The 70,801-nt window shown below is 29.6% G+C and overlaps 6 protein-coding genes across 6 annotated transcripts; 4 read left to right on the top strand and 2 right to left on the bottom strand.

The window, feature by feature from the left end:
* Positions 1-21,548: 21,548 nt before the first annotated feature.
* On the top strand, positions 21,549-49,131 carry Phum_PHUM010640 (Receptor-type tyrosine-protein phosphatase F precursor, putative; the record flags this gene model as incomplete). The annotated part of the gene is made up of 29 exons (XM_002422707.1): positions 21,549-21,764; positions 24,493-24,616; positions 27,373-27,567; positions 27,662-27,757; positions 27,845-28,120; positions 30,175-30,459; positions 32,717-32,817; positions 32,929-33,258; positions 33,387-33,537; positions 37,484-37,786; positions 43,274-43,413; positions 43,499-43,701; positions 43,815-43,984; positions 44,231-44,502; positions 44,585-44,803; positions 44,890-45,171; positions 45,250-45,466; positions 45,565-45,740; positions 45,818-46,012; positions 46,106-46,329; positions 46,427-46,652; positions 46,730-46,921; positions 47,008-47,226; positions 47,300-47,454; positions 47,543-47,828; positions 47,903-48,208; positions 48,296-48,576; positions 48,668-48,803; positions 49,063-49,131. 29 exons carry the CDS (start codon positions 21,549-21,551, stop codon positions 49,129-49,131), a joined length of 6,045 nt encoding a protein of 2,014 aa, XP_002422752.1.
* A 1,806-nt stretch (positions 49,132-50,937) lies between these two features.
* Positions 50,938-56,477, top strand: Phum_PHUM010630 (Bestrophin-1, putative; the record flags this gene model as incomplete). Its single annotated transcript, XM_002422706.1, has 11 exons — positions 50,938-51,008; positions 53,329-53,439; positions 53,536-53,707; positions 53,929-54,058; positions 54,162-54,403; positions 54,829-54,966; positions 55,048-55,254; positions 55,328-55,450; positions 55,609-55,652; positions 55,791-56,259; positions 56,385-56,477. The coding sequence occupies 11 exons, from the start codon at positions 50,938-50,940 to the stop codon at positions 56,475-56,477; spliced, it is 1,800 nt and encodes a 599-aa protein (XP_002422751.1).
* Positions 56,478-58,212: 1,735 nt separating this feature from the next.
* Phum_PHUM010620 (ankyrin repeat domain-containing protein, putative) lies at positions 58,213-59,311 on the bottom strand (the record flags this gene model as incomplete). Its single annotated transcript, XM_002422705.1, has 4 exons — positions 58,213-58,374; positions 58,453-58,835; positions 58,913-58,983; positions 59,292-59,311. 4 exons carry the CDS (start codon positions 59,309-59,311, stop codon positions 58,213-58,215), a joined length of 636 nt encoding a protein of 211 aa, XP_002422750.1.
* A 125-nt stretch (positions 59,312-59,436) lies between these two features.
* Phum_PHUM010610 (mitochondrial 50S ribosomal protein L36, putative) lies at positions 59,437-59,842 on the top strand (the record flags this gene model as incomplete). The annotated part of the gene is made up of 2 exons (XM_002422704.1): positions 59,437-59,560; positions 59,676-59,842. 2 exons carry the CDS (start codon positions 59,437-59,439, stop codon positions 59,840-59,842), a joined length of 291 nt encoding a protein of 96 aa, XP_002422749.1.
* Positions 59,843-60,525: 683 nt separating this feature from the next.
* Positions 60,526-66,484, top strand: Phum_PHUM010600 (uncharacterized protein; the record flags this gene model as incomplete). Its single annotated transcript, XM_002422703.1, has 17 exons — positions 60,526-61,015; positions 61,174-61,386; positions 61,904-62,052; positions 62,132-62,375; positions 62,718-62,921; positions 63,052-63,208; positions 63,286-63,393; positions 63,463-63,775; positions 63,855-63,968; positions 64,064-64,248; positions 64,341-64,553; positions 64,680-64,859; positions 64,941-65,140; positions 65,237-65,429; positions 65,507-65,780; positions 65,875-66,004; positions 66,099-66,484. The coding sequence occupies 17 exons, from the start codon at positions 60,526-60,528 to the stop codon at positions 66,482-66,484; spliced, it is 3,753 nt and encodes a 1,250-aa protein (XP_002422748.1).
* Positions 66,485-67,477: 993 nt separating this feature from the next.
* Positions 67,478-68,170, bottom strand: Phum_PHUM010590 (uncharacterized protein; the record flags this gene model as incomplete). The annotated part of the gene is made up of 3 exons (XM_002422702.1): positions 67,478-67,814; positions 67,944-68,032; positions 68,105-68,170. 3 exons carry the CDS (start codon positions 68,168-68,170, stop codon positions 67,478-67,480), a joined length of 492 nt encoding a protein of 163 aa, XP_002422747.1.
* Between the last annotated feature and the right edge of the window lie 2,631 nt (positions 68,171-70,801).

The raw sequence follows: 70,801 nt of genomic DNA, 5'->3' as shown, positions 1-70,801 counted from the left end.
TTTTTTTTTTTTTTTTTTTTTTTTTTTTTTTTTTTTTTTTTTTTTTTTTTTTTTTGTTATTATCCACCACTCCGAAATTTTTTAATTTCGAATAAATTATGAAGTTGATGGAAAAAAAAAAAAGGTATTGGAAAGTCATTCACTCACTCACTCGACTTATTTTTCGGTTAGAAAATTCATTTATATGAAAAAAAAGATAGAGGGGGGAGGGGAGGGGGAGAAAATTTGCATGGAAAAGTTTTGGTTGGTAAGATAAATAATAATTTTAGAGTTAAAATTAATATTGTGTTAATCGATCCATCAGAACCGGAGTCGATTACAATTTCATTAATGGCCAAAAATTATCGAACGCTTCGATAATCAAAATAATTCTGCGTTTTCTCCCCCTTTAAATATAAAAAAAAGTTCCTTTAGGAACTCGGAAATCGGTTTTATCGATGCGAAAATTTTAGATGGAGCCAATCCGGGGTTTCGCGGTTGAACGCGTTCACAAAATATATTTGATGGGTTCAATCGTGGATCAACAAAACGTTCGTTCAAAGTGTTGTTTGGTCCTAGTTTAATATCGTTGTTATGTAAATTTTTTTTTTTTTGGGCGTTATTGCACTTTTAATTGCTTTTTTTTCCCTCCCTATCTCTCTCTCTCTCTCTCTTTCCTTTTACTTTCTTCTACTACCTCTCTCTCTCTCTCTCTTTATTATTATTATTATTATTTTCACGAGTGTAAATTTTTTCGGTGTTGAATTAAAGTGCAGACGACGATTACGTGAAGTTGTATGCCAAAAATATTCAACAGAAAATGTTTAACGGATTTTCTTCTTATAAACGAGCGAACGGATATGGGATCGTGCGGAAGCATTAAACTTTATCCGAACCACCGAAAAGGAAAAGAAAAGAAAACGAATAACGTGAAAAGCAGAAGAAAAATTAAATTAAATTTATTAGAAGAATTTAAAAAAAAAAAAATTTTTTTTTTTTGTATTTTATTTATTAGTTTTGCGTTGGAAGCGATAAACTGAAAACTTCGAAATTTAATAGAAGTTTTTTTTTCTCTCTCTCTCTCCCAGGGAGAAGAAGAAGAAGAACTAAAAAAAAATTTTTTTTGAAAATGAAATTAAAAAATCGCATTCAAGAAAAGAAATAGAAAAAGAGAAAAGAGAGAGAGAAAGAGAGGGAAAAGGACATTAGAGAAAAAAGAAAAAAAAAAAAAATGAAAAACTATTGTTAGGTGGATTAAAATGTTGCAGAGACGGGAAAATAATAATAATAAAAAAAAAAAACTCTCGGATGATAATAATAATAATGATTACAGAAGGAGTGGCATCGCCGACGTGGAAGCAGATAAACATCTAAGCATCGTAAATCAACGCCGCGGGGGTGTAAGACATCATTTAATGCCACGTTCGACGAGTTTTTTTTTTTTTTTTTTTTGGGAGGACAAAATGAAATTTTTACCGCGAAAAATTTATTTCACAAATGATGGAAGCAAGTAGTAGTGGCAGTAGTACCGATTCTGCTTCCACGAACTTAACGAACGCGTAAATTTTTTTTTTTTTTTTTTTGTTTAACCCTTTTGAACTTTTACGGCGTGACCCAGGTGAAACCTTTTGTCACTTTTTTTAAAAAAAAAAAAAAAGAAAAGCTTTTTACTTTATTCTTTTTATTCTTTTCTTTCTTTCTTTCTTTCTTTCTTTCCATCTTTTCTTTTTTCATTTTTTTTTTTTTTTTTTTTTTGTAATATTTGCCCCCGTTTTAGTTCAATTGCTTTTGTCAGTTTTATTTGTCTTTTTCATTTTAGTCAAGAAAGAAAATAACCTTTTGTTTCATCTTAAAAAAAAAAAAAAAAAAAAACTTGTAGAATAAGAAGTTGTGAAAATTTATAATTGTTTTAAGAGCCGGATATCTTTAATATATCAGGAGTTGTAAAATTATATGGAAAATTATATGAAAGGGTTCCCGGGTGAAAAGAGAGAGAGAGAGAGAAAAAAAACTGAAACTTTTCTTTCGTATTCTTTTTCCTCCCCTCCCCCCCCCTCTCTCTCTCTCTCTGTTTTTTTGTTTCTTTTCTTCCTTTTCTTTCCTTTTCATTCTTTTTTTTTTTTGTTTTTTTATTAGAAAAGTTTTTCTTTTGTCCGCAAAAAGTGTTAAAAAAAAAAAAAAAAATTCGGCCCTTACTCTTATTATTATTATTATTATTATTATTATTTTTTGTTCTTTTTCTTTTCGGTACTCTAAGGCGACGATGACGTCGACGACGTGGGGGGAGGGGCGGCGGGGCGGTGGTCGGTTGTTTTAAGGTTTAAATAAATAGAAACGTGAAAAATTTAACGACGATATTTTTTTTTTATTAATGATATGAAATCTCGTAAACTGGCAAAATAATTAAAACTTTTATTAAATTTTATATTTTATGACGTCATAGTAACGTCATAATTCGATGACGAAAAACGTGCTCCCTTTAAATCCGCCTTTATGATTTCGTTACAGATGATGAAAAAATGGCGGAAAAATTATCGAAATTATTATTATTATTGTTGTTTTTTTCTTTCGGTTATAAAAAAAGAAAATTTTTTTCTTTTACTCGGCGCCGGAAAATTAAAATGCATAAAATTTTTGGCACGAGAAAGATAAATGAAGAGAGAGAGAGAGAGATAAAGAGAGCGAGTGCGAAAAAGTGATTCTAATTGAGATTTGAATCAAAAACCTTTAATTACGGAAACTTTTGTGAAATTGATCAAAATCAGTTTTTCCTCATTAAAGTTTTAATCTTTGGGATTTCGGGGGAATTAGGAGAAGGAGGAGAACGATGGCGGAAAGGGATGGGGGAAGGGGGAGAAGTAGAAGAAGAAAGATTAAAAGTGTGCGTGCGAAACGGATCGGAGGATGAGGAGGGAGCGTGGGTGTGTGGATGGTTCGAAAACAGTTCAAAACTGTAATGTAATAGTGAGAGAGAGAGAGAGATAGAGAAAAGTGTGAGGTAGGTGTGGTGCAGGTGTTAGAAAGGGAAAAACAAAAAATAGAGAGAGAGATGAAATGAAAAAATTTTCGAATTCGAATTTTTTGAATTAAGAGAAAGTAAATGAGGGAAAAACGCGCGAAAATTAATACGCACTCACGCACACGCGTGTAAATTTATTTTTTTTTTTTATTACTTTCGGAAAATAAATTTTTGGGAATTTGTCGTCATCGCGTACCTACGGAGAGGAAAAGAAGTGGGGGGGGAAGTGGAAGACAATTTTGACTCATTTCGTTTTGTTTATGTTTTTTTATCGTACGGTTAAATTATCAGGTCGGTTTTTCACTGCATCCGGTTTAAAAAAAAGGAGTAAAAAATTATTTTTTTTTGGGAGAGGGGGCGGAGGGAAAGGGGAAAAGGGATTTTTAGAAAATTTTTGCCATTTTCGTATAATTTTTAATTAATACGTTTACGTATCGCACGAGGAAAAACGACTACGAAAATATTATTTAAAAAAAAAAAAAAAAAACAAACCAGCGACGTTATTATTATTATCATCATCATCATCATTATTATTATTGTTATTGTTTTTACCCGAATTTGTTGTTATATTTTAACGTGGCAGGAAATTCAAATTATGATTATTAAAACGCGGCGTGTGTGTAAATTTTAAAAATTTTCAAAAAAAAAAAAAAAAAAAATTACGCGATTATTATTATTATTCATTTATTTATCTCATCATTTAAATGGACAAATCGTGCCTTTTTTTTTCTACTCCCACGTTTTTGTTTAAAAAAAAAAAAAGAGAGAGAGAGAAGACCGGAAACAACTTTATTTCTTTTCAAGCTTGGAATAAAATTAAAGTGACAATTCAGTGAGTTGCATCAAATTTTAAAAAAAAAGGGACTTTGAAACTTTTTCTATCCATTTTCTATCTCTCTCACTCTTTCTCTCTCTGTTTTTTTTTTGTGTGTAAAAACATAAACATTACTAAACTAAAACAAGTGTTACTGCTTTTTAAGTGGTCCAACAAAAAAAAATAAAAATAAAATAAAATAAAAAAAAAAAAAAAGGGAAAAAAAGATGATGAAACAATAAGTTTGAGAAGAAAAAAAAAAAAGGAAAAAAAAAAAAGGACTCGACGAAATGTGTAACATCTTGCAGAGATTAAAAAGAAAGGAAAGGAAAAGAAAGGAAGGAAAAAAATTGGGAAAGAAAAAAAAAAAAAAAAGGAAAAACTTTACACGATGAATCCAATAAAGGACAAAAAAAAAAAAAGGAAAAAAAATTCAAACGTGTTGGATTTTTTCACTCGGATTTACCCCCATGGATAAATAGGAACGATAGAAATTTTTTTTTAAAAAGGAGATTCTAAGAAACAAATTTAATTCACTTAGGTTGGCATTACTGATCGGAAAAGTGAGAACAAGATGGGGAGTTTGGGGGAAGGGAAGGGGGAGGAAGTGATCATTTTCTTCGGCTCGGATAATTTCGTCGTTTTATTTATTTTTATTTTTTATTTTTTATTTTTTTTCGTCGACAAATTTTTTTCCCCGTGACGTCATGTTTTCGTTTTTTAATTGACAAAAAGAGAACTGAAAAATTTTTACGAAGTGAAACGGTTGAAAAAGAGAGGAAAATAAGGAAAAAATCGACATTCACGGAAAATTCAAACGAGCGGAAATTATTTGTTTGCCGCGAATAAATTCATCTATGACGTTTGCCGTGGAAGCGATGCGGCAAATTCAATTCTTATGAAAATAAATAAAAAAAAAACTATTTGATATTGTGTAAATGTGAGAGGAAGAGTGAGAGAGAGGGAGAGATGGGAGAGGAAAGAGAGAGAGGTAAAGTGTGAGAGAGAGATAGAAGAAAAACCGCAACTTCTTTTCAATTACGGAAATTATATAATTTTCCGTTTTTTTACAATTCGCGTTTTAAATTCAACTTGAATCATCATGTCTGCTCTCTCTCTCTCTTTCTCTCTCTCTCTTTTCTGTTTTGGTTTTCTTTCGTTCTTTCATTCGTTCGTTTAAACTCTCTTTCAAAACGAACAAAGATTACAAACATAATAAGAATAGTAATAATAATAATAATAATAATAATAATAATAATAATAATAATAATAGTGATAATAACAATAAGAATAATGATAATAGTGATAATAACATTAAGAATAATGATAATAATAATAATAATAATAACTGAGTGAAAAACAATTATTTTCGTTTTGAATTTCGTTTCTCATTATTTTATTTTTGAACAAGAGGGGAAGGGGGGAGGGGAGTGGGAGGAAATCGGTTGCAACTTTTTCCTTTTTTTCCCGTTTGTTCGTTTATTTGTCTCTTTTCATTTGTTTGTTAAGGTTGTTTTTTCGGGGTCTTCGAACTTTGAAGAAAAATAATCTTTCCCTCGATGGTGGCGGTGGCGGTGGTGGTAGTTTGCACAACCACATTTCAAATATTTATTTCCCTCTCGTATTTTTTTTTTCCGTTTTATTTGTTTTTCTTTTCCGAGTTTAGCGTAAACGTAGAAAATTGACCGCCGTAGTCGCAAACATAATGATAATAATTACAAAGAATGTTTTTTTTTTTTATAATGAAAGAGAAAAGAAAATAAAAGAATACAAAAAAAAATTTTTTTTTTGACGAATGCGAAATGTTCACGCGGCGTAAAAATGGTTTTTTTTTTTTTAAATAAATAAGTCGGTAATAAAATAATGGAAAACGTTGATAAAACAAAATGGCTTCCGAACTTTGTTTTTTGTATGAATTGTTTTGTTTGTGCATGCATATTTATCATCATCATCATCATCATCATCTTAATAGTAATGGTTGTCTACTCGTCATCGTTTTCGTCATATTTTTTTTTTTTTTTTCTTGTTCGAAACTTTTCTTTTGTAATAAATTTTCTTTCTGGAAAAATCGTTTTCCCTCTTTTTTTTATTTTTCTTTTTTTCTCCAGTCTAATTATTTTTATTTAATAAAAACTTTTTTTTTTCTTTCTTTCTCTTTCCTTTTTTTTTTTTCATTCCTTCCGGTTATGAATTTTTAATGTTTTCAAACGAAATACATCACATTCATTTATTTTTATTTATTTATTTTTATTATTATTATTTTTTTTCTCTCTCTTCATTTCTAATTACTTATCATTAATAAACTCATCAAAAATTGAAAAGTTTCCGAGGGGGGTGGTTGTGGTGGGACGGAGAGAGGAAGAGGAGGAAAACGTATTAAAAAAAAAAAAAAATTCGCGAGATTTAACTTTCCGTCTCCGTCTTATTTATCGTCTCCGTGAAATTTTCCAGTAGAACCGGAAGTAGAGACGTTTCGTTGGTCGTTTTCTTTCCTTTTTCTTATCATTTTCCATCGCCTGGTTGATTAATATTACCTTTTTATATAAACGAGTTGATTCGAATTATCCATTCATTAAATAATTAGAAGAAAATCACGTTCGACGGCCATTATTTACTCATTCATCTTTTTTTTTTTTTTTGTTTTTAAACGTTTGTTTCAATTTCTACGGTTTCGATTTCACGGATTTGCCTTTTTTATTTCCGCCCCCTCCTCTCCTCTCTCCATCTACTCGCTCTTTTCTTTTCACCCCCGCCTCCCCTGTTGCGTTTCGCCATTAGGCCAACTTTTGTGAAGTTTTTTTTTTTTCTTCGGGATCGAATTTCAACTTTTAATGGTTTAGAAATTGAAACAGACAAAAATAACACGGCGAGAAAGGGAGGGAAAGAGAAAGGGAGAAGAAGGGAGGGAGAGGGTGGGACGCAATGGAAAAATGAAAGAAACGTGAAAAGCGAAAAAAAAGTGAAAAAAAAAAAAAAAAAACAATTTCGTTGATTTTCTTTTTTTTTTCTTTTCTTTTCTTTTCTTTTTCTTCCTTTTATCCTCTTCATCATTTTTATTCTCATCCCTGTTTTTTTTTGGGTCTTTCATCAATTTCCGTTCGATAAAAGAAACGGAAAAAGTTGAATTTTTACTAATAATTTAATGTGATTCGTGTGTTTTTTTTCCTGGGAAGGGGAGGCGCGGGGGCGGGGCGGGGAAAACGTGGTCGAGTGAGGAAAAGGCTTTCGGGGAAAAATTTTTTTTTAGAGGGTCATCAGTAAAAGGGAATCAATACGCGATGCGGTCCCCCCATTTATTATATGATTGACATGTTTTTTTTTTTTTTTTATATTTCTGTCTTTGTCAAGACCATCTTGGTTCTTTTGACTTTAATTCTCACGAAATATTTTTTTCCGATCGATTTCGGTTCATTATTTCCGGTTTTCTTCTTTCCTTTTTCGCTGTCGTACACGTTGATTGTTTTCGTTTTTTTTTTCTTTTTTCTACGACCGGATGTTGTTCTTTTCGTGTGAGTAGTGTTGAAAGAAAAAATTTTTTTTTTTTAGCGAAAAAGTAATTTTCCGGTCGTTCGATTATTTCCGGAAATCTACGATTACGTTTGCCTGAATGAAAAATAATTAAACGTTTGTTTCCGGATTTTTTTTCTCTCCTTTCTCTTCCGTTACCACTTCTAAAAAACGTATTACGTAAGGTGCCAAAAATTTTTATTATTAAACGTTTTGGAAAATTTATAAAAATCCAATAACGAAATTATAAAAATAATAATAATAATAGAGAGAGAAAGAGAGAGATAAAAAGAGAAAGAAGTTCATCCAAAAATTTTCAGTCTTTTGTTTTCATACCCGGGAGAAATTCTATAAGTTTTTTTTTGTGGGGGGGAGAGAGGGAGGGAGGAAAATTTGCAAAATTTTATTGTAAAATTCGCATTAATACAAAAACAACAAAGGTTGTTCTTCCTTTTTTGATTTCGATGCGGTATTGTAATCTTTTTTCTTTCTTTTTTTTGGAGAAAGATAAAGAGAGAGAGAGATAGAGAGAGGGAGAGACAGGAACAGAGGTTAAATATAACAGAAGGCGAAAAATTAAGGGGAAACCGGAAAAAATGAAAGAGAGAGAGAGTGAGAGTGAGAGGGAAAGGGAAAAATAAAAGTATTTAAAGAAAAGGATGAATTTTATTTGTTGGAAAAGAAAAAGGAAAAAATTGTTCGGGTTCGCGTTTTACAAAAAAGGGCCCCGAAATTGATATTTTTTTTTACCGTTTTATTTTGTGAAAATTTAAAGGGAAGAAAAAGAGGGAGAGAGAGGAAGGAAGGGAGGGAGAGAGGAGGTGAAAAACAAACCGAAGGGTATAAAAAGGGATTTAAAAATATTTTGAATCTCTCTCATTTTCTCTCTCTCTCTCTCTCTCTCTCTCTTTCATAAAACATCTTTAATTATAAATTTTTGCAAATACACACATACGTTCGTTTATTTTTTGTGTAAAATTAATTATTTCGTAAAAATGGAGGGAAAAAAATCATTATTATTATTATTATCATCATTATTATCATCATCATTATTATCATCATCATTATTATTATTTTCACTTTTCGGTGTACAGAGTTTAAATTTTCCCGTAGCCTTTTAACTTTTTTTAAAATTTATTCTCGATTTCGAAGAGGAAAACCGGAAATCCATGACTTGATTTCCGAAATATTTTTCTTATTTTCGTACTCGTGAAGGTCTTGTAGAGTTTATTTGAATTTCCGTCCAACGGTTTTCCGGATTTCTACTCTTCCCGCCTTTCTCTCCTCCCCTCCCTTCAAAAAAAGGCGTGTCAGCCATTTAAATTTTAAAAAACTTGAATTCAATTTTCTCCCTCTCTCGCTTTTCTCCCCCTTTTAAGTTTTCTATGCCTTTAAAAAGTAAATTCTTTCCCCCTACCCTTCCTCAATTAAATACGATTCGCATTTCCGCTTTTGCAAATATTTTATCATTTCCGGTATTAAATTCCAATATTTTCACGCACATTTTCGCGTTGTTGTTACGCATTTGTACACACACGTGATAATTTATCTGGGTTGGGTACCCGATATTTAATTTATGAAACTGTTTTACTAATAAAATTAGTTTGGAAAAATGTTTTCCAAAGGTTTGCCTCCACCTTTCCTTCGCTTCCCTCCCCCCCCTCCGATTTTCTCGCAAACGAATTCATCAATATTAATAAAAAAAAAAAAAAAAAAGGAGAAAGGAAAAAAAAAATTTTTTTTTCGGATTTTGACGTGAAAGTTAACCGCAAAAAAAAAGAAAAAAAAAAAGTTTACCATTTTGTCGGATTTTCGTTTGAAATAATTTTTTTTTTTTTTTTGTTGACCATGTTTTTATACGGTCTTATTTTATTTTCGTTTCGTTCCATTTTCCCCCTTTTCCCTTTTCCTTCCCTCTCCCTTTTCTCCTCTTTTTACCTGGGAATGTAAAGGAGGAGCGAGGGGGAAGGGGGATGAAACAAAAAAAAAAGGTTTTTTCACTTTCTATATAAATTTAAATGAAATATACGACGAATTAAAACTTTTTTTTTTTTTTATAAAATTAAAATAATTAGTTTTTTAAACATGAAATTAATTGATTTATTTAACTTTTCGTTTTGTTTTTCTTTCTTTCTTTCATTTTTTATCGGGGCAGAAGAAAATTAAACGAAAAAAAAAAAAAAAAAAAATCAAGTCGAATTATAGAAAAAAATTTTTTTTTTTTTTTTTTCCTTTGAATTTGATGACATCATTCGACGATGATGACGAGGACGGTTTGTCGTTGATGAAAGTTTGTTGTTGTTCCTAAGGCTAACAAACGACAATTTCGTAACAAACAAACAAACAAACAAACGTGGGGGGGGGAGAGTGGGGGGTAGGAGAGAGTTTCAGTTCGACGATATTTTTCGATGGTGACGTTTTAAAAAAAAAATAAGAAGAAATCACAAATGGATTTTTCATTTTCTTCTTCCTCCTCCTCCTCTTTCCTCTCTTTTCTCTCCTTTTCCCGCCGTTCCTGACGACGTTTAATTCTTTCCTTCCTTCCTTCCTTCCTAGAGAAATCGCAACGGGAATAACCGAACCGGATCGGTGTGTGAGTGCGTGTGTGTGCGAGTGCGGGGCACGAGTGGGAATACATAAATATATATTAAAGCGACGTTACGTAAAAAAAAAAAAAAAATTTTTTTCTTTTTTTCTTTTCTCTTTTTTCTTCTTCCTCTTCCTCTCCTCTCCCCCCCCCATCATGCCGTTAATGTTCGTAAATGCAATTTAAATTAAGGGTAATTAAGTTTTTTTTTTTTTTTTTTTTTTTCATTTCGTATCGTAATTTTACCTCTCTGGACCGATAACGTAAATTTTTTTTTTTTTTTAAATGACGACGTTCCCTAACCGTATAATAGTAATAATAATAATAATAACTAACAACATTTTTGTTTTTGTTTTTCCCTTTTCTCTCTCTCTCTCTCTCTCTTTTTCCTTTTCAAAATGTCTCTCGGGTGTCGTTACTTTTAGAAAAGTTTTTAATACTACTACTACTACTACTACTACTACTACCAATAGTAGTAATTAGAGATTATTATCTGTATTATTTTTCCTTGTAATTGTTTCTTTAGCTTTACGTTTTTCCTAAGAGTGTTTGTTTGCTTTGTTAAAACTCACGATTGTGAATTGTTTGCTTTGTAAAAAAAAACGAAAAAGGGAAATTTGTCGATAATTTGTAAAAAGAAAAAAAAAACCGTTAAAACGATATTTATTTGATGTGAAAATGGCGCGTCGAAATCGCGTTTTGAATTTGAATTTGAATTTGAATTCCCCCCCCCCCTCCGTAAAAATTTGAATTGATTTTCTCTTTTGTTTTTGTTCGTTTCGTTGTTGTTTTTTAAATTCCGAATTTAAATTTCAGGTTTTTAATTTAAGGTATCGGTAAGGTAATCGTTAAAATTAAATTAAGTAAAAGAAAAAAGATAAAAATTTGATTTTTCCATTTTCTTTCTTTCTCTTTTTTGGTTTCGAATTTTAAAAAAAAATTAGTTTTTTATATGATCCCGAATGCGTGAGCGTGTTTTTATTTATTTAACGTCATCATTATTATTATTATTATCATTAGTTTTATTTTTATTTTTTTTTTTGGGGGGGGGGGTGTTTGCATAAATACACGCCCTCGCATTTTGATACGCCCGAATAAAACCCCCCGTGAACGCTCCAATTTTTTTTTTTTTTTTTTTGTCGAAATGTGTGCGTAAAAGAAGGCGATGAGAGAGAAAGAGAGAGAGTGTGTGTGATGGTAGAAAATTTGTAAGAGCGGGAGCCCCACGATGGTGGGGGGCGAAAAAATTTTTTTTTTCCCAACGATGTTTTTACCGCAGTCAAAAGTTGGAGTTAAGCTCGGTCGAAAAGTGGTTTTTTTTTTTTTTTTACCGAAAAATTTTTATTCGTTTTTAAAGTTTTACCGAAAAAACAAAAAAATTTAAAAATTTACAAAAACTCATATCGTGGTATAAGTTTGAATGGTGAGGAGGGGAGCAGGGGAGGGGGTGCGGTGGCGAAAAAAAAGTTTTTGTCACTTTGTTTTGAAAGGCAGATCAGCGAACCAGGATTAACCTTAAAGAGTTTCTTTTTACCGACGCCGTCGCTGACGCTTTTGTTTTTTTTTTTTTTTTTCTCTTAACGGCAAAACAAAAACTACCCCTTCCCCTCCTCGAATCCACTCAAACAAAAAAAAAGGGGGGGTGAGAAAAAATAAAATATTAACGCCGTTATTATTATTATCATTATTAAATTCCCTGCCCGCAGACGGAGCATTTTCGTCGGAATTTCAAATTTGGAATCCAAAAGGATTTGGAGAGGGATCAACCTAATTTTTTTCCTCCCTTCTCTCTTCCCCTTTTCCCACCATTTTCCCCCTTTTTTAAAAAAATGAATTTTTCAAATTCTGTCGGTCAGTTTGTTGCGTTTGTTCGAGACAAAAGTTTAGTTATCGAATTCGAGAGTCGAAGAAAAAACGGGAATTTTTTCACGGAATTTTTTTTCCCGAGATTTCATTTCCGTTTCCTCTTTTGGGAAAAGAACAAAACAGAAGTTAATGTTGTTGCTGTTGTTGCTGACGGGCCTTGTCTCCCTTCTCCTCCTCCTGAGTAAAACACAGACACCACGATTTGCATATCGTAATTAATTATTTCGCGAAAAATAATTTATTATTATTATTTTAATTTTTCACAGACTGTATCTGTTACCTGCGTGCGTGTGTGTGTGCGTGTCTACGCGTACGTGCGTGTTTACACATTTAAAAAAAAAAAAAAATAATAATTTTTATGGGATTGAACTCCTTAAATTGTAGCCGACACACCCATTTATTTATTTATTAATTTTGTAAAATAAAAAAATTATTTTGTTGTATTGAAAAGTCAATGTTAACGTGCGTGTGAATGCGTGCACGTGTGCGCATGCGCGTTTCGGTTAAAAATTTTCAAAATGGCGATGTGAAAATTATAAAAAAAAAAAAAAATTCTTTTCTCAAAGTGAGTCCGCATGGTTATTAAGCGAATCAATATCATCATCATCATAACAATTCCAGTTTTTTTTTTTTTTTTCGTCTTCTGCTTCTTCTTTTTCCTTTGTTTTTGTTTTCCGCTTTTTTTTTTTAATCAAAGTTTTTAAAAGGGGTTCTTTCGTATAAAACGGGGGGGGGGGGGAAAGAAAAAAAAGAAAATTGTGGTAAAAGTGTTAAAAAAAAAAAAAAAAAAAAAAAAAAAAAAACGCGTAACTAAAACTCATTTTGGTTTTATTCATTTTTTTTTTTTCTCGCTTATGACTTGTTGCAATAAATCTTTTCATTTGCCCTCGAATCGTAATGGTTTACAAAATAATAATAATGATAATAATAATGATGATGATGATAGTTGTTGTAGTAGCAGTAATAATAATGATAATAATAATAGTAATAAAAAAGAATTTGAAATGATAATAAAAAATTTAAAACGCAAAGTGTGAGAGTGTGAGAGTGAGAGGGAGAGAGAGGGGGAAGAGTGAGTGAGTGCGTGGGGGGGCGTGCGAGTGCGTGCGTGCGTGACTGTTTTCAAATAATGAGAGATGAGAAAGGAAAATAAAAAAAAAAAGGAAAATTTTTTTTTTTTATGTTTAAATATTTTAAGCCGCACACTTAAATATTTAAATATAAAAATGGTTAATTAAGCAACAACAATTGTTGTTTGTTGTTTGTTGTTGTTGTTGTTGTTTATTTTTCGTTTTTTTTTCTTTCTTTTTTTTCCGTCTTTAATTTTTGCACTTTTTTTGTTGTTGTTTTTTTTTGTTTAGATGATTAAAACGTGGGGGCATTAATTGGATGAAGGATTTTCACACACCTACTACTACTAAAAATTAAGTTCGGAAGGTTGTTTGTTTGTTTGTTTGTTTAGTAATTTGTCAGATTGTGCTTTCAATTTAATTTAATTTACATTTTGTTTTCCGCATCGTTATTTTTCTCTCTCTCTCTTTCTGTTTTTTTGTCGTCGAGGGATTGAAAAAGAAAAGAGAGGAGAGAGAGAGAGAGAGAGAAAGAAAAAAAGGTTTCGGAACGTTTCGAAACGTGTGTGTGTTTGTCGGTTGGTGGTAGCGGCGGCGGGGGAGGGAAAAACGTCGAAATAATATTTAAAGTTTAAAAAAAAACCTAATAAATTTTGGATTAAACGCCTGCTTTTATAAAAGGATAAAAAGTTGTGACGGATTATGTAAAATGGAAAAATGGGTTTAACTATAGGTTGTTAAAGATCGTCGTCGAAATTAAAATCGAACGTGGGATGAATTCGCGTGAAAAAAAATAAAAATAAAAAGAAAGAAAATGGAAGAAAAGAGTTACAAAAAAATAAATAAATAAATAAATAGAAAACTAACTCAAAATCTCTTTTACATTTATTTTATTTATTTGTGCGTGGGTGCGTACGTGCGAACGTGGGTGCGTGGGTGCGTGCGGGAAGGCGTTCGTTCGTTCTGTTACAAATTCTGTCTATTTTCTATTTATTAATAATAATAATAATAATAATATTTTATAAATTAAAATCTTCTTGAATTTTTGGAAATAGCGTAAAAGTAAAAAGAAAAGAAAAGAAAATTTTTGCGTGACGTGTAAGGAACGCAGGAGGGAAAAACGTCGTCGAATGTGATTAATTATTAACGCGAGACGGAATTTTTTAGCAGAAGACAAACCTCATCGCTGAGTACGTCGTTACGTACGTACGACGCACTTTACTAAGTAAATGTAAAAAAAAAAAATTTTTTGTAGCGGAATAATTATTGGAAGGAGAAGGGAAAAATTGCGTAACGTTTCCTCCGTCGGAAAATTACGCGTATCGGAAAATTAATTTATATGCGCACATGCACACGCACACAAGCACGCAGAATTGCTGTCGTTGCTGTCGTGGGTGTATTTGTTTGTATTTCGCCTAAAATCGAACGGGTTCGATCCTTTCTTTCTTTCTTTTTGGGGAGGTGATTATATTTCGTTCGAAATAAATAAATAAAAAAGAATGACAAATGATGCGTGGGGGGCGTGGTGGTGGTGGGGTAATTGAGTGAGGAGGAAATAAAAAGGAAAGAAAGGTTTTTGAAAATTTGGGTTGTCGTGGGAAAGGAATGAACGAAAAATTCTCGTTTTTTTTTTTTTTTCTTTTCCTAAAAGAATTTTCTGGGGAAGAGGCGGATGAGAGAGAAAGAGAAAGAGAGCCTTTTTTTCCTCTCTCTTTTTCTAAATTAACGTAAAGTAACAAATCAGTGGGAGAAAAGTTATAACAAAGAAAAATGAGACGAATATTGGATTCCAAAGTTGAAAGTATAAATTGAAATAAATGACTCCGATGTTGAAAAAAAGGATTTTTTCCTTTTTTTTTTTTTCTCCCTTTTCGTCTTTTCTTTCATTTTTTTTTTTTTTTTTATTCCCGGGGTCTTCTTTTTTTTTTTGTTATCCTCTTTTCTGTCTTTTTCGTTGTAACAATTTATGTTTGTTTTCTTTTAGGTTTTTGTGTGTGTGTGCGTGTGGATGCGTGCGCGAGTGCGAGTGCGGTGGTGGTGGTAGAAAACCGATAAACAAAATTTCCTTCGTTATACGAACCAATTATTTTATTTTTTATTTTTATTTTTTTTTAAACTTTACGAGATGATGATAATTAATTGGTGTAGGAAAAGGTTAAAAGGCTAAGGGGTGAAGGGCGAATTGGATGGAATGAAAAAAAAATTTTTTCGTTTCGCGTCGTTTCATTCGTAAAAAATATTAGAAAAAAATTTTTTTTTTTCGGTCGTAATGCAAAAATGAATTTTTAAAAAGTTGAAACTATTATTATTATCATTATTATTACTATTATTATTACTATTAATATTATTATTATTATTATTATTATTATTATTATTATTATTATTATTATTATTATTATTATTATTATTATTATTATTATTATTATTATTAATAAGTTATTTATTAAGGTTTTTCACGTCCTCGTCGTTGTTATCGTCGTCGTTGACGTCATACAGAAAATTTTTTTAATCAAATATTTTTTCACGCGATTTATCGCTTTTTCCCCGAAATTTTCATCATTAATATTATTATTATTATTTTATTTCCGGTTTTCTTCTTTTTTTCCTCCTTCTAGTCATCGTCAATTGTTTCCGGTTTTTTTTTTTTTTTTTTTAAATTTATTTATTAAAGTTTGTTCGTCGTTAGTTTTTTTTTTTTCGGATATAAAATACGTGTAAAAAATGGCGGTCGATCCGTCGGTTAGCAGCAATTTAATTTCGATCCTAATTAGAGAAAGAAAGAAAGAAAGAAAAGGTTTATTTTTCTCTCTTACCCGATAACGAGATATCGTAAATAATAATAATAATAAATAATATATGGGTGGTATATCTTTGTAAATACAAAAAATGACAAATTCATTTTTCCTAACCAAAAAAAAAGAAAAAAGGAAAAAAGGTACAAAAAAGGTTACAAAAAAAGGTAAAAAGGTGGTTTATACGTTTAAATTCATAGAATAAATAAATTCAGTTGTAAATTTGAAAGAATTTATTTAGTCGGGAAATTTTTTTTTTTTTACCTCTCGTAAGCGAAAGCAGGAAATATATTATTATTATTATTATTATTAGTATTTTTTTTTCGAAAGAGATAAGATCACGGTTGCCGCTGCCGTTGCTGCTGCTGCTGTTGTTGTTTCTGTTTTTTCCTTTGCCTTCTCATCTACTTTTTGTTTTTTTTTTTTTCGTATTTATATTTCGACCGCAATTTCCCGCCGTCTTTCCGTCGTAATTCCCTCCCCCTTTCCCATATCCTCCTATCTCACTCCTCCCCTCGTCTGCTTTCGTAATGGAATTTAAATTTTTTCTTTTTTTTTTTTTTTGATTTATTATTATTATTATTTTCTTTTCTTTTTTTTTTTTTAAAGAGCAAACTAAACGTTTTAATTTTTTTTTTTCTGTTTTTTTCCTTCTCTTTCCTTTCTCTTCCCGTTTCTACCGGGAGCAAAGGAAAAAAGGTAGGATGAAGGAGGAGAAGGGGAGGGGAGGTTAAAAAGAAGATATAAGATGCCATTATGTATTTATTCATTCTTTTCTTTTTTCTTCCTCCTTTTTTTTTTTTTTTTAAAGAATTTTTTTTTTGTTTAGAAAATTTCCAAACGCTTTTCGGGATTAATGAAAATTTTAAAAATTATCATTATTATTATTATTATTATTATTTGAAATTATCATCATCTTCATCATCGTTTTTTAAACAATTTGAATCAAAAAAAAAAAAAAAAGAAAAATTAATCTTAATTTTTTTATATTTATATATATATTTTCCGTTTAATTAAATAAATAAATGATAATAATAATAATAACAAACAACAGCAGTTACGAAAACAACAACAATTATAATAATAATAATTTAATACCGATAAAATAATAATAATAATATTAATAAAAACGATTAAAAAAAACACTTTTTAATTTTTTAATTTTAAAATGGCGGAAGTTAGTTTTTATGTTTTCAAAACGAAAAAAGAAAAAAAAAATTTGGCAAGTTTTTCGATTTAATTATTATTATTATTATTATTAAATATGTTTGTGATTAAGTTTTCAAACATTCGCATTGCGAAATTTTTTCATCCAACAAAATATTGTCGCCATTTTAACGAAATTTTTTGTCGCCATTTTTGGTTGGAAACGGAAAAATGAATTAATTTCATTCATTTACGGAATGCGATTTTTTCTCTCTCTTTCTCTCTTTTTCTTTTCTCCTTTACGAAAGCGTTTTTTTTCCTTTTTGCTCTTTCTTAATTTTGATTTGCCCCCCCCCCCCATCTTCTTCCTTTGCTGCAAACGTTTCGTCCAACACGAAAAACAACAAAAAAAAACAATCGGACGTTTTTATGGTGGATCCAAGTGCGTTCGTGCGTGGGCGGAAGTCATTAATTAATTTTTTTTTTTATTTTTTTTTTAAATTCCACTTTTTGACGTTTTGTGTTTTGTGTGCGTGTGCGTGTGTATGCGTGGGTGTTGATTTTTAAGCAAGTTCCGTGTTTTTATATTTTGGGTTTGTTTCCGGTTTGTTTAAAAGTTAAAAAAATTGTTTTTAATTTTAATTGACGTTTGTTTATTTTTTCCCGGTGAAAAATTTAATTACGTCACTGTTTTCTTTTGTTTCTCTTTTCCCTTATTCGCTTACTTGATTATCATTATCATCGTCATCGTCATCATCATCATCATCATCATTTATTTTCTATCGATTCGATTCGATTATTAATAAATGAATTCGAATCATTTGAAATTTTTTTTTTTTTTTCTAATTTAGTCGTCAAGTTTAATGAAGTTTTATTATGTCAATTTTCTTTTCTTCCCCTCCCCTCTTCATTCACCTCTCCCTCCCCTTTCTTCCCATTTTTTTTTTGCTGTCGTCTTCCTTGTCGTCATTCTTGTCGTGTTTGGAAAAATGTTGACGATTTAATTACGAATGAGTTTGTTTGTATTATTAAATTTAATTATTATTATTAATAATAATAATTGAATTTTTTTTCTCTCTCTGTTGTCTTGATTATGAAAGACACGCGGGAAAATTCGTTTGTGCGTGGGAGTGAGTGCGGGGGGTGCGCGTGTCGTAAATTGATTAACGGTCGTTTTTTTTTTTTTTAAATGGAATTTAATGCGATACACGTCTTCACGTGAAATAATTTCGTTCTAAATATTTTACGATTAAATAGAATCAAGTTTAAATGTTAGAATGTATTTTTATAGTTGTTTGTTTGTTTGTTTGTATAAAAGACATAAATTCAAATTTTTATATATATATATGCTCTCGTTCGTATATTGAATACGCATACGAAAATGCATTTATAAATTTTTATTTTATTTTATTTTATTTTACGTGAAAAAGTTTTCCGCCTTTTCTCTCTTTCTCTCTCTCCTCCCCCTCTCCTTCTCTTTTTGTTATGCTTCTTTATAATAAAAGCATCGTAATAATTTTATTTTTTGTATTATTATTATTATTATCTTTTGCGACAAAAAAAAAAAGTTTTCGAGATTCAATTTTTTTTTGTACTTTTTACAAACGTGGAAGTAGAAAAACTTGTTTGTTGTTGTTTTATTATTTTAATATCAAAGAAAGAGAGAGAAAGAGAGAGAGAGAAAAGAATAAAGAGATGAATGATAATAATAATTACCAAAATCTAAAATTTTTGCGAATTTCTTTACATGCAACGTTTCATTCACGCGTATATACTTGCGCGCCACCTTCCCCCCTCCCCGCGAAACACGTATGCATGTTTTCTGTTAAATTTTCAATTATTTCACAACCAGAAGGTAAAAAAAAAAAAAAAAAAAAAAAAACGGTCGTGCGTTTAGAAAGAAAATTTTCAAAGGAAAAAAAAAAAAAGGAGTGGATATAGAAGATGGAAAAACAAACAGGTACGGGAAAAAGAAAAAAAAAAAAAAGGAAATGACAACGTATGGTAATGATGATGATGATTATGAGTCAGTCCTCTTTTTGTACTTGTAAACATTTTTTTTCCTTCTTCTCCTCCTCCTTCTCTTCTTCCTTCCTTAACAATCTTTTTTTTTTAAATAAAAATGTTTCTTTTGTTTGAAAAAAAAGAAAAGTGCTCATTTTGCCTTTAGGAATAAAAAAAAAAAAAAAAAAAAAAAAAAAAAAACATTTGTGATGAATATTTCAGGTACGCCATATTTTTTCTTTTTTTCTTTTTGTTTTTGTTTTTTGTTTTTTTTTTATTGGGTTGTTTTAGGAACGGCATCAAATTTATCGTCTGTCTTCCAGTTTATCGAATATTTCACACGTAAGTCGGATGGAAAAATTTTTGAAAAAAAAAAAAGAACGATTGAAAAACAAAAAAATTAATTAATAGAGATAATGATAATACAAGGAATTGAATATAACTGGTTTTAAAAAAAATGGCGACCGTCAATTAAAATTATTCGCTTGAAAAATTTTTTTTGGTATAAATTTCAAATTTTATTAGGAACAGGTACACAGGAAGAAAATATTATTAATATTGTCATTTGTTTTTTTTTGCGTTTTATTATTATTATTATGATTATTATTATTATTATTATTATTATTATTATTATTATTATTATTATTATTATTATTATTATTATTATTATTGTCATCGCAAAGAATTTCTCGAATTTTCTTTAATCAGCTAATGATTTAATTCTACCGACGGTTAGTTTATTCTTTTTTAAATAATTACACCGAATGCACGTAATCGATTGTCATAGAGAAAATAAACGGGAGAATGGATTTGAAAATTTTCGCGCGCGTTTTTTTACGTTCGTCTCGGATTCAGAGTGCGGCGTTTCGAATCCCGTAAAATAAAAAGAAAATTCGAGACCGTTGGGAAAATTTTTTCTTTTCCCCTTACACGTCAAAAAATTTTTTTGCGCCAAAATTTAAATTTAAATTTTTCAATTATTTAATTTGTTTTTATTTTGTAAGGTAGTCGTTTTTTTCGTTTTGCATAATGAAAAAAAAAAAATTTATAAATAAATATACATCACGTTGTTAAATTGGTCGTTTGGTTTAAAAAAAAAAAAAAAAACGAGAGAATTTCGTTTGTTCGTTTGTTTGTTTGTTCGTTCGTTTGTTTCATGCGAAACTTCTTGTTCGCATGATTTGTCACTCGTTTTCCATTTATAATGATTTGTTTCTTACGTCCTGAAGTTGACACGTCGTAATTAGGGCTTTTGTTTCCCTTGTTTGTAATTTAAAAATTGTTTTTTTTTTTTCTTTTTTTCTCCCTCCTCCGTGTTGACATTTATTTATTTTTATTATTAGCATTATTATTATTATTGTTGTTGTTGTTAATAACGTTGTCGTTGGTTTTACGTAGACACCGAAAAAACAACTTTGGTTAAAATTGAATTTATTTCTTCATTTAAATATTTTTTGTTCGAAACAATTTTTTTTTGGATTTAATTTTTTGTTTTTATTGTCGTCTGCTTTTTTTCTCTAAATTTTTTCTACCGTTTGGGAAATTTTTAACGAAAGAAAAAAAATAAAGAAGGAGGGAAAACATTTAAAAAAATTATAAAATTCTGTTTGTTACGCACGTTTAAAAATTGTAATTTGATGGAAAAGGAAAGATTTGATGAGAATGATGCGTGACATCGCCAATGGTGGATCATTTCAAAAAAAAAATGGCGGGAAAAAGATGATAAATCAAAAAAAAAAAAAAAAAAAAATTTAGATAAAATTGACGTGGAAGGATCAATCGATTTGTGTGTGTCATCAGTTATTTGTAATAGTATTATTGAAAATCACCGAGAGAAATTAAAATTAAAATTTTCCATAGAAAAAATGTTCCCTAGGAAAAGTTTTCAGCTTTAAATTTTGGCGCAAAAAAAATTTCCCTTCTTCTTCGGTTTTTTATTTCCGTCCCCGTTTAAAAAAAAAAAAACAAAATTTTTGTAAACGCATTCATTTTTTTCCCCTCCCTTTTTCTTCTTTCTATTTTTCTTTTTCCACCCCCCCCCTTTCGGACATTATTTTTGGAACATGCGCAAGAAGAAAAAGATTAATAAAAGAAAAGAAAAAGCAAAAGAAAAAAAGAAAGAAATTAATAATTGTTTCCGAATTCCAGAGATTTTAATTGAAACCCTTTCGGTTGAAAATTTTTATTAATAAAAAGAATTGAAAAATAGTTTTAGTTATTATTATTATTATTATTATTATTATTATTAATTATTATTATTAATTTTTCTTTAATCTTTTTCGGCATTTATTTATATATTTAATTTTTCATCCCTTTAATTTTTTTTTTAGAAACTTAAATAAAAACGAAAATTTTGAAAGAAAAAAAGAAAAAGACTAGGTTAGGATTTGGAAAACAATCGAAAAGCTGGAGAAAACGATTTTTTTTCTTTCTCTCTTTTTTATTTTTTAATAAATTAATTTTTTGGGGAGTTTTTAATAAAAAAAAAAAATATAATGGGAGATCGATCCCTGACAGATCCCTCTACGACTACAAAAAACACCTTCACAATAGGAAAAATAAAAAAAATGAATGAATGAATCTCTGGAATTTTGCCATTTGAGCCCGAAAAATCCTCTTCTTCTCCTCTCATATTTTCCCATTTATTTTTGAAAACCCTTCGTTTAAAAAAAAAAAGGAGAAAAATTTGCCCTATTAACGAAAATTTTATGTTTTACTTCCGGTTTTCGAAATCCCTTTTTCCTGTTCTCCAGACAATAAAATTATGATAAGTCTAATTGTTTTTTTTCTTTCTCTCTCTCAACGTTTAGGTCCTCCCCAAATCACGATACGTCCGAAAAATCTCCAGGTGAAAGCCGGTGGAATCGCCGTTTTTTATTGTGCCGCAACCGGAGATCCACAACCGGTCATACACTGGAGAAAAAATGGGAAAAAAGTATCAAATACGCAAACGAGATATTCGATAAAACCATTTCTTCAGGTGAGTCACTTTTTTATTTTTTCTGTTTTTCTTTTTTTTCCTCCGCGAACGTCTGGAAAAGCGTAAAACAAAAAAGAAGGAAATTTTTTTTTTTTTTTTTTTTTTTTTTACCGATTTCCTGGAGAATTTTTATCGCCGTCAATATTATTTAATTATATTTATAGTTTTTTTATACGAATTCATAGTAAAAAAAAAACAAACTTTTTTATGATTTTTCCTTTTGGCGTTTTTTTTATATTCGCCATGTTGGAAAAAAATTTCCACTTGAATTTTCATCATTTATCTATTTTACTTTTTTTTTTTCTTCTTATTTATCATCTGATTTTATTCTACAAAAAACAAACAGGAAAAAAAAAAAATACAAACAATACTTTTAAAAACGTTCATCTTCTTGTTTGTAAATTTTTTTAAATTTCGCGCGTTTTTTTTAAAAAAAATTTTCCTGGAAAATTTTGCTCATTTTGTTAAAGGAAAATACGTATCGGAAAAATAAATATTTTCCAGACGTTCGATTTTGCTTATTTTTCCGATGAATCGGATTTAATACGATAAGAAATTTAAAATCATTATCAATTTAATAATCGTTTCCGTTTGTATCGAAACCGGAAGTATGAGAAAAATGCGGAAACGGAGAGTACGCAGAAAAAAAAGAAGTGAAATTGCGTTTGTATAAAAAAACAAGTCGGGAGTTGGTTTCGTTTGTTGTTGTCACGTTTAACATCGGATAAAAATGGTGGATGCTCTCTCTCTCTCTCTCTCTCTCTCGTCGTTTGTTTTTGTTTGTTTTTTAATTGCAAACAAATGAAACGTTTGTCGAACGTTTGTCTGTCAATTTCATCACAATTCTGTCATCAACGTGAAAACTCGTAAGAATCGGTTGATGGGAAAAGAGAGAGTACGAAACATTAATGATGAAAAAAGGAAAGCAGAAGAAAAAAAAAAAAATTGTCATCTTGCGATTAAAATTTTATTTTCATTTTCCCCGCCCTCTACCATCCCACTTCCCACCCCCCTCACCCGCCATTTTCATTTTTCTCCAGTCAGTCAGTTTAATTTTTTTTTTTTTTTTTTTTTTTTAGGATCCCTTAAGGCCAATTTCAAATTCGTTATTACCTCCCCCCTTCGCTTTTTTTACCCCTTACCCCGCCCCCTTTTCCAAAACTCGGGCGTAAAAAATAAATAAATAAATAAATATTCGAGTTTAATTTATTTTATTTTATTTTTAAATAAAAAGTTTATTTCGGCGGTTAATCTTTTTTTTTTTTTTTTTTTTTTTTTGTTTTGTTTCCGTTTGTTTGTTTGTTTGTTTTTTTTTTTTTAAATAAGGGTTAAAAAGAGGAATTTTGTTTAAAAAAAAAAAAAAAAAGGAACGTAGGGTCGTGGTAGTAAAAAAGTAGTGATGATAATGGTAGTAGAAAAAGAAAATGAGTGGTCGAGAGGGGTGTTGATGGTGGCGGTTGTTGGCGGTGGTGGTGGCGGCGACGACGGCCGAAACAAAACGTATAATATAAAGTGTTAACTTTTAAAGGAGGCGGGGGGAGGGGAGGGAAGGCGGGAAATGCAAGCGTTAAACAGAAAGGCGTTGTAATGCAAATGAATTCGTTTGCTTTAAAAAAAAAAAAATTATTATTATTATTATTATTATTATTATTTATATAAGCTGAGATTAAAAGGAAAAAAACCTTTGATTTTTTTTTAATAATTTTCCTTTTTTCCTTTTTTTTTCGCTCGGAAAAAAACAAACTTTTGTTTTTTTTGTTTTTGTTTTTTTTGTAAAACCTTTTTTTTTCTCTCTTTATCCATACACACACACATACACATACAATCTCTTTCTCTCTCTCTCTCTCTCTCTCTCTTTCTATTTCCATCTCTTTTTACTCTCCATTTCTTTTTTTATTTTATTTTTTATTTATTTATACGTGAGACTTGATAAATGGCTGTCGAGGCACTGAGGAAAAAAAAAATTTTTTTTATTTTATTTAAAATATTAAATTTAATATCATGAACTGCATCGGATGAGAGTCGTTGGGAAGGGGAAAGGGAACGGAAGGGGAAGGGAAAAAAGGTGAAATAAATTCCTTTGACGTTAATTTTATTCCTTTGAATTCAAACCTTTAATGATATATATATATGTATATATTTTATTAAATCGATTATTGCTTATCTTATAAAACGACCGTTTTTTTTTTTTTCCTTTTGTTTTGTTTCCTTTTTTTTGTTTTGTTTCTTTCGAATTTTTTTTTTTTAAACAATTTTCCGGCGATTTTCTTTTGTTTCCATTTAAAAAAAAAAGTCTGTCTGGTTGTTTTCTCTCTCTCTCTCTCTCTCTCTCTCTCTCTCTCTCTCTCTCTCTCTCTCTCTCTCTCTCTCTCTCGTGTTTTTATATTTTTTTCTAGGATTTATTCGTCTTTTGTTTTTAAAAACCGTTTAAGTTTTATTATTATTTATATTAAGTTTCAAGGGGTGCTTATTATTCATAAAATGGGGGGAGGGGAGGGAAAACTAAAGTACTCGAGTAGTTTAGTTTTTTCTTTTTTAAAACTTAAAATTTTAAAATTGAAATGAAATGAAAGACGACAATTTGTGTAACGAAGGAAATCTTTTACGTCATTTTTTTTCCTTCCTTTCCTTTCCTTTTTAAAGAAAAGGAAAATGAAAAAATAGTAATAATAATAATAATTGTTTTAATTGTTTAAATTTTTTAAATATATATTTTTTTTTTTTTCAGGGAGGAGCTTTGTTTCGTATCGAACCTGTTAGAATATCACGTGATGAAGCCGTTTATGAATGCGCTGCGGAAAATCGAGTTGGTGACGTCGTCACTGCAAAAGCAACCCTTCAAGTCTATGACGGTGAGTTTTTTTTTTTTTTTCCTCTTCCTGTTTGGTTTGAATTGGATTTATATAGTCATCAATTTTTATTTATGCGTGTCTTGTAGTGCGTGCGTGCGTAATACGCGTCAATTTTATCTAATTAAATTTAACCCGTCGCATGGAAAATATAAAAATTACGTTTTTCTTTTTTTTGTTGTTTTCTCATTCGTCTGCTCAAGTCATTAGACGTGCATGCATTTCTCTCGTTTGTCCTCCTCGCGCGAGTTTGTCAGACGACAATTTTATTCTGTTAAATTTTCTTATGCCACGTCTTGCGTAAAGTTCCGCTTTGCGGTCTTAATGACTTCTTCAACAATAAATTTTTCCCATAGAGGGAAACGAGGAAAACGACTTGGAAACGACACGGGAGGGTGGCGGTGGTTGTGTTGCAGAGAGAGAAGGAAAAGGAAGGAAGGAAGGAAGGAAACGGAAATAAAGAGAAAAGGAGAGGAAAGGAAGGGAATGAGGGAGGGAAAAATGTTTGATTTATTTTTCAATTAAATTCGAAGAGAGAGAGAGAGCATTTAAATTTTTTATTTTTTATTTATTAATCGATCAAAAATACATTTCGATTGACATTTGGAAGCCATATTTGTTTTTTTAATTATTACGAACGTGTGTTGAAAAGAAAAAAGAAAAAAAAAAAAAAACATTTCCAGGTTTTTTGTTTGTTTTGTTTTTGTTTTCTTCGGGATCGTTTTCCAGTCGATTTCTTAAACGAATAAAAATTAATAGGTTTTCCTGTAGGAATCGGTAGGAAGACTTTTTGTTTTTCTTCTCTCTCTTTCTCTCCCTATGCAATCGATTTAACGATTAACCTTTTGAAATCTAACGGCAAATTGTTTTTTTTTTTTTCATTTCATTTCCGGTAATGAAAAACCGGAAGAGAGGTGTGGTAGAGGGAGAACCGAAAAAACTTCCGAAAAAGAGACAGAGAGAGAGAAGAAGAAGAAGAAGTTTAAAAGGTTTTTTTTAAAAACTTTTTTCTCATCTCATCTTCTTCCAATTTTTTCTTTCTCAGCCTACATCTTTCTCTCTCTCTCTCTCATTTATTCTATTGTTAAAATTTTAATTGCAACGAAATTAGTTTCGCATATTTAAAATTCCGTTGCGAAATATTTTTATTTTGTTGTTCTTAATGAGTTGGCAGTATAATGTTGCGAAACGTTGCCGTTGCGGTCAATTTATCGTTTTTACCAAATAAGAAACGAATTTAGTTTTTTTTTTTTTCCGTCTCAAAATGGCTGCCTTTGTTTTTAAAAAAATATTATTTATCCCGATTCCCACTCCCCGCCTCCCTTTCTTCCTCCTCTCACGTGAAAATAAATAATTTCCCATTTATTTATTTTGTTTAGTTTTTTTCATTTTAAAAGATTATTTTCTGTTTTTTTTTGTGTTGAACGTTTTGTTTTTTGTGTTCGCTGCCGTTTTGTTTATTTTATCATTATTATTATTATTATTATTTAAAAAAAAGGAAAGAATAGGAAAAAGGTGGTAAATCTTGTGAGTTTGCTCGGGTCGAAAAATATCTCTCTTGCTAACTTGCACGGAGTATTTATATGAAAAGCTTTAAAATCAGTCACGTTCAATTTTAATTTCCTTCCCTTACTAGAAAAAAAAACCTTCCCCATCCCACCCCCCCGTATCAGAAGTTTTAGGAAAAACACGTGCCTTCGTTGTAAAAAAAAAAAAAAAAAAAAAACATTGCCTTTTATTTACATTTAATTTAATAACTTTTCCTTTCATTACGAATGAGGAAAGGAAGGAAGGAAGGAAGGATGGAAGGAGGAGAGGAAGGAAAGAAGGAGGGAGGAAAGGAAGGAAGAAGGGAAGAAAGGTTGAAAAGTTGTTGTGCAGTCTTTTTTTTTTCCTATTTTTTTTTTTTATTGTGGCGTTACCGAACTCGAATTCTATATGGTTGTGCGTGTGTACGTGCGTGAGTGCGTTTGTGCGTGCGTGAGTTTGTACACGCACAAAAGAAGGAGCGGATCAAAAGAGATGATTTTCACAAAAAATGAGAGAGAGAGAGAGAGAGAGAGAGAGAGTTATTTTATAATTATTTTGAATATATACGTATAATTTAAAGGTTTGAATTTTGTTAAAATTTCGTTGAAAATTTCATTTTAATTTAAATGGTTTCTTCTTTTTTCCCGCCCCCCCCACTATTTTTTTTGTTTTGTTTTTAAAAAATTTTTTATCTCGGGATTTACTTTAATAATTTAATAATAATAATAATAAAAAAACACTAAAGAGAGAAAGAGAGAGAGAGTGAATGGATTTTTTGAATGAAAACGTTAAAAAGTTTTTATTATTATTATTTTTTTTTTTTGGGGGGGGAGGAGAGGGGGTAAAAAATTTAAATTTTAAAATCGAGAAAATTTTTAACGGATGATATTATTATTATTTTTATTTTTATTACGCATTAAATTTTTTATTTTCGCATTTAAAAAAAAAAAAAGTTGGCGGGAGCATCACTTTTGGAATATGATTGTCACCGGATGAGAGAAAAGTCCAAAAACTTTTCTTTATTTTGGAAAACTCGTATAAAAAATTGATGATGAGAAAGAACCTCTCGTGAGATTTAAAAAACTTGTTTTTTTTTTTTTTTGGCAGATCAATTTTGTTTTTCTTTTTTATAAAAATAAAAGACGCAATCATCGCACCCGAAATTTTCCGTCTTTTTTGATTGCCATCATATATTAATTTTTTTTTTTTTTTGCTTTTTTTTTCTCCAGCCGATAAATTGCCGAGTGGTTTTCCACAAATCGGACCTACACCGTCGTATAAAGTCGTCGAAGTGAATCACACGGCTGTTTTACAGTGTCCGGCAACGGGAAATCCTATACCGGAAATATCTTGGGTTCGAAACACTTTTCCAATTTCGATAGATTCGAATCCGCGATACAGCATAACGGATAAACCCATACCAGGTTCGTTAAACTTATAGAAAAATGGAAAAACGGGGAAATAAGGCGATTACTAATCGTTATTATTATTATTATCGTGCAGGTACTCTTCACATAGTGGACAGCGTTGAAGACGATCATGGTACATTTGAATGCATAGCGGAAAATAGTCTCGGTACGGAATATTCTCAACCTACGACACTTCACGTCAGAGGTATGTGAAAAATATCGTTGAGAAGAATAAATAAAAAGAAAATTTTGGCGTTCATGTTTTTTTTTTTTTTTTTTTTTTTTGAAACAGAACGACGTGTGGCTCCCAAATTCACAATCAAACCTCTTCCCGTTCACGAAGTCATGTTGGGAGACAATTTGAATTTAACTTGCGTCGCCGCGGGTTCTCCAATGCCACACGTGAAATGGAGAAAAGGAGTCGCAACGGATCTAACACCCGAAGATCAAATTCCGATCGGGAAAAATGTTTTGAAATTAACAAACATACAAGAATCGGAAAATTACACGTGCATCGCTTCAAGCGTCATGGCTCTCATAGAAACGACAACTTTGGTCAAAGTTCAATGTGAGTTTTCTTTTTCCATGTACATGTTTGATGATCGATGATTTGTGCGACAAATTTTGTTATGAATTTCGAAAAGTGAACAAACGAACGAGTGAATAAATAAATAAATAAAAATGGTGGGGGAAGGGGGGGGAATGGAAAAGAAATTTGAATGGCGCGAACGGATTTTTTTTTTTTTTTTTGAATGGATTTCGAATGACGTCGTCTTGATATTTATCCAATTTATTCTAATTAATTTATTTTCCATCCTCTCCCTCCCTTCCTTCCTCCCTATTCTATCCGCATCACAACATCGCCATCAACATTTTCTTTTTTTTTTTAAATATAAAATTGAGAATTTCCATATTTTTTCCCTTTTTCATTTGGAAAACCCTGCCCTTTTCATATCGTCGAAACCAACCAATTCACAAAGCCTTTTCTACAATAAGGGAGTGTCCGTTCAAGTGAGATGAATTCGCATCGAATACACGGAGAGAAAGAAAAAAAAAAAGAGAGAGAGAGAGAAAGAGAAAGGAAAAAAAAAGAAAGAGACTTATAGACAAAAAAAAAAAGAGAAAATCTATTAAAAATATTGAAATTCTCTCAAAATTGTTCTTTAAAAAACTCGCCTGCATAAATTTTGTTGTGTACGTTCAAAAAAAACGTTCGCTTAAAAATTTTTTAATGACGTAACGACCGGAGAAGAAAAAAGAAAGTTTTACCTTTTAATTTTAATTTTAATTTTGCGTTTTTTTACAATTTGTAATTATTTTAAATTGAATGAAAAATTAAAATTTTTTTTTTTTTTTTGATAATCTTGTTTGGTAGGAGGAGGAGGAGGAAGGGAGGGTAGGGTATAGGGGAAAGGGAAAAGCGGAAACGGAAATTGTTTAAAAAAAAAAAAAAGAAAATTTATCGCGATATGTGATTAAGGCAAAAGTTTTTTTTTTTTTTCGGATTATGAGAAAGTTTTTATTTATTTATTTATTTGGCTTATTTTTTCTATTGAATCATCATTATTATCATCATCAGTAATTGTTTTTTACCGAGAAAAAAAAAAAAAAGAAAAAAGAAAAGTATTTTCCGATCCGGGATTTATTTATTTCAAAACGTTTCTTACCAAAGGATGATAATATTTAATTAACCCGGAAATGACGACAAAAATTAATTATTTTTTATTTAAGCGATTAATTTCATTTCGATTATTATTATTATTATTCTCATCGGATTAATAATAATAATAATAATAATAATCGGTGATATCGTTTTGAAAATTGTTTGGTTTTCCGTCGGAATTTTTAAAATTAATCGTTTAATGTTATTGTTGTAATTGGGGGGGAAAAAAAACTAACCGGAAGTGATGTCATCACATCGGAAAAAAAAAACGTTCCAACGGAAATTTATTTTTTTTTCGGAGGGGAAAAAGGGGGAAGGGATAGATATGAAGGAATGATGATATCGACGTGGAAGAAAAATCGTGATTTTTAACTCCGATAATTTTTCCGTCGTGGTTTTAATCGGTTTTCTTAAAACAAATAAGAAATTCTTACGCCACGACGGTAAAAAAAAAAAAATTTAAATTTTCAAAAAATGTTTTTTTTTTTTTTCGTAAGAAAAAAATTAATTAAAGATGATCGATAAATATTTCTTCTGCTTTTTTTCCGGTATAAAAATCGGGTAATAATTTAACGTGTATTCGATTATGTATTATTAAAAATTCTAAAACGATATAGGTGGGGGGGGGGAGAAAAACGATAAAGGAAGTGAATAAGAATAAGGAGAGAAATTAATAATAATGATAATAAGGAAACGGGAAAAGGGGATGGGGGAAGAGTAAAAAGAAAGAGGAAAAAAATTGGAAATAGATAAATTATATTAATAAAAAGGAAAAGAAAGAAGAAAAAAAATTGAAATTGATGAAATTAAAATTTAATTCCAGAGATTTCCGGTTTGTCAATAATATTATATAAATATGCCTCACAGGGACATTTTCCTTTTAAAAATTATTATTATTATTATTACATCTCCCGAAAAGGAATTATTTTAATTAATTTTTTTTTTTTGGTTTTTGACAGCTTTGCCGAGTGCTCCATCAATGTTGCAAGTATCCGACGTGACGGCAACATCGGCTCAACTTTCATGGTCCTACACTGGTCCCGAAGATATACAATATTACGTCATACAGTATAAACCCAAACACGCGAATCAAAAATATTCGGAAATCTCGGGGGTCATAACGTCTTATTACACGGTGAGGAGTTTGAGTCCATACACGGAATACGAAATGTCCGTCATAGCCGTTAACAACATAGGTCGAGGACCCCCGAGTCAGTCTGTCGTCGTAACGACTGGAGAAACCGGTAATGATATTTTTTCTCTCTCTCTCTCTCTCTCACTCTCTCTCACTCTATCTATCTATCTCATTCTCTCTTCGATCGTGTGACTTTTTTTTTTTTTTTTTTTTTTTTTTTGGAAACTTTGAAATTTTTTATAAAACGAATATTTTTTCTATTTTTTGATTGATTGATTGATTGATTTTGATTTTTGAAAATTTTTTTTTTTTTTTTTGTTTTTTGATTTTCATGCCAAATATTTTGGATTCCGGGGTTGTTTTTTTTTTTTTTTTTTTCCTCACTCTCGATATGGTGGAAAATAAATATCCGTATCCGTATCCGTTATAAAACGACGTAAGTTGTTTTTTGTATTAATTTTTTTTGTATTTTTTTTTTTTTTTTTCGCTGATACTTATAAATTCGCGTTCGTTTTTTTTTTTTGTTTTTTTGGCATTGCCAACCGTTCGATTTTTTTAAAATTTTTTTTATCAGCGAAAAAAAATAAAAACGTTTGAAACGTTCGAAACGTTCGACGCGGTGAAAAATTTTCCCTATAATTTTTCCGGCTTAAAATTAATTATTTTTCTTTCTTTTATAGCTGATTTGGCTATAGGAAACACAAGTAAGTCAAACCAAAGCTTACTTATATTTCAGTAACGATAATAATAATAATAATAATAATAATAATAACGTTTATTTAAAAAAAAAAAGTTTTCTTCGTATGAAATAGTATAACTGTGCGCGTGCGCGTGCGAGAGTGTGATTAATATGTATATTGTCTATCGCACATTTAATTTATTTTTTTTTGTATTTGTTTTAAAAAAATCATTATTATTACTATTATTATTATTATTGTTTAATTCGATGAGGGTTTTGGTGACGAGGAGGTAATAATCGTAGTTCTAATGTAAAAAGTTACAACTATTACCACTACCACTTCTCTTCGAAAAGTCACGCCTTTATTTTTTTTTCCTTGTGTGCGTGTGTGCGTGTGCGTGTCCGAGTTTGTTTTTTTTTTTTTTTTTGTAACTGGATGGGTGTGGTCATACGTTCTTTAAATGTATACATATATATGTATGTACTTTTCTATGCGTATCTAATTACGGGGGAATTTGTTTTAGTGAGTGAAAGAGGAGGAAGGAAGGAAGAAAAAAATGATGAAACGGGTTAAAGGTCGTGTATTTGTTTTGAGTTAAAAACATGGCGGAAATCATACATTTTTCTATTCCCTCCCCCCCTTATTTGTATCGCAAACGCGCGCGTTCGATTTGAATAGGTTTTCCGGTTTTTAAAACGTTCGTTTGAGAGCGAAGGGGGGGGGGAGGAAAAATTAATAAAATAATTTTTTTTTTATGCCGCCGAAGAAAGGCAGCAGGAGCAACGACGACGACAACAACAACAACAAATTAAATTCATTCGTTAGAAATATAATAATAATAATAATAATAATAATAATAATAATAATAATAATAATAATAATAATAAAACGTTATCGTCAATAACCATAATTTAAAATATAAAATATATATATATATATAAAATTTTTTAGGAAAAGGAGGGTAAAACGGAGAGACGAAAAACTAGTTTTTCCTTTTAACAAAGGATTTTAATAACCTTTTTTTCCTCTCTCTCTCTCTCTCTCTCTCTCTTTCTCTCTTCCACTCTCTCTCCTTTTCTCTCTCCCTCTCTTTCACTTTCTCTTCCTCTCTCTCTCTCTCTCTCTCTCTCTCTCTCTCTCTCTCTCTCCCATTTTTCCCTTTTTTCCTTTTTTGTGCCTTTGATGTTTTTTAATTCATTCATTTATCTTTGCAAATATTATTTCCTTAGTTTTTACAACGAAATAAATAATAATAATAATGATAATGATAATAATGAAAATAATAATAATTTTGTTTTGATTTTATCAAATTTTAGAAAATGTATGGAGATTATTTTGTACACGTGTACATATTGTAAATAAATTATGTCACATTATACGTGCGTGTGTGTGTGAAATTTTTTATTGTTTTTATTATTATTATTATTAATTTAAAAATTTTTTTTTGGGGGGGGGGAGGGGGAAAGTTTGCGAGTGCGTGCGTGCGTGCGTGTGAGAGAACGCGCGTGATTTTTGTGTAACTTTTTTCTCTCACTGTTTTTAATATTTGTATGTGTTTGTATATATAATAATGATTTGTACGATTTTCTTTTTCATCTGTAGATTTTTCCTTTTTTTTTTTGTTTGTCACGAGACAACTCTGTGGGTTGTAGATATTTGTATTTATTTGTTTTTTTTTTCTTTTAGAACCTGGAACGGCGCCTAGAAACGTTCAAGTTCGACCGTTGAGTTCTAGCACAATGGTTATACAGTGGGACGAACCGGAAACAGCCAACGGTCAAGTTACCGTGCGTGTTATTTTTTTCCTATTTGTCACGTGATTTCACGATAGTATTTCAAATTCGATTTTTTTTAATGATGATTAATCTTTTTATTATTATTATTATTATAATCACCAGGGTTATAAAGTGTATTACACGACGAATCCTCAGCTTCCCATCGCGTCATGGGAATCTCAAATGGTCGACGTGAATCATTTGACGACAATAAGCGGGTTGACGCCCCACACGATATACACGATTCGGGTTCAAGCTTTTACCAGTGTTGGACCGGGGCCGCTAAGCACTCCTGCCCTTGTTAAAACTCAACAAGGAGTACCCAGTCAACCGGTTAATTTGAGAGTGACGGATTTCGACGAAACGAGCGCGACTTTACAATGGGGAAAACCCGTTCATTCGAGCGAGACGATTGTGTCCTACGAGCTCTATTGGAATGACACTTATGCAAACGTAAGAGAGAAAACTTTTGTGTCTTCTCTCTCTCTCTCTCACTCACTCTTTCTCTCTCATCTTAGATCTCTTTTCGACGTTGATTTGTTATTGTGTTAACCATTATTATTATTTTTTTTGTTTCAAAGGAAAAACATCACACTCCGATCCCCGCTTCCGAATCGTACACCCTAAACGATTTATATCCCAATACTTTGTATTACGTTTGGTTGGCTGCGAGGAATCAAAGAGGAGAAGGAGCGACGACTCCGCCGATTCCGTTCAGAACGAAACAATACGGTAAGAAAATGTTTTTCTTTTTTTTTTTATAATTTTCTTTTATCATTGAACCCCCCGGCCCCCAAGAAAAAAAAAACAGAAAAGTTTTTATTAATAGGCTAAAACTCGTAATTGGATCACGCGCGTGTATGTATACAAAGGTAAGGTTGATACTGTAGTAGATAAATTGATAAAAATAAGGTCGAAAGAAAGAACAAACAACAACGTTTGTCCAGTCCAATCGCCCATGGAAACCGGAAGAACAAAAAAAAAAAAAAAATTTTTTTTTGCGACCGTCGCTACGTGCACCGCGTTCACGAAAAGGGAAAAATCGGGGGGTGGAGGTTTTCACGGAGCCAGAAACGCTTTTCAAACACAAAAAAAAAATTTCCCGATTGGTTTTGTCGAAGAAAAGTTTTAAAATTAAACAAAAGAGATAAAAAAATTAATTGTCGCGAAGAAACTTTACAATTTAAAAAAAAAAAAAAAAAAACTAAAATAAAATAAAACATTTTGCGGTGAATTCTCGCATTCGAATTTCGGGGGAGGATGGGGAGGAAGGGCGGGGGCGGCCGATAACCCCCACCGCACGGTTATAAATTTTTATTAATGTCGCAAAAAATGGGCGAAACTTGAGCGTTTGTTTGTTTGTTTGTTTATTTATTTATTTATTTTATTTTTGAAAGATTTATATTTATATATATAAAAATTAAATTCCTTTTTCTACCCCCCCCCCTCAACTTTTTTTAATTCGCGAAAGTGGTGAGGGGGTTGGTTTCTTTATGTTGATGGGGGGAAGAAAAAAATTTTTTTTGGTGATTTTTTTAAATCGCGTTTATGCTCGGCGTTCGTTCATTTTTTTAAAATTTATTTTGAAAAAAAAATTTTAGATTTTCTTTTCAAAAGGATTTTTCCTCTCTTCTTGCCCGCTCCCCCCGCTTCCTTCTCTCGTTATCCAATATATACTAATTTCCACGTATAAAAATTATAAATTTATTATAAAATTTATTATAAAATCTATAAATTACATTGAAAACAAAAGGGAAAAAAGAGAGGGAAGGTGAGGAGGAACCGGTTTAAAGGGATTTGGGGGGATACGTGAGGGTAGGGAAGAGAAAAAGAGAGAGAAAAGAGCCGGAGGGAAAATCATCTCTTTTTTTTTTAAAAAAAAAAAAAAAAAAAAATCTTTTTCCTTTTGTAAAACCAAATAGTATTTTTTCAAATTTATTATTTTTTATTATTATTTTTTCACATTTGAAAAAATTAACGTTTTTAACTGTTTTGATGCTTTCTCTCTCTCTCTCTCTCTCTCTCTTTCTCTCTTTGTCTCTCTCTCTCTTTCTCTCTTTGTCTCTCTCTCTCTCTCTTTCTCTGTTTCTGTCTCTATCCCTCTCTTTCTGTCTTTTCCATTTCACACGTTTCGAAATTGAAACTAAACAAACGTTCAATTTTTCGTCTGGATTGAAATTTAATTGCGTCTTCATATGACGTCGGAAAAATAATAATAATAATGATATACGTTTTGTTTCCCCCCCCCCCCCGCCGCCAAACGTTCGCGTGTAATTTTTTTTCATTGACGAACGTCGCAGACATTTTTTTTTTTTTTTGGAATATAAAAAACGAGACGACGAAATTTTTAAATGCATTAAATCGTGACGTGATCGTATTCGAAAAACACCGTGGGGGGAGTGGGGGGAAAGGGAAAAACGACACGAGAGATCGAAAAGCCCACAAATCGAATAATCAAAATCGAATCGAACATTTAAAAAACAAAGAGAGAGAGAGAGAGAAAAACTGGTGAGTAACGGATGAGAAAAAAAAAGAAAAGAAAATGGTCGCTACGACCGGAAAAACGCAGCGTTTTTTTTTTCTCTTCCCATTTTCCTTTTATTACTATTATTTTTTCTGCTAACGTAATTATTGCAATCGATTCGATCGATCGATGGATCGATCCATCGATCGATCAATCGATTTTTTTTTTTTTTGTAAACATTGAATTTAATGATTGGAAATATTTTCGTTTAAAATTTTGATTGTTATTGTAATAATAATAATAATAATTTACTAATGATAACAAATACTAATGATGATAATGATAATGATAATGATAATAATGTACATATATACGTAATGATAGATGAATCATGTCGTAATGTATATGTATATAATAATTTTTCTACAGTGGCAAAAAAATTAATCCGAATTGTGGTCGCCGTTTAAGAGAGAAAAAAAAAAACCACACGAGCGATCGGTAAATGAGCATGTTTATTAATTAATTATTATTATTAATTAATTAATCACATAATAATCACATTAATAATATTATTATTTTATTTAATTATCATGGTGATGATGATGATGATGATGATGACGACAACAATGATATTAATAATAATTGAAAATTATTTTGATTAATTTTTGAAATCGTTTTTTTTTTCTTTTGTATTTTTATTTTTTATAAATTCGTTTTTCACCGCTCATATGATGATGAATGATAAAACGCGCGTTATCACTATGACGTCAACGTGCGTCATCGTCTTCGTGATAACGCGCGTAGGAAAAAAAAAGCCGCGTGAAAAACGAAAAATGAAAGTAATTTTAACATACATGTATATATACATTTGTACATATATATATGTATACGTAAATGCGTATTGTAGTTCTTTTTCAGCTTTTGTTTTTTTTTTTTTTTTTTTTTTTTGTAATAATAATAATAATAATAATGATGTTGATAATGATGATGATGATGACGATTGTGAGACAAATGGAAGAAGGAAAAAAAAAAAACTAACAAAAAAAAAAAAAAGTAAATATGTATAGGTATATATATATATATATTTATATATGGAAGCACAGCAAGAAGAGCTACGCACAAAACACACACGCACTCACTCACACACACATATATATTCACGCCCACTTTTCTGCACCGCATCGTACTGATTATTATTATTATTATATGCACAGCAATGCACTGAAACGCACTAAAAAAAAAAATGCACATTGAAAATATTAATGATTTGATTTGATTTGAGATTGATAATAATTTGTGTGTTATTATTATTATTATTATTATTATTATTATTATTAATTAATTAATTAATTAATTATTAATGTTCGTCATATTGATTTTTTTTATTGATTTTTTTCTTCTTCTTTTACTTTTATTTCAAATCCCGTGGAATTTTATTTATTTATTTATTTATTTATTTCCACGTGTATTCCAGCCGATAATTTTAAAATAAAAAATGTGACGTCACTCACGAGAATTTTAAAATTTTTAAAACTTTAATGGAGGAGGAGTAGGAGTAGGAGGAGGAGGAGAAAGGGGCGGAGAAAAGGGGGTCGAGAGAACAGGGGGAGGGGGATAATGATTGAGATTACCAATGACGTCATTGCCTAACGTCGATTGGCTAAAGTTTTTAATTTTTTTAAAACTCGCGTCGCCTCGAATTTGCGACGATGACGTAACGAAGCAGAAGACAAAAAAACCAAAGAAGTGAAACAAAAAAAAAAAAATTAAAATAATAATTAACCGGAAATGTTGAAAGGTTTTAAAAAGAAAATACAAAAACACGTTAAATGAGGTCAGTCAGTCAGTTTGTCAGTCAACAACGCAACATATAAACAAACAAACAAACAAACAAAACACTAACAAACACGTATTAGGAAGTTTTTAAAAAAAAATAATTTTTTCGTTTTATTTATTTTTTTATGTTTTTTTTTTTTTTTTTATGTTTTGTTGATATTATTCGAGGGAGATTTTTGAATAGAGGAAGGGAAGGGAGAGATGGGGAGTAAAAAAAAATTTGAAACTCAATGCATCAATGCAATAATGATAATAATAATTATGATAATAGTTATATTTACCCCAAAAAAAAAATTTTATATATAAATATATATATATACATATAAATAGTTAGAGTTATAATATAAATGATTACAATATCGAAAATTTACACTTAAGTACCAGGAGCACCACCTCAAAACATTTCCGGTGAAGCAGACGGTCCAACCTCGATAAGGGTTAGTTGGAGTCCTCCGGCGGAAAGGTCCAATGGTCGGATTGTCTACTACAAATTACAATTTGTGGAAAAAGATCGTTCCGATTCGGAAGCAGCCGTTGTGACCATTGTTAACGTGACTTCGACTTCTTTTACTTTGGAAGAACTTAAAAGATGGACAGAATATAAAATTTGGGTTTTAGCCGGAACAAGCGTGGGCGATGGTCCTTCGTCCGATCCCATATATGTACGAACGCATGAAGATGGTATGTTGTTTTTTTTTTTTTTTTTTTTTTTTTTCATTTTTTCTTTTATCATTTTTATCATTTTTTTTATTTTCATTTTATTCATTTTCATTTTTTTTAAATTTCGGTTTTATTTTTATTTATTTTTTGTTTATTTTATTTTAATTTTCGGTTTTACCTGAAATCTAAAAAAAAAAAAAAAAAATAAAAAACTAAAAAACTAAAAAAAAGAAAAATTTGATTTGGTTGGGAAAAAAATTTTGGAACGTTATAATTTTATATTAAGTGAGGAAAAAGAAGAAGGAATGAAAGAGAAGAAGAGAGAGAGAAAGGTACCTTAGGTTTCAGAAAGATGAGAGAGAGAGAGAGAAAGGAAGAAGGAAAGGTATTTAAGGATTATGAAGGAAGAGAGAGAAAGAGGTAAACGATAGTTAGCTAGAAAGAGAGAGAGAGAGGAAAGAGGGGAAGGTATCTAAAGTTTTAGAAGCATGAGAGAAAGAGAGAGAGAGAGGGAAAGGTACCTAACGTTTCAGAAAGATGAGAGAAAGAAAGAGAGAAAGGTATATAAGGTTTTGGAAGGATGAGAAAGAAAGAGGGAACGACCGTTAGCGAGAAAGAGAGAGGGAGGGAAAGGTACCTAAGGTTTCGGAAGAAAGAGGGAGAGAAAGAGGAAACAGCCGTTAGCGAGAAAGAGAGAGAGAGAGGGAGGAAAAATTGCATTTTCCAGTTTTTTTATTTTTTTTCTTCTTATCATTTCAAATCGGTCATTCAACTGGAGTTTTTAAGATTTTCTTATCTCAATTCTTTATCATCGGAAAAGTTCGTCTAGCTTTCGATTCGCTTAGAAAATTTTTTCTTTTTTATAAAATCGATTCTCGAACATTATTATTCGATCGACGACATTTTTTTTTTTTTTTTCCGGAAATGACGTCCATTAAACCTCAACCTTATCATTTCCTTTTTTCTTTTATTCTCTCTCCCAGAGGGTAAGGAGTCGAGTCGTGATGAGTAAGAACAACCCCAAACAACCCCCCCCCCGTAGGTATAAAGGGAAAACAAAATAAAAACAACCAAAAACCTTAACAACCAAAAAAAAAAATCTTTTTCTCATATCCATAGATTTTTGAAATTTTTTTTTTTTTTTCAAAGTTTCCCGCAAAAATTTTTTTTGCTCTTTTTTTGTTTTGTTTTTTGATGCGGGAAAATCCGGGAAATTTTTTTTTTTTTTCATTTTTTATTTTGTTGCCCCATTAACAAAAAAAAAAAAAGAAAATTTTTTTTCTCTCCCCCTCCCCTTTCTCCCACTTATTTTGTTTTTTGTTTTTTCATGTTTTTTTTCATGTTTTTTTGTTTTTTATATGTAAACGTAACAAAATTTTTTCATTCCAGATTAAATTTTTTTCTTTTTTTTTTTTTTTTTTTTTGTTCAATTCACGTAGATTGACACGAGTCAAAAAAAAAATAGTAATAATGATAATAATAATAATAATTTTTTAGTTTTTTTTTTTTTTTTTGGTGATCAACGGAAATAATAATAATAATTTTAAATTTTATTTATTTATTTATATATATATATAAATTTTTTTTTCATCTGTTTTATGCGTGCGGACGGAAGGACACGTCAGAATTAAAAATTTTTTTTTTTTAAATTTTTTTTGGAAATTCGTAATCGGCCCCCCCCCCCCCATCGTCCCGGCCCCTATTTCCCATTTAAAAAAAAATTATCGGTCCCAAATGATTGAAAAAAAAAAATATATTAATGAAAACAAAATTTTTTTTTTTTTTTTTTGTAAATTTTTGTATTTTTTGTATTTTTTGTATTAATTTTTAAATTTTTTAATTCACTCGCACATGGTTTGATTGCTTTTTTCGTGGCACAAGAATTTAAAAAAAAATTTTTTTTTTGTTTTTTGTTTTTTTTTTTTTTAAAAAAATTTTTTACAATTTTTTACAGCAGTTTTTTGTGAAACATGTATTTTTTTTGCGTCTAGATGATTTTTTTTGTTTTTTGTTTTTTGTTTCACGCCGTCGTGCACTTAGAATTAGTTTGCATGATTTTCCTTTGAACGTCACACGTACGTACACGAACATACACGAACACACACGAACACACACACACATGCACCCTCTTTTCACTATCGTTCACACTTCCCTTCTTTGATTTTTTTTTCTGTTTTTTTTTTTTTGAATTTCGTATATGATTGAGCACTTGAGTGTTGAAAAAAGTATGAATTAAGTTTACTAGATGATAATGATGATGATGATGATGTCGATGATGATGATGATGATGATGATGACGACGGTGGTTAAAAAAAAAAAAAACAAAAAAAACTTAACCGTCGAAAATAATAACAAAGTGAGTGATTTACTTTTATTTATTTATTTAATTTTTTTTGTTTGTTTGTTTGAACGAAGTATTATTATTATTATTAAATTGATGATCGAATTAAATATGTACATAAACCGGATTATTATTATTATTCGTGTTATGACGTTTCATTTTAATTACGTCACCCGATTCGAATTTTTTTTGTGAAAAAACTTAACGGAAATTTTCTAAACAAAACGAGAGTGGGAGGAAGAGGGGGAAAAATAAAAGTAAAAATAATAATGATGATAGGAAAAAGGAAAGAATTAAAAACCGGAAACTGGGATTTTTTTTTTTTTTTTTTACACATTTAAGATCAAAACGTGACACTTTCGCATCGTTTACGTTTAGTTTTTTGTTTTGTTATTTCCGGTCGGGAAAAAATGGGTCGTCAGCGCGCTCGCGCGGAAAATTTATAAAATAAAAAGTATTCCGAATGACGTCATAAACAATTCGCCAACGTATATATTTGATTCGATCATTGAATTAATTCATAAAATAAAATAAAACAAACGGATATCGAATTCGTTTGTTGTGAGAGAGAAAGAGAGAGAGACAGACAAAAAAAAAAGAAAAGAAAGATAATGATAACGATGATGATGGAAAAATTTGGCAAAGGACTCGCATTTGAATACCAATGATAATAGCATTAGTGATAACAAATAATAAAGGTAAAGATTGATAATTAATTGCATACATAAATTATTATTATTATTATTATTTTCATGCATGCGCATACCTACATTTTTCTTGTTGTCTTTTTTAATTTTAAATAATAATAATAATTATGACGATGATGATGATGTTGTAAATAAAAACGTTAGAATTCTCATCTCTTTTGTTTTGGAAAAACAAAAAACAAAAAACAAAATGCGTAGAAAATTACGCACGCACGTGTAACACGAAAAAAAAAGGTAATCATTACTTATATGTGTGAGTGAAAAAAAAACATTACTATAATTATTTTTCAAAATTTAAAACAAAAATGGGGGGGGGGGAAAGAAAAACAGTTGAAAATAAATTATTATTTAGCCGCCATTTTGACGTTACGTGACGTCATGTGACGTCACGCGACGTCACACGACTCACCTTTTTTTTTTCATAAAATGAAATCGGAATTAATAATATCGATTATCGATTATCGATTATTATTCGATTTAAAACGGACGAAAAAATGTCGACTGTTTTTCTTTCCCCCGCCCTCCCCTCCCTCCCACATCCCCCCCCGATTTATTTTGTTTTGCATGTTTATTTTATAAATTATAGGAAAAGACATACACACACCCACACACACGAAAAACTTTTTTCACGCTCACGAATTTTTTTTTTTTTTTAATCCTAATTTAATTAAATATTTATTTATTTATTTGATTGATTTATTCTAAAACCACGATAAATGAAAAAATAAATGACGCTTTTCGCACGCATAATGTGATATTAATAATAATAATATTTAATATTAAAATAATAATTTGAATACGCACTAATTGTTTTAATTGTGTGTGATGATAAAAAAAAATCACGATTAATTATTTTATGATCTCGTTATTAATTTAATTATTATTATTAATTTTCGTTTTTTTTTCTTAATGCACCACGCACACACGCACACACACACACGCAAAAAAATTTATTTTGTCCGAAAAAAAAAAATTTTTTTTCTTTTCTTTCTTTTTTTTTTTTTTTTTTTTATTATTTCGGATCTGATTTGGGGGTGATTTGCACACAAAACAGTGGTGGAAAAAAGTGAGTAGTACTCGTAGGTTGTTTGTTTTATTATTATTATTATTAATGTTTTGTATGTGTGTAGTTGCGAAAAATCGTTATTTCTTTTTTTTTTTTTTCTATAAATAGTTTTTTTTAAACGTTGAAAATGAAAAACAAACAAATTTTTTTCTTATGATTATGGTTATTTTGTAATAATAGTTAGAAAAGTAGATTTTGCTAAATTTTTTTTTTTTTTTGCTGTTGGTTAATTAGAATTAAATTTTTTTTTTTTTTTTATATTAGTAAATTAGTTTCACGAGCTTACAATAATAATAATAATAATTGAAATAATGGTTATTATTATTATTTTAGTTATTTATATTTTTATTTCGAGTCAAAAAATTTGGGTCAAATTTTTCAATGGAGGTAAACACAAAAAAAAAAAAAAAAAAAAAAAATGTCTACAAATCTCAAAAGTAAAGTTGGTATTCAAATGTTTTTTTTCTTTTTTATTTAATTTTTTTCTCTTTTATATCAAACAAAACAAAAAAAAAAAAATTGAAACGAATTGAAAAATTAAAAAAAAAAATAAATAAATAAATAAAAGCAGTCCTGATATGATATCGTTAAAATAAATAAATGAATGCGTGATGACGTAGACACGTCGTGGCATCAAAATGAAAATTTTCGCGCCAAAAAAAAAGTAAACAAATAAATAAATTCGTTAATCGCCACCCGCGGCGGGGGCGTGCTGCTTTTGTTTTGTTTTTTTTTTTTTTTTTACAGATTTTTCAACGGTTTGAAATTTTTTTTTTTTTCTTTGTTTTTCCCCCATTTTTCTTTTCATTTTTTTTACATTTTATTTTATTTTCATTTATTTTTTTCTTGTATTTTCGTGGGGGGGTCTTAAAATCAGAATTAAACTTAATTTACGAGGTAAGTTGTTTGCATATAATTAACTTAAAAGTTTTTTTTTTTTTAAAATGTTTAAACGTTTAAACATTTGTTCAGAGAGAGAAAAAGAAAGTATTTATTATTTATTTTAAATTAATTAAGATGTGAAATCGAGAGACGTTTGAAAAAGTTTTCAATAAGTTTTTTTCAAATGTAAAAATTATTTCGTGTCGTTTTTTACGCGTATTTGATGTTGTTGCATCATCGACGTTGTCAAATTTTGACGCGGGTAAATTTTTTTAAATTCGAACGATTCGAACGTTTGGAACGTTTGGAACGTCAACGTTAACGTCAAGCAGTTGCGGTTTTCATTTAAAAAGAAAAAAAAGTTAGATTACCGTTTTATTAAATATTATTTATGGATAAATTATTATTAATTACATGTGTTAAAATTAAATAAATGTCGGTGAAGACAAAAAAAAAAGAAATTTTAACGTTTGTTTGTTTGTTTTTTAATATTATTTTTCGATGGGTTTCAGTGCCGGGAGAACCGAGAGACGTTAAAGTTTTCCCAATAAATTCAACGTCCATTCAAGTTATGTGGAAACCCCCAGCAGACAGAGAAAGAAATGGCGTCATTCGCGGATATCACGTTCACGTACAAGAAACAAGAGATGAGGTAATGATCTTTAAAAAAACAATTTTTGTTTTCAACAATGTCAGACGATTGTTGTAATTTTCTTTTTTTTTCCTCTCATTTTCAGAGTAAAAATTTAGTGAACGAACCATTGACCATCGATGTTTCCGATGGTAACGTTTTAGAACTTAACGTGACCGGTCTTCAACCTGATACGAAATACAACGTTCAAGTGGCAGCTTTGACTAGAAAGGGAGACGGAAATAGGAGTCCTCCAGTGTCAATAAAAACTCCCGGAGGAGTACCCAATAGGCCAACCGTTAATTTAAAGTAAAATTTTGTAACATTTCTATTAGTTATTACATACTCACACTTATTATTTGGAATGGGTTACAAAAAAAAGGTTTATTTATAATTTTTTTTTTTTTTTGCTTTTTCAAAAGGGTTATGGAAAAAGAACCGACCGTTAGCATAGAGCTGGAATGGACTAAACCAACTCAAACCTACGGTGAATTAATAGGTTATAAATTAAAACACGGAATCAAAGATCAACCATTAAAAGAAGAAATAATAAAGGGTTCAGGGAAAACAAGTCGAAGTTTTGTTGATTTAGGTAAAATTCAGACATGAATATATATATATAAATGTATTCAAACTTGTGTAAATGTTTAACTTTTGCTTAGTTTCTTGTCAGTAACTCTAAACATTCTAGAAAAAAAAGAAAGAAAGAAAGTAAAACAAGAGAAAAGTTATAACAAAATGTTTCTGTTTGTTTTTACACTAAAATTTTAAATTTCTCTTAAACTTGACTTAATGACTCATTAATTTTTTTTTGTCATCTCTTCTTTTTCTTTTTTAGAAAGAGGTTTGGAATATGAATTTCGCATAGCTGGACAAAATGCCGTCGGATACGGTCAAGAAACCGTAAAATATTTTTTGACTCCCGAGGGTCCCCCCTCTGGACCACCGTTAAATATATCTTATCGGTTTCAAACTCCCGATGTCGTGTGCATAACGTGGGTTCCACCTTCGAGAGATCAGAGAAATGGTCAAATAACTCATTACGACATACAATTTTTTAAAAAAATGGATCATTCGACGGTACCCGAAAGAAACACGACTCAAACCAAAGTGAATACAATATTAAAATTTGATTTGTTTAATACGTTTTTTAAAACGTATGAAAAAAAAAAAATAATAAAATTTTTTCCAGGCCGTTTTTTCCAATCTGGAAGAAAACACCGAATACGTTTTTCAAATAAGAGCATTTACGAGTCAGGGTCCCGGACCGTTTAGTGAAAAAATTTCAATAAAAACCGAAAGAGACATGATGAGAGCACCGATGAACGTTGAAGCTGTTGCAACATCCGAAGAATCCGTCGAAGTTTGGTGGGAAGCAGTTCCGGCAAGGTCAAAAGTCATCGGTTATCAGGTTCGTGTCGGAAAATAAGGTCGATTGTAATTGTTGATCTATGAAAATCAATGACGATTTCTTTTTTTTTTTTTTTCTTCTTAAAGATATTTTACACGATGACGGCGGTCGAAGATTTAGACGAATGGCAGCAAAAATCCGTTTCTCTCACGGAATCGGCGGATTTATTAAATTTAGAAAAATTTGCACAATATGCAATCGCGGTGGCAGCTCGTACGAAAGTAGGTTTGGGACGTTTATCGGAAAAAGTTACCGTTAAAATAAAACCCGAAGATGTACCTTTGAACTTGAGAGCCCATGATGTTTCAACTCATTCCATGACTCTCTCGTGGTCTCCTCCCATAAGACTTAATCCTATTAACTACAAGGTAAATTTTTTTAATATATTTTTTTTTACTATCTGGGAATACACAAATACAATTGCTTTGTTTTTATTTAAATATTAGATCTCATTTGATGCCGTCAAAGAATTTGTCGATTCGCAAGGTGTCACGCAAACTCAAAATATTATAAGAAGACACGTAACTCTTCCACCCAATACCAGATCTCATACCATAAATGATTTATCTCCGTTCACGACGTATCACGTCAACGTCAGTGCAATTCCTTCCGATGAAAAATATAGGCCTCCCAATAAAATAACCGTTACGACTCAAATGGCGGGTAAATTATAAATTGTTAATCAAAATAATCGTCAATGATCACGATGGGTAATGAATATACACATATATCAAAAATAAATTTTTTTTTTTTTTTTTTAGCTCCTCAACCGATGGTGAAACCAGGTTTTTACGGAGTCGAAAAAGGAGAAGAAATAAGGGTTATATTACCGCAAGCTTCTGAAGAATACGGACCGATAAGTCATTATTATTTGATTGTGGTGCCTGATGACGAAATTAACAATAGAAAAAGTCCCGATCAGTTTCTCACCGAAGATGTGCGTCTTGTACCTTAACGATTTTTTAGTTTTTCTTTAATTGTGTTTGATGTATACGTTTTTACTTTCTTTTTTAGCTCCTGGAAAATAAGGGTCAAAAATTTGAAAGTGATAACGCACCTTACATAGCCGCAAAATTCCCTCAAAGAAATATTCCGTATGCTTTTCTTTTGGGGGCCGGAGAAACTAATGGCGGATTTCTCAACAGGAAACTCGATAAGAGAAAACGTTACAGAATTGTTGTGCGTGCCGTTGTCGACACACCGGAAAAAGTAAATTTTTTTTTTTTTTTTTTTTTGAAAGGATTGAAAACAAATGTACAATGCGATTCAGGTTGTTAAATTACTTTTTTTTGTTTTTTGTAGGATTTGTACACGTCTAGTCCGTTCTCAGATTTTATGTCTTTGGATATGAGAGAAGTGCCTCCGGGTGATCTTCCAAGGCGGCCAAATCCAAGTGTTCCAATCGATGGAGTGGATGTTTTTGTCAATAGAAGCACCGAAGAAGCTGGTATTGTTTGGATCATCGGTCCAGTTATTGCTTGCCTTGTTCTATCCATTTGCTTTGTTTTATTTTATATTGTGCGAAAGTAAGATTTTTTTTTGAACGAAACGATTCAAAAATTCATTTTATATCGATTATGCGAAAATTTTAATAATTATATAAAAAACTTTTTTTACTCACAGACGAAGACGTCCCTGTAAGCCTTTGGATCAGTCTGCCGTTACACGTCCACTTATGGCTGCCGACGTTGGTAGTGGTCACGTTGTAAGCGATCCAGTGGAAATGAGAAGACTGAATTTTCAAACGCCGGGAATGATTTCGCATCCTCCCATACCAATTTCTGAATTAGCAAATCATATTGAAAGACTTAAAGCAAATGACAATTTAAAATTTTCTCAGGAATACGAAGTAAGGATTTTCGTACCTAATATACCATATTATATACCATGACGATTTGATCGAATGTAATTTTTTGAATATTTCAGTCGATCGAACCAGGTCAGCAATTCACTTGGGATCATTCAAACATGGAATGCAACAAATCTAAGAATAGATACGCAAATGTTATAGCTTACGATCATTCGAGAGTTATACTTCAACCCATCGATGGATCTGATTACATAAATGCAAATTACTGCGACGGGTATCGAAAACATAACGCTTATGTTGCCACTCAGGTACGTCTTCTTTCTGTCTGTTGGTATCAGACGAAATCAAACACAAACCAAATCTTAATGTTAAATTTTATGTTTTTTTAAATTAGGGCCCTCTTCACGAAACGTTTTCCGATTTTTGGAGAATGTGTTGGGAACTTCGTACAAGTACAATCGTCATGATGACAAGGCTAGAAGAACGTGCTAGAATAAAATGCGATCAATATTGGCCTTCTAGAGGAACCGAAACTTACGGCCCTGTTTCTGTCACCATAACGGATACTCAAGAATTAGCTACTTATTGCATTCGTACCTTTCAATTGCATAGAGTATGTAAACATATTATTGTACCTTTTTTGTGTAATACCGAGAAGTAACCTTATTAAAATTATTGTTTTACAGGCGGGTAGTACAATTAAAAAAGAAATAAGACAATTTCAATTCACTGCATGGCCTGATCACGGAGTACCCGATCATCCCGCTCCATTTTTACAATTTTTAAGAAGAGTCAGAAACATGAATTCTCCAGATTCAGGTCCAATGGTTGTTCACTGCAGGTGAGTAATTTTTCATTCACTTTTAAATTTGATTCATTTGTTTAATGCTGCTAAAAATTCAATTTATTTATTTTTTCGAAAAAAAAAGTGCTGGAGTCGGACGTACCGGTTGTTTTATTGTAATTGATTCCATGTTGGAAAGAATCCGACACGAAAAGACAATCGACATATACGGTCACGTGACTTGTTTACGCGCCCAACGTAATTACATGGTTCAAACGGAGGATCAGTATATATTTATACACGATGCACTCCTCGAAGCCGTCGTTTGTGGTAACACCGAAATTCTAGCTAGGAATTTACACGCTCACATACAAAAATTAATGCAGACTGAGCTTGGAGACAATATAACGGGAATGGAAATCGAATTTAAAGTATTATTTTCACTCTTTCTTTTGTTTTTTGTTTTTCCGACGGTAAAAAAATTTTCTTTTTTTTTTTTTTATAGAAATTAAATAACATTAAATTGGACGGAACGAGATTTATAAGCGCTAATCTTCCTGTAAATAAACATAAAAACAGACTGGTTCATATCTTGCCGTTGGAAGGAACGCGAGTTTGCTTGCAACCCATAAAAGGAATCGAGGGTAGCGATTACATAAACGCATCGTTCGTGGACGGTTACAGGTATCGTGCGGCTTACATAGCCACGCAAGGACCTCTTCCGGACACAACGGAAGATCTCTGGAGAATGCTTTGGGAGCACAATTCAACAATAATTGTTATGCTCACTAAATTGAAAGAAATGGGACGAGTACGTGAACGACATTTATAAAATCTCCCTTTTTTTTTCAATCACAAAATCAGCGTTATTATTATTATTATTATTGATTTGTAATAGGAAAAATGTCATCAGTATTGGCCGAGCGACAGATCCGTTCGTTTTGGATTTTTCGTCGTCGATCCCATTGCCGAGTATAACATGCCGCAGTACATATTAAGAGAATTTAAAGTGACGGATGCTAGAAACGGTGCTTCCAGAACGTTAAGACAATTTCAATTTACGGATTGGCCCGAACAAGGGGTACCAAAAAGCGGAGAAGGTTTTATTGATTTCATCGGTCAAGTACATAAGACGAAAGAACAATTTGGACAAGATGGTCCCATAACAGTTCATTGCAGGTGAATGCTTTTCCCCCTCCTCCTCCTTCTCTTCTTCTTGTTGTTGATAAGATAATAATAATAATAATAATGATGATGTAATTTTTCGCAGTGCTGGAGTCGGAAGAACAGGCGTCTTTATAACTCTTAGTATAGTTTTAGAATGCATGCAATACGAAGGAGTCGTTGACATATTTCAAACAGTGCGAATATTGAGGACGCAGAGACCTGCCATGGTACAAACGGAGGTACGATATTATCATTATCATTAAATTTATTTTCGGTATTCAAGGTGAATGTACTTGTCACGTTCGAATTTAATTATTAACGTTTAAATAAAAAAAAAAAAAACACGAAGTGAAAAAATTGACGGTTTCCGTCGGGATTTTCAAATTTACTATAAAAACCTGAAATTTTAATTTTCGATTTTTTATCTCTCTCTCTCTCTCTCTCTCTCTCTCTCTTTGTAAATAAATTATGTGGGAATTTTTTTTTTTTTCATTTTAGGATCATTATCAATTTTGCTACAGGGCAGCTTTGGAATATCTCGGATCTTTCGATCATTATGCCAATTAGGTACGGTTGCCGTAAATACTACGTATACTCATTCATTTTACTCAAAAAATGCTGCCGAATAGAAAAATTTTTTAAATTGTTTATAAAATAAATAAATGACACATTTCATCATTGAAACGATTGATTATGACGTAATATTATGACGTATGATGATGACGTTGATGATGACGTTTGATTATGATGACGATTTTGATGACGACGATGTACTTATATATAATAAATGCGGCACACGATCGATTGATTAATCGATCGATCGATCGATTCATTAATTGATTGATTGAAAATTGTAATCATTATATCATTTGTAGTTATATTTTGTGTAAGTGCTTATATATATAAATATATATATAAATATTAGATTAGATAAATGATCGAGAAAGAAAGAAAGTATCACGTTTTGTGTCAGTTTTTTTTTTTTTTTTTTTTTTTTTTAATAAAATGTAGGCAAATTTAATTATTTAACTCATTTACAAGTTGTGAAAAAAAAAAAAATGGCATCTATTTAGTTTTTATAGATTTTAAAAAGTAAAAAAAAAATGAGACTAAATGTTTTTCTTTTTTTTTTTGCCGATATTATTAATGTTATTATTATTATTAATAATTTAATTGACTTAACTAAGAGAAAAAAAAAATGAAATTTAGAAGGAAAAACTTATTATTATTATTATTATTTATTATTTTCTCGTCTATTTTTCACGCCTAATGCTCAATAAGACTTATTAACGATAATCGCAAATTATTCAATTATTTAATTAAATAAATAAAAAATTTTATTATATGTACTACCAATAAGTATTTAATAACTTATTCTATCTTATTTTTTTTCTATTTTTTTTTTTTTTATTTGTATGTTACCTAATGCCACCGTAAATGTACATACATACATAGAATTATTTGATATCGATAAGAAAAACGTTAATTTATTATTATTATTATTTTTATTTACATTTCTTTATGATTTTTTCTATACAATTTTTTTTTATTTTTAAAAATTTATTATCATTATTATTTTTTATTATGATTCTTTTGCTTTTTATTCTTCTACTTTTAAATTAAATACTCATCATTTTGCTTGTTTAAAAGAGAAAAAAAAGTTTTTTTTTTAGTTTTACATATATATATATATAAATATATTCTGAAGCATAATAATAATAATAAGAATAATTTAACATGAAATTAAATGTTAAAAATAAATAAATAAATAAATAGCAAATGAAGAAGACTTGTATTTATTAATTTATTAATTATATTAGATAATTAAAATGAAATTGTAAACTGTCAATAAAGCAAACTTTTTCAGTAAAAGTCTTTTTTTTTTTTTTTTTTTTACCTTTTATGCAATAAATATTATTATTATTATTTAATAAATAAGAAGATTTAATGAGTTTTGTTGTTATCGAAAAGAATTAATGACCGTTAAATTTAAAAATGGCGGACAAAATTTAAATTTGAACGAGGGAAAAAGTTTTTTGTTAAAAATATTTAAGTTGGCAATAATGTTATGCAGTAGTAAAATGCGTTTAACTTACTTAAAGAACACAATGGACTGATTCATTCCAGTCGTTTTTTAATCGTTGTATGTATATATTTTAAATCATGATTGTTATATTTAATGTTATATAAAAAAAAATTTTTTAACAAATAATTTTTTTTTTTTTTATGGGTACATTTACAACCGGTCGATTTCGTTATAATAAATAAATATTTTAATTAAGTGTCAAAACTTTTTTTTAAAGTTACTTAAAATTTTTTGTAATTGTTTTTTTTTTTTGTTAAATTATTATATATATTTAATTTTTATTGGGAATGACGGTTACTTATACTGGAGAAGTAGCTACTGTTAGAGGTTTTGGATGTTTTTTAAAATTATTATTCAGGTAAATAATCATTGTTAAAAAATCATTTAAAATCATCTTTTTATCATTATTATTATTATATTATATCTAACCCATTATAGAGTCGCTTTACTTGATCGGGGAAGTTGAACATTTTTGTTTTAAAATTTTCTTTTTTTTTTTTTTTTTTGTATAAAGTGTACAAAATTTAAAATTTTGTTTCGAGAAATATCAAATGTAACAAAAAAATTTCTTTTTTTTATTCGATATTGAATTTATCATTTGAAACTTTTTTTTTTTTTTGTACTGAATAGTATACAAATTTGCACATATTAAACTTTTCGATTATCTCAGATTAAATAAGACAAAATTTTTTTTTTTTTTACTAATAAAAAATCTGTTTGAACCTTTTAGACCCAGTTAACAGATCTTTCATATCATCGAACATAATTATGGATGAGGAATGCATTAAAAAAAAAAAAAAAAAAAAAAACTCTTAAAAGAGGTATCCAAACATTTTATTTTATTTTATTTTATTTTTTTTTCTTATTAATGTGTGTTTAATTATATAAAACCAAGTAATTATTAGTTAGCTAGTAATAGAATTTACATTTATGTAGTTGTCGTTTGCAAAAAAAAAAAGAAAAATATCATCACCACCTAATCGATTTTTTTAATTTTTTTTTATTTTCATAATTACTCGAATAATATTTTTTTTGTTTTTTGCCCCTTCCCCTTACCCCCTCCCCTTAATTTATTAAATTTCCAACTAAAAATAAATTTTTTTTTAATGAATCCATTGTTTTTTTTTTTTACAAAAATTCCAAGGTAATCCTTAATTTAATTTGTATTAAGGTTTCGAGAGTAATTTAATTAAGTAATTTTTTTTTTTTTCGATATTAATAAAATTGATGTTTCGATATGATGATGATGATGATGATGATTTTCTATGAATTTTGAATTATTTAGTCATTGTTTTAGTTTTTCAAATTTTAATCATTCATTAAAACATTTACAAAGTTTGAATTTTAATTTTGAAAAACAAAACATCAGTTTTTCCTATTATTTTGTATGTTACAAAAAAAAAATTAAAATTTTCCTCACCGATTTATATTTTTTCATTTGCAAAATAAATTTCCATTGTTAAAACACATGTGGGGGGCCCTAAATTGAGTTTTTTATTTATTTATTTATTTATTTTTTAATATTATGACCTTGTAACTTATTTAGACATATTTAAAAATCAAATTTAAATAAAAAAAATAATTTTTGCTGATGTGTACAAAAAAAAAAAAAAAAAAAATTTTCTTAAAAAAAAAAAAAAAGTTAAATTCCCTTGTTTTATTATTATTATTATTATTATTATGCACATAAAAGTAAATAATAATTAGTCACGATTTTTTCGCGTTATCAAAAAACTGTCTTAAATTTTTTTTTTTTTTTTTTTTCCCACTTTATTTGATTGTGATTAATAAATTAAACGAAAAAAAAAAAAATTTTTTTTTTTTTTATATTTTTTCTAAAAGCTTTTCTTCTTCTTCTTTATCTTCATCTTCTTTTCCTTCTTCTTCTTATTCTTAAATAAAAATAAGAAAATAAATTGCACACAATATAAAAATTTCAAGATAAATAAAAAAAAAAAGAAAAAAGAAAAATCACTTTTTTTAATAGAAAAATGAATGGAAATTTTGCCTCTTATTTATTTTTTATCTCTCTCTCTCTCTCTCTCTCTCTCTCTTCATCTCTCACCGTTCTCTTCTTAAATGATGATGAAATTGATACTTAAATCAATAAATATGTATATAAAAAAATTTGTCGTTGGGAATGAATGAATATTGTTTTTCCCCCACAAAATGATAAGGAAAAAAGAAAATTTTCACGTTCCAGTAAATGATAATAAAATATAATAATATTTAATCCCTAAACCTGGACAATAAATCTTTTTTTTTTTATTTCCAAAATTATTATTATTATTATTATTATTTTGTATCTGAATGTCATCATACATACCCCGGGGGTGTTTGTTTTGTGGGCTGAGTAAACATTTTTAAGCGAAATATTATTATTATTATTATTACTGTTTTTTCGTCGTCATACGAAAAAGAGTTTAAATGTCAATTAATTAATTTTACGACGCATTCATTCAATCATTCATTCATTCATTCATTCATTCATTCATTTTTTAAAGGTTTTCAGGTGAATTTTACGGTGAGTAGTTACGATTGTATTAAAATAATTTTTTTTGGTTTTTTTGGTTTTTTTCTGCTTTTTTCCGTCCAGATTTTTTTCTTATTTATGTGAAAATTATTATTATTATTATTATTATTATTATTATTATTATTATTTGTTTTTGTTTTTGCAGGTGGAAGGGAAGCATATACAAACTCGTTTGGCCTGATTTATTTTTATTTCTAGCACTTTATTATGTATTAAATATAACATACAGGGTTGGACTCAAAGATGAACAGAAAAGGTAAATGCGACAACAACAACCTTTGACCTTTGTTCGAAAAAGAATTTTTTGGTGGATTGTGTGTGCGTGTGTAACGATTTAGAAATTTTTTTACAGGATATTCGAAAGCGTGGCCGAATATTGCGAAACATATAGTAATCTCATACCTTTGTCTTTCGTTTTGGGATTTTACGTTTCCATTGTTATGACGAGATGGTGGGATCAATACAATCACATACCTTGGCCGGATCCTATTGCCGTTTACGTCTCGGCACACATACACGGGCAAGTAAGTGGAAAAATGAAAAATGAAAAATTTTTATCCCCTCGTAAAAGAAGAAGAAAAATGAAAAGAAAATGACGACCGCAGTGATTTGTTAAAATGAATAAGAGAAAGAAGAGTAAATTGACTTTGAGGGATCAAAGGAATAATAATAATAATAATAATAAAAATTAGGGATCATTTTTCCGACTTGAGGAAAATTTTTTTTTTTTTTTTTATTATTACAGGATGAACGGGGGCGGTTAATGCGTAGAACCATAATGCGTTATTGTTGTTTATGTTTGACCATGGTTTTTACAATGATAAGTCCAAGAGTTAAAAAAAGATTTCCAACATCGAATCATTTCGTAGAAGCTGGTGAGTTTCCTCCCCCTCCTCCTCCTCCTCTCCTCCTCCCCCACTTAAAGAAAACTCTCGTGTTTTTCTTTTATATCCACATGTGTATTTTTTTCAATTACAGGTCTTCTTCTCGAAAATGAAAAATTAATCATTTCGGATTTGGATGAAAAATTTCCCGGACATCCGAAACATTGGCTCCCCATCGTTTGGGCAGCATCCATCGTGACTAGAGCGAGAAAGGAAGGAAGGATAAGAGACGATTTTGCAGTGAAAACAATCATTGACGAATTGAACAAATATCGTGGAAGCTGCGGTCAGCTTTTAAATTACGATTCTATTAGCGTGCCTTTGGTTTACACTCAGGTGAGATCATTGGGAAAAAAAAGGTGATAATTGATGGCTCAAAATAGAGAGAGAGAGAGAGAGTCTCAAACGTTGAGCACGGGGAAAATAGAAAAAACAAACGTCGCCATGCGAAATTGCGAGATTATTCGTTTGTTGTTGTTTGTTTTTCGACTACCAATCAGAAAAACTCACCAAGGTCTCGCTCACATAATTTTTTTTTTAAACTTAATTTTTAATTACGGATTTAAGTCGATAGTATTAATATTTATATAAAAAATTTTCCTTTTATTTGTTTTACGTGTCTTCTGCTTTCGATGCGGCTATTGTTGTTCTGGTTGTTGTCATTTATATCACGATTTACTTGCATAACCTTGATACGATTCGTATAAATTAATATATATATATATATATTTAACATTAAGTGATTTTTTTTTTTTGTCAAGGTGGTAACATTGGCGGTTTATTCGTTTTTCGGAACTTGCATTATGGGAAGGCAGTGGATCGACAAACCGTCATCCGACGGTACCGTATCCGCAAGATATAGAATCGATTTGTATTTTCCAATTTTCACGATGCTCCAGGTAAATTTGATTTTATTATTTATTGTCGTTCGAATCGTTTGGAAAATTCGTTAAAATCATCGCGTGGGTGGGGGGGGGTAGTTTTTTTTTTACATGGGTTGGTTAAAAGTGGCCGAATCATTGATCAATCCTTTCGGCGAAGACGACGACGATTTCGAAGTGAATTGGTTGGTCGATAGAAATCTACAAGTTTCTTATTTGATTGTGGACGAAATGCATCACGAACATCCGGAATTGATAAAGGATCAATATTGGGAAGAAGTTTTCCCGACGGAATTACCTTACACCGTGAGGAAAAATTTATTTATTTATTTCGGATTGCGAACGATTCATTTTTTTAAATCGATTAATCGAATTTCAGATAGCTTCGGAACAATTCAGGGAAAAACATCCACTTCCGTCAACGGCCAACATCGAGATATCGAAACACGCGGCAGAAATTGCTGTGGGTTCTTCGTACAAGGACGATTTAGAAAATCAAATCGTGAGTGTTTTTACTTATTATTATTATTATTATTATTATCATTATTATTATTATTATTATTATTATTTTTGCCAAACGGATAATAATCATGATTAATTTAAAAAAAAAACAGTTTGATGATAATACGAGCGGTATACATTTTTCGCGGGTCCCAAAAGGTCAAATTCTCGTATAAGTCACAGGGAGAGGACAATGTCTGGAAGTTCATCATCCAGCGTTCTAACTAATTTTAGCTCTGTTGCCAATTCTATTTCACGGTAAATTAAAATTCTTTCATTTTATTTATTTATTTATTTTTTTTATAAATTGGAAATTTTAATTTTTTTTATTGATATGTCAGAGCGGTTTCGGTGACAAACATGTTAAAATCGATTTTCACGAGAGAAAATTCTAATCCGGGAAATTGCGAAAAAGGTACTAATCAGTCGCAGGGAGTCGGTATGGGTTCGAGTTTTGGAAGGCTTAATCAAAGTCAAAGCACGGCGAGTTTGAATAGAAATTCCGGTGTTGCCGGAGGTACGGTTAAAATAACGGATCAAGTTATAGAAGAGGTAGATGAACAACTCACGGTCACTTCCATACCTCCAAGGCCGTCGACGGAAAGAGTTCACGTTAAAAATATATTTCCGGAATCGAAAAATTGTCATTCGTCTTCCGATCCCGTCGAAGTACCTTTGGTATCATTTGACAATAACGAAAGACCGGTTAACATTTCCACATCAGCTCCAACTCATCCATTTTCCGACGCTTGGGAAACTCTGACGTCGACGGGAGGTAAATCCGATAATCTCGTGATTGCCAATCACACGGTGAGAAAAATTTTCCGACGTTCATCCTACGAAACGGAAACAAATTTTATAGAATTTTTTTTTTTTATACAGAAACCGGAAGAACTCGAGAGGTTGTCGTTGGATTCGATAAACGACGTTGACAGAGTCAACGAGTATACTCTACTCAAAGAAAAAAGGGAAAAGGAAAAAAAAGAATGGTCGGCATTGCAATGGCAACATCCGGAAAAAAAGAGTAACGTATAAATAAATAAAAAAAAAAAAAACAAAATGAGGAGACTTTCTGTGATAAAAAAAAAAAAGTTTCTGCTGCCTTGACGTGGATTTGTTACGCGCGTTCGCCCCGCCCCGCCTCCCGGGTGGGGAGGGAGGGGTGTATTAATTTAAATTAGGTAAATTAATTTTAGTTACTTAATTAATTTTTTTTTTTTTATTAATCATTAATTTTAAATCGGTCTACCCGTCGAAAAGACAAGAAAGTAGTAGTAATAATAATAATAATAATAGTAGCAGAAGAAAAAGAAGGAAATTAATCCTGCCGAATAAAATAAAATAAAAAAAAAGACGAAAATAATGATAATAATAATAAAATTTGTAAATATTTTTTATTGATACTTATTTTAAATTAATCATAGATTTATTAAGAAAAAAATAATAGTAATAATAATAATAATAATGATAGTGATAACGATACTAATAATAATGATGATGACGATGCTATTGTTTTTATTTACATAACGTTTTTTATTCTCTTTAAACTTTTGACGTTTCTCTTTCTCTCTCTCTCTCTTTAACGCGTTTCGTGCGGGTTTTCACGAGCGTTTTTCTCCCCTCCCCTCCCCCCTTTCTTCTCCGTCCTTTTCCCGCCCCCCGAAAAAAAAATTGTTTTTCTCGATTTTCACCGAATCCGATTTATTATAATGAGACGAATGATGAGTCATCATTTAAAAAAATTTAACGAAATATTTTATTTATTTATTTATTAATTATTGTTATTAAAATACATTATTTATGTATTATGTATTTATTAACCTTATGATCGAATTCGTTTTTAAAAAAATTATTATCTTGCCCTCAATCAATGAATTTCACTCACACGATTATTTCGCTTAAATTATTACTATTATTATTATTATTATTGCTAATCGCTTTTTTTTTGTTACAAAATACTTAATGAAATGAATATTTTAAAAAGAAAAAAAAGGTGCCTTAATTATTATTATTATTATTTAAAAAAAAGGCTGTCACAAAAAAAAAAAAAAAAAAAAAGTTTTTTATTCGTATTTATTATTATTATTATTTTTGCTATTAATTACGTATTGACGTCCGCGTGCTCGCAAAAAAATACGTCACAAGCTTTTGCGTGACGCTAATAAGTTTTATACATAAAATTTTATTTATTTACGTGTCGATAAGAGAAAAAAAAAATTATATACATAAATGTATGTTTAAATTAAAAACGAATGAATGCTTTTATTTTTTAATAGAGAATTATTTATAATAATAATAATAATGATGAAAAAAATCAATCGATCAATCAATGAATCAATGAATCAATGAAATTGCATTTATATTATTATTATTATTATTATATATTTTATATATGATGTATATTTATTAACAAATGAAATGAAATCAGTATTATTATTGTCTTTGTAAATTATTATTATTATTAATTTTTAATAAATAAATAAATAAATAATTATAAAATCGGTTCGAGTTGTTTTACATTTAATTGTTTTATTATTATTATTATTATTTATTACTACGACGACTCCATAAGTTTAATAAATAGAAAATGAAATAAATAAATAAATTTTTAATAATAACTACATAAAATATTTATTTAACTCGATAAATATAAATATATTATAAATAGTATAAAAAGCATTCACAACTTAACGTTTTCGTTAAAATAATATTAATAATAATATTAATAATAATAATAATAATAATAATAAATTAATTTAATGTTCACAATTTTAAATCGTTAATTGTTTTTAATATTCTGTCGACATCTGTTTTCAAATCAGAATTTTCGTTAAGTAATAATCCAGATGAGAATAATTCGATTAATTTTTTTTCTTGATTTTCATCTTTGACAAGCGTTTTCATTGTATTGATTATTTCAGATATCTAGGGACAAAAAAAGAAAAAAGTTTGTCATGAAAAAAATGTTTGATGGAATGTAAAATTTGTGTTATCGATTCATACTTTATTTTTAATTTCGTTGCATTCCGGATTACAATATTTTTGTAAAAGCCATAATTTTGTTTCTGCTAATTGTAATGGTGTGTGACCGTTACGACCTTTTTGAAAAGCTGAACAACCAGCGTTTAATAATAAATTAATTGTGGCAGTTGAAGTTGTACAAACGGCAAGATGTAATGGTGTGTTTCCCAATTTGTCAACAACATTACAATCAGCTTTATACGATAAAAGAATTTTTACTATGTCTGAATACCCACTGGCAGAAGCTAAATGTAAAGCAGTACGCCCATTTTTATCACAAGCGTTTGGATTAACTCCATATTCTAATAAATATTTTAATTTATTACAATCGTTTTTTGATGCTGCACATCTTAAACGTTCTTCATCTTGAAAAAAAAAGGAATTATCAATTTTGGGAAATGATTTTTTGAATATGTGTACTTTGAAATATTTATTTGTTTACATTTGTGATTACCTTTTTTTTTAAAAAATGAAGCTTGGTAACGAAATCTAACACAATATTTATCTCTTCCCCTTTTTATTGACATTTTAAAAAAAATCTAATTTATAATAAATTATTAGTTTACATTTATTTATTTAAATATAATTCTAAAAATTATAAACAATCCTCCCATTATTGATTATTATTATTATTATTTTTATTTACTCTATGAAAGCAGAAGACAATTATTTAACGCTAATGTTGTTTGGATATTTTTAAGTTGATTAAAATGATATAAAATCATTATTATTATTTATTAAGTTATGATTTTAATTAAATAAAATCAATTACATTTTAAATAGTGAATAATTTTCATTTTTTTTTTTCAAGTGTAATTTACGTCGGGTCTTTTTTTTGCATCTTCAGTTTCAAATAATTAAAAGGAAAATAACCTAAAAATGAATTATCTTAAAAATATTAATTTTAAAAATGTATTCATGAATACATTTTCTAAAACTTTATTAAATAAAAAATCATTTTTACCAATGATTTGTAATAATAATTTGAAACAAAGTAAAGAGTTTTCTTGTTTATCGAATATAAAAAATACAGTTAATTTATCTTGTACAAATTTATCCATAGTTCCTTCATGTGGAATGAAAGTTAGAGGTATTTTAATAACTAAGTGCACATTTTTTAAAATTTTCTCTTTTAAATCTTATTTAAAATTATTCCTTTGTGAAAATTTTATTTAATGATTAATTTCATTCATTTTATATTACAGCTAAACTTGAAAGAAGATGCAAAAGTTGTTATTTTGCTAGAATCGATGGTAGAATGATGGTTTTGTGTGATAGTTACGGAAGACATAAACAAATGGCTTTAGTTAAAAAAGCAAAACATTATTGGATTTTATCACATTGTACTCAACATAAAATAAGACCTTATTAAAACTTATTTATATTTAGTGATTTATCAGAAAGGATAAATAGTAAAAATTATTAACAATTAATAAATAATAATTTTTTTATTCTCAATTTTTTATATTTTTTTTTTTTTATAAATCTAATTTTTTATCATAATTATATTATCAATATAATTATATTGATAATTATGAATTTAATGAAAATAATAATATTTTAAATTGTTTAAAATATTTATTAATTTTATTTAAATAAAAAATTAAGAAAAATGAAAAACGTTTCCATAATTAGCAACAGATGCCGTTAAAAAAAAAATCGTTGGACGAACAATTTAAGTTGGCAATCTTGTTTTATACGTGACATTTCGTCAAACGCATGCGTCATGGCATGTTTAAAATACAAAATAATAATAGTGTTTAATAATTATCGTAGATTTATTTCATAATTTGATTCCGACATTAATTAAAGTGATTATATATTATTATAAACGACATTTTGTTTTTTAGTGGTTTGTGTCAGTGATCACTTTTCATTTAAACAAACTTCAGTTGTGTTGTAATTTAATAAAAATATATCGTTATATATAAATGTATATATGTATATATATGTGTGTGTATTGATTACGTGTTGTATTATAATTGAATGAGTTTTCATTTTTTACGCAAACTAACACATAAATATAATAAATAGCCATGAAAAATTTACTTTGCAATGAGTTGGTTTGACGCTACAGGATTAGCAAACATTGCCAAAACTGCTTTAAAAGAAGCGCAAAAAACTATTGATAAGGCATTGGACATAAGAGATGAGGAGGAAATAACTGATAACGTTAAACCGAAGTTAAGTAACAAAGGTGAAAATTCTTTTGAAAAGAAAGAATCTAAAGATAAACAGGAAGTTATTAAATATAACGATAATGAAAAAAATGTTGAATCGTTAAAGGCAAATAAAATGCCAACAAGTAATTGGGGCTCTTTTTCTGGATCATTTTTTCAAATTGATAATTCGAAAAATTCAAATGATAAATCAGTTTTGATATCTACTCAGCCTCAAAAATTATCACTTTTGCTTTCCAATGAAAATGAAAAAGTTGCACCATTGGCAACGCCTGAAACTGAATTAACACCTGGTGATAAAAATAGTCAAAATGACAGTCCAAAAAATTTAATTTCTTTACCTTCCGAACTTCAAACAACATCAGGTTTGTAGTAAAAATTTTAGAAAACAAATTCTAATTTGTAACGATATAAATTTTTCTAAAAAAATTGTTACAAGTGATAAAAAAATAATTTTTATTTTCATAAATAGAATCATCAAGCAACATTTCGGTTGATGAAAAAATTGTTGCAAAACCTAGAGGAAGAAAAAATTCATCTAATAGAAATAGCTATGTGTCAAACAGGTTATCTGTACATTCTATTGAAAGCGATGGGAAAAAATCATCTGAAAGTGTAGAAGTTCTTAGCTCATTAAGCTGCACAACTTCTCCAGATACAGATTTACCATCAATTTCAGCAAGTAGTTCTTTAGGACTTCCAATAAGTTCTAGCTGCACAGATTCCGTAGAAGTAAGTCAGAAAAATATTTGCGATATTTAATACATTATTTAATTTAATCTCATTGATTGTTTAATCAAATCATTTACAATTTTATTATTAAAATTTTTTATGCTTTTGCATATCCTTTAAAAAGCTTTGTAATTTTTAATTGTAATTTAACACTCAAGGTAAAAATTACAATTGTTATTATTCAATGTGACAACTATAAAATTATTTGATGAATGAAGTGTTTGTCAAATCATTTTGTAAATTATTACTATTATTATTATCATTATTATTTCAAGGAAAACAACATTAATAATTGACAATAATTATTACAATTAAACTTTAAAATATTCGATTAAAAGTGAAGGTTAGAAATGTATTATTATAAATTTATTTTAGGTATTAAATAGGTATTCAAATATCAATTTGATAATAATTTATCGATATATATTGTTTTAATTTCTAATTTTTTAATTAATTAATTTTTATAATTTATTTTTAGGTTATTGATAGTCTAACGAGTCCTAGTTCAATTGAAGTTTTAGTAGAAGGTACTGGGAGTGGCAGGACCACTCAGTCATCATCTACGAATTCTCCTAAAGATGACAATTCGATTAATAATAATTTAAAAACGTTAAAAATAATTTCTAGTCCAACAAATAGTGCGAATGATATATCTCCTGAAAGTTTCGAAGTAAAATAACTTAATGAATGAATGAAAAGTAAAATTTTTTATTGAATATAAATTAATAATAATTATTATTGTATTACAGGTTATACCTGACCTACCTGAGTGCGATGATGAATTATCAAGAGCAGATAGTTATACGTCCGTATCCGAAAGCACTGGTCCAACCGTACTCGAACCTTCTTATCAATTTTCTTATCGTACCACGGAATCTTTCAATGACCTTTCGCAGGCTTCTTCGAAATTTCGATCGGGTGATTCGACACCGGACGTATTTAGTAAATTACCATTGACGACGAGGAATTCTTGCGATGTTTTATCAGAATCGAGTCACGAATTATTCGATTTATCGAAAGATTCGAATTTATCGAAAAATTCTGAATTGACGAAAAGCCTTATCATAGAATCCGGTAATTTATTTTTATAATTTATGTATAAAAAATTTTTCAGGATTAGAATTAATTATATTCTTTTTTATTAAATGAAATTTTTAGAAAAAATAAGACATAAAAATAAACCGTCGGATAAATTTTTCGATAACGTCGTGGAAAATTCAAATCGAAAATTGGAAAGTCCCGGGAAAAAATTACCACTTATTAACGCACCGAACGATACGGATTTCCTATTGAAATCCGACGATTTAAAAAATTCTAAAAACGATTTAATAAAAGGTGAGATTGTTAAAAATTATAATGTAAGAAAGGATTTAGAGGAAGGAGATTCGGGTCTGCAGGGAAGCGATATTATCGGGATTACGGATGAAATTTGCGGTTCCACATCGAGTTATAGTGATACGAGAACCATCGTACCTAACGAGAGTAGTTGCGATGAAATTAATTTAGATAGTAGCATGGAAGATGGAGAAAACGTTTCCGGTAAAAATATTTTTATTACTTATCATTATTATTATTATTATATTTTTGAATTAGTGGACGGGAAATCGACCAACCGACACGACATCAGAATCGATTATCGAGATATTTATTATTATTATTTTTTTTCCAGGTTCGAAATGCGAAACGATAAATTACAGGGCGGTGGAAAAATTAGAAAATGACGGAAATCAAAATAATTCTTTTTACGTGAAAAATTTACTTTCGGAAGCAATGAAAGAAATGTCGTCGACGACACGTGAAACATCTCCGACGTTATCAGAGAAAAGGTTAGGATATTATTTGTTTATCATTTTTCCAAATCGGAAAATTTATTGTTTTTTTTCTTCTATTTTCCCCCCAACAGTCGATCGGATTTGGTTAAAGTTGGTTCCGAACAAACGAGTGGGCAAACATCCGGAGACGAATTGGAAACGACGACATCGTCCGACATAGAAATTATTTCGAGATACAGGTTGGGATTTTGTTTTGTTTTTCGAAATGTTTTCGAAATTTAAAACGGTTTGTTTTTTTGTTTTTCTAGTCCGAACGGTGATAGCAGCAGCACAGCATCACGTCACAGTCCGGCAAAATTATTACATCATCATAATTCGAAATCGAAATTATCATTGGTGGCGGTCGATATTTTAGGAAAAGCAACTCATTCGAAAACGAAAGGTTTAAAATTAAAAATTTTTTTTTTTTTTAACGGAAATTTCATTAAGAAAATGGCCGAAGACAACGACAGAAAAATTTATAAAATTTTAAATTTAATTTTAGGACATCATAGAGAACCATCGGAAGGTTCAAGTTTTTGTTCAGAAGATAATTTTTTCGAAGTTGAAAAACTTTCAAAGGTAAATTAAGTGTAGGGGGTAGGGAAGGGAAGGGAGGGGAGGAGAGAAAATAATAATAATAATATTTCGGGGTTTTTAGAAAGTTTTAGAACTGACGGAAATATTGGAAGCTCGAGAATCTCGTCTCAACGATCTTAGAAGAACAAATTTAGAAATACAAGAAAAAAATAAAGAATTGAAAAAAGAAATGGAAGTGAGTCGTCGTTTAATTATTGCGATTGAGTTTTTTTTTTTGTTAACGTTCGGATTAAATTTTGAGTTTTTTTTTTTTTTTTTCTCTTTTATCAGCAAGCTAAAAAAGAAGTTTCGTTAGGTATGAATTCGTTACAATCGGAATCGGAAAAAGACGAGTTGATAAGAGAATTGAAAGAAGAAGGAGAGAAATTATCGAAAAAAGAACTCAAACAAGCGAATTTGATAAAAACGTTGAGAGCACACGAAAAATCACAACAATCTATTATAGATAGTAATAAGTACGTTAGAAATAATACAAAAAAGTTTTAGTATTATTATTATTATTATTATTATTAAAAATTTGTCTTTTTGTTTTTGTTTTTTTTTGAAGAATACAAATTCAAAATTTGATGAAAACGATCGAAGATCTCAAAATGGAATTATCAGCGAGAAAAGAATCGGAAAAATCACTCGGGGAAAAAGTTAAACAAATGAATAAAAAAATAACGAGACAAGATGAAGAAATAGGAAATTTATTAGGGCAAATGGAAAAAGCTGTCGTCAAAGGAGAAGAATATAAAATAACGCTCGAAGCAAAAGAAAAGTAAATTAAACATAAAATAAATTTTCCGATTTTAATTTCATTCAAGATTTTTTCCTTTAAACGTTTCGAATAAAATTTGTTTGTTTCACTCTCTCTCTTTTTTTTTCTCTCTCTCTCTCTCTTCAGCGAATTAATTAAATGTAAAGAATTATTAGCGACGGAAGATTATAAATTACAAAGTGCGAAATCTGCTGCGGATTACAAAACGAAAGAATTAGAAAGACTGACGTCATTTAAAGAAAATGCCGAAATTAAATTGGAAAATTTGAGCGAGCAATTGAAAAAAGCAGAAGAAATGCATTCCGAGTAAATATTAATATGTGGAAAAATTCGATTTAATTGGTTGTTTTAAATTGTTGAATGAATATTTTTTTTTTGCACGTGCAGACGCGAGAAACACTACAGGGAGGAGAAAAACGAACTCATGAGAAGGTTGCAGGAAGCGGAAGAAAGAAACGAAGAAGTTGCACAAAGCGTATCTAAAGCCACGAGACCCTTACTCAGGCAAATGGAAGCACTTCAGGCAACCATAACACACGAGAGGGAAACGTGGGAAAAACAGGAAAGGAATTTAATACAAAAATTAGGTCGGTACTTTTTCTCCCTCTCTCTCTCTCTCTCTTCCCTTGTAAAACAAAGAAAAGCGGAAACGGGTTTTTGTTTTTTTTTTTTTGATTTTTCAGAGGAAGCGGAAAGTCGTTTATCGTCCGTTACGTATCACGAGAAAAGTTTCAAACAGGAAACGATTGAACTCAAATCGAAATTGGATAATTTAGAAGAACGAATTCGAATATCCGACGGGGAATCCGCGAGATGGAAATATCAAGTCGAATCTCTGACGAAACAATTGGAAGATGTCAAAACCGAATACGAAAGGTATTTTTCATTTTTTTTTTTTTAAACGATAAAATCGGTGGGGAAAGTATAAAAGAAAATTTTTTTTTGGTTCCCAGGGGAAAATCGGTTTGGGAAAAGGAGGAGAAAATTTTAAAGTTGGAAATAAACAATTTGAGAGGAATTTTGAGGGACGTCGAACAGCAGTTGGCGAATGAAAAATCAAACGCGGATTCGGAAAGGAAAAAAGTGACGCTTTTACAAGAACAATTGAAAGAAAAAGATTCGAATTTTGTCAACAAAGATTCGAACAGTCCATCGAGATCATCGCCGACGTTGAGTTTCGGTAGAGCTTCCCTATCCGAAAGCGTTACCAGTAATATTTGGCCTCAAGTAATTTTAATTTTATTTTAGAAATTTTCCGAATAAAAGAAGTGGTCAAATATTTTAAATAATTTTGAAAATTTTTTTTTTTTTTATATGTAAGTTTGTCGAAGATGGTTTCGAAACTAGTTCCGTTTCCGGTAAATATTCGACGACAGTTTACGATAATTTAAGATGTGGAAATACGACGTCACTCATTGAAAATCTTCAAGCGCAACTCAAAATGAGAGACGGTGAGTTTGATAATTAAAAATTTTCCCCTTTTTCATCGTGACGTCACAGTTTGAACAAATTTTTTAATTTAATTTTCTTTTTTTGGGAAAACAGGTGAAATTGCACAAATGACGTGGGAATCGCAAAGGAGAGACGCGGAAAGATGTGCTCTCACGGCGGAAATATCAACGCTCACGTCGAAATTAGAAGAACAAGAAATGAAAATCGTCCAAATGGAAGAAATGAAAAAAGATTTGAGCGAACTTCAAACGAAATACGATGCACTCCTGGAAATGTACGGGGAAAAAGTCGAAGAAGTCGAAGAATTGAGGTTGGATTTACAGGACGTCAAAGAAATGTACAAAACACAAGTGAGAGACGTGGCCACAAAAAAAATTTTTTCCTTTCGTTTTCGAACAAAAACAAACAAACAAAACAAACAAAACAAAAATTTTTGTTTATTGTTTTCAGATCGATCAGCTGTTGAAAAAAGAAAATGAAGAATTTTCCGTTTGATTAAACCCAATTGTTTCCGTCGGGATTTTCTTTTCAAATAAAATTCGCCGCGTTTAATTAAAAAAAAAAAAAAAAGTTGTTGAAAAAATCGCATTAATCAAAGTTAATAATAATTTATATAAAGCATTCGTTTATTATTATCATTATTATTATTATTATTATTTTTTTTTTTTTTAAATAAATTAAAAATAAAAAAGTAAATAAAAATTAAAATTTAAAAGTTTTTTTGTTTATTTCGCGTTAAAATTTTTTTTTTTTTCGAAAATTTCTTTTGTGGTGATAGTGATGATGATTATATTTGTGTAAATGGTTCCCGTGGGATGAGGAGGAGGAGGATGATGAAAACGGGTGTTGGGAAAAACCCGAATCAAAGGGGAGGAGAAAAATTTGTCGTCATTCAATGTGAGTATTAATAATAATTTATTTATTTATTTTTTATTATTATTATCATTCTTTTTTTTAAATAATTTGTTTTTATTGAAAAAATATTTATTTTAATATGTAATGTGGTTATTATTATTATTATTATTATTATTATTATTATTATTAATTTTACGATAAGTTAATTATTTATTTATTTATTTATTTAAACGGAATCGGGGGTGGGATCCCACGTTAACATTTGAAGACTCGTACTTTTTGACAATTCTTTTTTCATTCCGCCATATTGCGATCGTTTTTTACGTTTGTTTATGGATTTTGTATATATTTTCAATACTTGACAGTTGCAAGTGACGCAAAGGGATATTATTATCCCTTGTAATCCTTGTAATATGTTAAATGATATCCAGAAAATGTCTTTTTTAGTTAATTTATACGCGAGAGAAAGGAAAAAAACCGATGATATTATAAATGTTAATTTCATGTATAGAAACAATTGTAAATTTCTTTTCTTTTTCATTTTTTCTCTCGTTTTTTTATCAACCTGTAATTAAATGAAAATAATAATAATACTAATAATAATATCGATTAACATGTCATCGTAACAGATTTTTGTTTTGTACCTGAAGACTCGTTGTTTGCCTTATAACAATTGCCGTCCTTATAAACGATACTATTATCATTAATAATAAAATGATTACGGGTAAGGCATAACCGTAAATGAATGGTTTACGACTTAAAAACCAACAATTTGTCCTTTTGAAATCCGTTACGTTTAAAATGAGCGTATAATCAAATTCAGATGATTGTAAAAATATGGATATGCATAGTAGAATCCCTGGGGAACACCAACCGATCAAACTGAATTTCCAAAATGATGTTTTTATTGACGTGTCGACGTGTGGTAAAAGATTTGCATTGTTTTTAAATGTTCTGAAATGAAGAAAAATAAATTTTCTCTATGAGTCTCGACGTCTCGACTCGATAACGGATTCCAGAATGATAAAAAAGTTATCCAGAATGATAATCGAAAAAGAAAAAAAAAGGTATACTTGCATGTACATGTGATGAGACATGAGCAACATCCAACAAAAAACCGTTAATCTCATGTATTGTAATGAAAATGCTAAACCGACGCATAATTCCGGATCCTGGAAATCGTAATAATAATGATGATTATTTTATTAACGAATGGAAAGTTTTACTTTTTGGAAAAGACTTACTTGAACTTCGCCGACGCCGACGACGTATAAAAGTTGTGTCATGAAAAGCACGGCTAAAAAATTCATTAATGCCGTACCGCTTAAATTTCTCAAATCTGAAAACAAACTGGAAAAAAAATGATAATGATAATAATGATAATGAATTACGATTTGTAAACGAAAACTCAGGGTATGCTGGAGCCTGGAGAAAAAAGTCAAAGAAAAAATTTCGGTTAAAATAATAATTACGATAAACGTTTACCTATTCCAACAATCCGGATTTAACCACCTCGTTTGACAAAACAAACAAACAAAACGACAAAAAAAGAAAAAACAAACGACAAACGGCAGATTTATTTAAATAATACAAACAACCAATTAATAATCGATGACGTCATGAAAACAAACAGATGAAAAACAAAACAATCGCTATTAATTTTTAAAGTTTTTAGTTAAATTTATTTAAATTTCAATCAGTCAGTCAGTCAGTCAATCATTCATTCATTCATTCATTCGTTCGTTTGTTTTATGTAAGAGAAATAAATAAAATGAACAAACAAGGCAACAACACGGATTAAATTTATTTATTTAATTTTTTTAATAAAGTTTACCACCCGCAAAAGTAGAAAATCAGACGTCGTGAAAATTGGGCAAAAAGGCACAAAAAGAGAGAAAGAAAGAGAGAGGAAGAGAGAGAGATAGAAATAACAAACTCGGTTGTTTTGGGAAAAGGTTTTTCTTTCTTTTTTTTTTTTTGTAAATCATAAAAATATTATTCATTTCATTTTATTCTCACAGAGAGAGAAAAAGAGAAAGAGAGAGAGAGAGAGAGAACAAGGGAGATTTGTTAACTTAATTGAGATTTAAACGATGGAAACGAAATTTTTTTTCTCCAGTTTTCTCCAGTCGTCGTCGTCATCGTGATATCAGTTTGTAAAAAATATATATTCTACTGGAATTTAAAAATATATATTTAAATTAAATCGTTGGAAAGAGCAAAAAAGTTTAACGGATGAGAGAGAGATGAAAAGATAAAAAAATCTGGAGAGAGAGGAGGGGAGACAGGGGAGAGGGGAGAGGAGAGGGGGAAAAGCAGATGGATGGATAAAAAATTTCGTCTGTCGGTTGTTTAGTTACCTGAGATGCTCTAAAAAGGTTTAATTCCCGTTCGTGTAATTTGTTTATCTCTTTTTTTTTTTTTTCTTTCTCGACGAGAGAAAATTCCCGTTGAGCTTTTCAATTTTCCCTTTAAATCCAATCGATATTATTATTATTATTATTATTAATATCGCGGCGAAGTATTTTTGTGTACGGGTATGGGAAGAAAAAAAAAAAAATACGAGCGTTCTCGTATTTGTCTTATTATGCGGTATTTAATAATAAATAAAAATGGCGGCGGTTAAAAAATAAAAAAAAAAATTTTTTTTTCTCGCAAAATCACGTGACTTTTACTTCCGCCCCTCCTCCCTCTTTGCTCCGCCTACTTCCGACTCTTCAAGTCATTAAAAAAAAAGAAAGAAAAAGTTATAATAATTTTTTAATTTTCCACGTGAATAAACACGAAAAATAAAAAAAAAATGTTTTTTTCTTCATTAAAACCCGGGGAGGAGGGGGAGAGGGGGGAGAGGAAAACGAAATTCCGGTAATTCCAAAGGTCAAAGTTAAAATTTATTATCCGAAATAAAATATTCCAAACGATGATGATGATGATGATGAGGTTCCGGTTCAAAAAAAAAATTTTTGTTTTTTTTTAAGCTTTAGAAAGTTCTCAACCGATTCGGTTCGGGGAAAATGTTTTAAAACTTTTTCCCGAATTCAAATTTAAAAAATTCGAACGCAACGAACGGAAACGGAAAAAAAAACGGAGTGGGGGGGGGGAAAGGGAAAAATGTCGCGGATGTGAAATGACGTCATAGCCGTGAGTAAATTTTTTACTCGCATAAAAAATAAAAAAGGAAAAAGAGGAAAATCTTTTTTTTTTTTTTTTTTTTTTATAAAATCAAAATCAAAACCTTAATTAATCAATTTAAATTTTATTATTATTATTAAAAAAAGGTTTTTCCAATTTAAAAAAAAAAGGAAAGGAAAGGATAGGAAAGGGAAAAATGAAAAAAAACCTTTTTTTTTTTTTAACTTTTTCTTCATTTTGACCCTTAATATCAAAAACCTTTTAAAATCATTTTTTTTTTTTTTTTTATTTCTTTAATAAAAAAAAAAAAAAAGATTTTACGTGAAATTTACGTAATAATTATGACGTAAGAGACCGATTTTATTAATATTTTTTTCACATCAATCGAAAAAAAAAAATTTTTTTTTTTTTTATATTTATCCTGCGTACCTGTTGTTGTCATTCGGAAATGAGATATCATTTTTAAATAATCAAAAATTTTTTTTTTTAGGAAAAGTTTGCGAAAAGAAAAATCAAATAAACGAAAATTTCGTTTTGTTTTTTTTTTTTTTTTTTTTTTTTATAAAACGTTCCAAACGACCGTTAAATTTAAAAATTATAACGATCGACTCAATTTGAAATTTGAGATTACGAACAGGAAATATATGATGGTTAATTTTTTGTATTCTCCTCGTCAACGGCCATACCATGCTGAACACACCGGTTCTCGTCCGATCACCGAAGTTAAGCAGCATCGGGCGTGGTTAGTACTTGGATGGGTGACCGCTTGGGAACACCACATGCCGTTGGCTCTCCCACAATTTTTTTTT

This window comes from Pediculus humanus, genomic scaffold, assembly GCF_000006295.1.
Source record: "Pediculus humanus corporis 1103172107369 genomic scaffold, whole genome shotgun sequence".
NCBI lineage: Eukaryota > Metazoa > Arthropoda > Insecta > Psocodea > Pediculidae > Pediculus > Pediculus humanus.
The sequence above is the reverse complement of the archived record's forward strand: the minus strand, read 5'-3'. Positions and strand labels throughout refer to the sequence as shown.